The sequence below is a fragment of the Pelodiscus sinensis genome, chromosome 1 (genome assembly GCF_052426305.1).
Source record: "Pelodiscus sinensis isolate ZL-2025 chromosome 1, ASM5242630v1, whole genome shotgun sequence".
Classification (NCBI taxonomy): domain Eukaryota; kingdom Metazoa; phylum Chordata; order Testudines; family Trionychidae; genus Pelodiscus; species Pelodiscus sinensis.
Genome location: NC_143052.1, coordinates 245,410,323 through 245,482,411, shown reverse-complemented (window position 1 = coordinate 245,482,411; position 72,089 = coordinate 245,410,323). Strand labels below are relative to the sequence as shown.

Genomic DNA, 72,089 nt, shown 5'->3' with positions numbered 1-72,089 from the left:
ATTCGTGTATCTGGCACTGTCAAGATCTGGATTATAATGGTTAACCTCATCGCTGTGGTGATCTACTTTATCACATCATCTAATGATAGTTAAGAGAGACAAGGTCTATTTTAGGTGTTTCTGATTTTTGAGTCTTCACCCTGAACAAATCAGGAATGGTTCCCAGACAGAACAAACATGCAGAATCTTGTAAAGAACTTAAATGTAAACCGAGTGTAAGACCTATTATTATCCTATTTAAGTTATGTCCATTCAGTTGACAACTCTCTTTTTAGTGCAAGTACAACGAATGTCTCAAGTTCTCCAAGGGTGTGTCTAGACTACCTAGTTTTGTCGACAAAAGTGGACTTTTGTCGACAAAACTATACCAGCGTCTACACTACCGCTGAGTTCTGTCGATAACTTCGACAGAACTCAGCAGTTTTGTCGACACTGGTATACCTCATTTTACGAGGCATAACACCTTCTGTCGACAGAACTCTGCGACCAGACTACGGAGTTCTGTCGACAACGCAGCTTTCTTTGTCGACAGAACTCAATGTGTCTGGACGCCCTTTGTCGACGGAAGTTTTGTCGACAGTATCTGTCGACAAAACTTCCGTCGACAAAACACGGTAGTCTAGACGTACCCCAAGAGTCATCCTGGTGCTTATGCTATAGGCCTTTCTTCATACAGAGTAGCCTTTTAGAATATGCAGATGGAATGGATTTATCAAGCTGAACACCCACAGATGTCCAGCTTGTTATAAATGTTACATGTGTTATCATGGCTTCCTTTCTTCTACTTATCATAGTTTTTTCTTGGTATACAAGTTTTAAAGCAGTTGCAATCCACTCTAAAGAGGCATCTGGGATTCTTGCTGAAGAAATTCTGCAAGTAGAGTTATGCTTCCCTTCTAAATTCACATTCCCTTGATTCTTATGCCCTAATCTGACTGACTCATACATGAGCACAGAATCAACCCAACAGACTAGCATGATGGTAGACAAGCAAGACATGATGAATGTTCATTGTCTAAACCTAAAGTGAAGAGCTGCCAATAGGACTATCCACATGGCTGCCCTTCATACATTTCTGTGACTACAGTACAATGTTGTCAAGAAAGTGCAGAAGGAGGGTGCCCACAAGAGACTTTAAAATACCCTACCCCTAAAGGCTTCTGCTTATAAACTTCCCAAAGTCACAGATTCACTGACCTTCCATGGTACACTGCCACATCCCAAATGCAAAACCCCCTTTGAGAACTCAGGAAAATTTACAGTAAACTTCCGATAAACCGGCACCTTTAGGACCCAGGGGGTGCCGGATTATCAAATATGCCGGACTATCAGAAGGGGGGACTATGAGGGGTCTGGAGTGGGGTGGGAGGGGATGCCACCCCAGACCCCTCATAGCTCCCCCTTACGATAGTCCGGCTCTGCCCCAGGCATCCCTGATTCAGCTGCTGCTGGTGAGTTTCAGCAGCAGCTGAATCGGGGATGCCTGCAATAGAGCAGCTGGGGTGCTGCCGGGTTGGTCCCGCAGCGCCGAGGGGCAGCTCTGCCCCGGGCTTCCTGGAATCAGCTGCTGATCTGTTTCAGCAGTGGCTGAATCGGGGACCCCTGGGACAGAGCAGCTGGGGTCCTGCCGGGTTGGTCCCGCAGCGCTGTCCTTTGGCGCTGCTGAACCAACCCGGCAGCACTCCAGCTGCTCTGCCCCAGGCGTCCCCAAGAGAAGCTGGGGTGCTGCCGGGTTGGTCCCACAGCCCCGAGGGGCAGCGCTACGAGACCAAACAGGCAGCACCCCAGCTGCTCTGCTTCCGGCTTCCCCAATTCAGCTGCTGGTCAGTTTCAGCAGCAGCTGAATGGGGGAAGCCTGTCCGGCTGCCCCAGCACTTTGGGGTTCCTGATGGTGCCGGACCATCAGGAGTCCCGGAGCATTGGATGCCGGACTAATGGAGTTTTACTGTACTTGGGAATTTCTTCCTGTGGGTTACCCTCAAGTTCTTTAGCCCTCTCCCTGGAGAGAGCTTGAAAACAAATTGTTATTTCTTAATACTGTACCTGATCTTTCAGTCTCAGACATGTGCACACAGAACCACCTGCATTCTGGGACATAGAAATCAGATCACAGTCTTAAAAAGGTGATTTTATTAACAAAACCAAGACAACATACTTGGTAAAGCATATTTGGTTGTTAGGTATTACAGAGCAACTGAAAAAGGCACATTGAAAACACAGAGGATTTCTTCCCTGGGATTCAATTTAAATGTGATCGGGCTCGTCTACACTGGCCCCTTTTCCGGAACGGGCATGTTAATTTCAACTATCGTAGTAGGGAAATCCGCGGGGGATTTAAATATCCCCCGCGGCATTTAAATAAAAATGTCCGCCGCTTTTTTCCGGCTTTTAGAAAAGCCGGAAAAGAGCGTCTACACTGGCCCCGATCCTCCGGAAAAAGCGCCCTTTTCCGGAGGCTCTTATTCCTACTTCAAAGGAATGGAATAAGAGCCTCCGGAAAAGGGCGCTTTTTCCGGAGGATCGGGGCCAGTGTAGACGCTCTTTTCCGGCTTTTCTAAAAGCCGGAAAAAAGCGGCGGACATTTTTATTTAAATGCCGCGGGGGATATTTAAATCCCCCGTGGATTTCCCTACTACGATAGTTGAAATTAACATGCCCGTTCCGGAAAAGGGGCCAGTGTAGACGTAGCCATAGTGTATGGGGGAGGGAGCTATTTGGGATAAGCACAGAGGAGTCCAACAAACCCGAAAATAACCTGATTGTGTCTGACTAAACATTCCCTGTTCCATTTACATATCTGTTGTTCCAAGATTTAGTCCTTCCGTAGGCATGGATATCACTGGAAATTCCATGCCTTGTTCCTGGCTCAACCCATCTCTCCCAGCTCTCCTCTGCTTACACAAAGACTCTGTCTGTACTGCACTCTTCTTCTGCAAATGAAGTGCAGATTAGCATATTGCCATGCTTCATTTGCATAATTAATTAGGGGCTGTTTTTGTGCAAGAGGCTTTTGCACGAAAAGGAGCTGTGTAGACCTACAGCTCCTTTCTGCGCAAAATCCCCCTCTTGCGCAAGAGCTGTTCTTCCTGAAAAAACTGCTCCTTTTTGTGCAAAAGCCTCTCGCGTAAAAATGGCCCTAATTAATTATGAAAATGAAGTGTGGCAAATTATGCAAATGAAGCTGTGACGGCGCGTTGGGGGTTCCCCGTCTCCTGCACCCCGAAATGGCACAAACAGACTGCACCAGCCAGTGGAATTGAGGGTGGTTTATTGCTCCTCCAGCACAGCGCAGCACAGATGTAATCTGGTTACAGGAACTGGGGCTAAGAGGCCTCAGTGCCCCCCCTTTTAGATAGGGGAGTCCCAGCCCCCTCCCCAGCTCCTTATACCCTGCCTTCCAGCGAGGAACTAACCCAGCCTCCTCCAGCCCTGCCCCCCAAGCCAGGGCAGCATTCCACCTTCCTTTGTTCCTCTCCATGGGGGGTGTCTGGCCACTGGTTCAACCAGTTTGGCCTTACCTCTGCCTAGTGAGGCTTTCCCTGCTGGGTCTTGCTCCAGACAGCAGGGGTCACCACATCCCAGCAAGTACCCCCACTACGTCACAGAAGCTTTTGAGGAAGAAGAATGCAGTATAGACGTAGCCAAAGAGGGTCTTACTTCAATTAAAACACTCACCCTCTGTTTTCATTAGTTCTCCTGGCTCCCTCCCAACACTTCCTGGAGAATCTCAAGGACCCACTTTTTCTGGGTTTAACTCTTACAGGCAATTTAGTTAACTGAATGTCTGGGTAGTACCCCTCCCATTTGTCATATATGCCATTAATAATCTGCTTTCATATGAGATTAAATGTGCATAGAAAAACTACATTGAGATACTGTTAAAAATGACAACACACATCAATAATTAAGGATAAAAAACATGACAAGTGAAGGAGAATAAAGACTAAAATGAAGATTAAGAATAAAAATAGATGAAAGGATACCATCTATAACTACGGAGCTATCATTGGGTTCTCCATAATGCATTCTATAATCTTACACAGTTTTTGTTCTTGTTGAATTAGTTATAATGGGAGAAACGGACGCGCAGGTGAAGCCTGTCTTCTGTTTCTCAGAAGGCCTTCACAACATGGACCAATACAAAACAGCACTGTAGCCTGTGGATCATATTCAGAGGACTCTGAGTGTTAGGGACTCACACTTCTAATTACCTAAGGAGGCAGCTTTTAAAAAGTTAACCATAGGTGACCAGGTAGACATCTCTATTTTATGTACTTTTGTAACTTTTAAATTTTATTTGTCAAAATATTCTAGATCAGGGTTTCTCAACTTTGGAAGCCCCGGGGGCCACAATGATGCTCACAACACAAGCTGAGGGCTGCAACTCAAGTGTGGTTGCACATACATGCAAATATATATGCAAATATTTACAAATAGCTTCTTTTACACAGTGCCTTAACACTCCCAGCACCTTCTCCCTGGGGGCTAGAAATGTTGACACCCTGTACCCGTCTGTTCCAGCCAACCCGTCCGCTTGCGTCTTTCAATGCCCACCTCGCCTAGGAGAGACCCGCCGTTGTGGAGTGTGTTCCCAGTGCAGCCATTTTCAAAGGATCCCACCCATGGGACATATGTTGAGCCCAGCATAAACCCCAAACCACTCTGCAGGCCACAAACAAATGAGCCGCATGCGTCCCGTGGGCTGCGTGTTGAATAGCCCTGTTCTAGATTGTCTTGCTAAATGAAAATAAATATGCCAATCATCTTGGATGTGGAACAGATTGCAAAATACAAAATCTTTATCATTCTTATATTTTATTCATAAAATCTGTTTTAGACAAATTAATTTATGAAAGACCACAATGTGTCACCACATAATGGTTTGCCACCTTGAAAATAAAGCAAATCGACATGATAATTAGACAAGCATTTCTTCTTGTCAAGGGAGCCATTCAGTTAAGATATTTCTGTCCCACGTGAAGAGACATTGTTGATAAAAATATTAGAAGACAGAGTATTGTAGCTGTATAGTAGAAGAAGCTCTCTCATAGAGCCTTTTATTGATAGTGTGCTGCACTTTTAAATATAATTCTGTCTTAATTTATTCATTAGCCCTCTCTCAAAATCTGGTGCTGAATGTATGAAAATAATTAAAACAACTTCTTCCCAAGATGACAGCATTTTGTAAGACAATTTAATTGAGCACTAAAATTTAGAAATGGAATACATGTCTTATACTCCTTCCTGCATGTGAACCTATTCGTTTTAAACAATCAAATGAAAGCCACTGTAAATCTCTGCAATATGCTGACCATCTGGCCTCACGGATCTCTACCAACCTGATTGACTCACCAAACACAGGGAGCCGCAGGTGATTTTTAATATGTTGCATATTGCACAAGCCATTGCTCCTTATTTTAAAACAGACCCATAATCCCAAGGTGGTGCACAAATGCAGTCCTTTTGATATTTGCATTTTAAACCACATCTGGAAGTCTATAGACAAAATCATGGAGAAATTTTTTTTCCAGAAAAAACACTAAACAGAGAGAGAGAGATCCACTATTTTTATTTCCAAAATATCAACACACAATTGTTTTGTGCCCTCTGGGGAAAATGATAGTATAGGTAAAGGTTTTACAAACTATTGGAATCTGATAGTAGCTTATTCCTGTATTTGATTAGCCTTTAAAGCCTTATCTACACAAGCAAAAATCAGACCAGCAATTCTCCACCAAAGCAACTCTACTGTATAATCAAGGGCTTAGTGTTCTACAACTATGTTGGTCTAAACCTGACCAGGTTATCATGTTTTAATGACCTACCATGTAAATGCCTTGGCCCAGTCTACAACATTAGTGCTTACACTGCTGCTAGTCCCACTGCAGTATCACCATGACTGGCAGTTACTGAAATAACAGTGTAATTTTGCCAAAGTAAACGTGGCTATAGAGAAAGCTGAAGGGTAGAATCAATGATAGTGTGTTTACTTCTGTTACTGGTCACAACCATGTAATGTCATTGACTTCAACAACTGTAAGCAAAACTTGGCACAGTGTTTTAAAAATAAAAATCCTTCAGCTATAGAATTTATACTTTAGACTTTATAGGAGCACAGCTGTACTGATGCAGCTGTTTCACTGTAATATCTCTCGTGTAGCTGCTCTATGCCAAAGGAGAGTTCTCCTGTTGACATAATTAAGCTACCTACAGTGAGTGGGGATAGCTATGTCAGTGGGAGCAGCTCTCCCTCCAACATAGTGCTGTCTACACAGATGCTTATGACAGCTAAACTTACATCATTCTCAGGGCAGGGGTTGTTTTTTTCACACCTGAGTGACATTAGTTTGCCAACAGAAGGGATAGCATAGAGATGGCATCAGAGAAAAAGCTATAAGTTAGAGAGACAAGGGGTACGTCTAGGCTACAGGCTTTTGTTGACAGAGGCTTTGTCGACAGATAATATAAGTAGTTCACCAAGGTAAAACCAAGGTAAAACTTTATTTGCCTGAATGCCTGCAGGTACAGCCTCTCACAGCTCCTGTTGGCTGCAGATCACTGTTCCCTGATGATGAGACCTACAAGAAGAAGTGGTGTCCTGGTCCATAACACTTCCTGCAGCTCCCACTGGCCAGGAATGGCGAACCTCAGCCAACAGGAGCTGCAAATGGCCATTCCTGTGGAAACATAGGTAATTAAAGCATCTAGAAGCCTGCCATGGGCTAACCCTGATGATTGCCTCTGGCCTGTGGGCTGCTAAATACCCACCTCTGTAATAAGCCATAAAACCAGGGTGGACTGATACGTCAAATACAGGGTGATTATTTTTTGAACAACGTTCACCCATAACCGACAGGAAAATAAGACCAAAACGTATGTAACTTCATTTGAGATGCACAGTGATTGTTTGGTTTCACCCACACAATTGTTATTGGGGCATTTAGTGACCATAGGTTGTGATAGGCATGTGTAGGATGTAGAAAGGTGTGTTGATCATTGCAGGAGAGGATATATGTCTGCAAGGGTGTTAACAGGCCACTTTACTTTGAAAGGTATCTGAGCAAGTTTCTCAGACCTGAAGAAAAGCTTTCAAGTTACACAGGGATAATCTCTCTCACTAACAAAAGTTAAAGCAAAATGCAGGACAATGTAGCACTTTAAAGACTAACAAGATGGTTTATTAGATGATGAGCTTTCGTGGGCCAGACACACTTCCTCAGATCAAATAGTGGAAGAAAGTAGTCACAACCATATATACCAAAGGATACAATTAAAAAAATGAACAAATATGAAAAGGACAAATCACATTGCAGAACAGAAGCGGGATGCGGGGGGGTGGGAAGGGGGAGGAAGGAAGGTAAGTGTCTGTGAATTGCTGATATTAAAGGTAGGGAGAGTGGGATGTTTGTGAGTTAATGGTATTACAGGTGATAATTGGGGAAACTGTCTTGGTAATGGGTGAGATAGCTCAAATCAAACAAAAGTTAGTGCAGTAAAAGATATAATCTCACCCACCCTCTCTCTCTAATATCCTGGGATGAACATGGCTAAAACAATACTGCATACCATCAATACATTATTTATTTTGAAAATAATAAAAAAGTCACCAATAGTGATAAAACCAATACATCACCTACCCCACCTCCCCCCAGCCCATGTACTACAGGTTGGACCTCCCTCAGCCAGCACCCTCAGGACCTGACCGGTCCCAAACAAGGGGATTTATCGGAACAGAGGAGGTCCCTCCCAAATCGTCCCATGCTGAACTGCTGCCCTTTGTTAGGGCTCCAGCTTGGCACCACTGCTGCCTGCCTGGCCTTTGTTCCCCAGAGCTCCCTAGCTGTAGTGGGGGCCAGAGCTCTGCCACTTCAGCCAGGGCTTGAGCTCTGCAGCCACTGCGGGACCCCGAGCTCCGTGGCCAGGGAGGGAGCTTCCAGGCTCAGGCAGAAGCTTCGCAGCTGTTGCCAGACCCCGAGCTCTATGACTGCCACCAACACCTGCTACCTCCCAGCTGCAGGGGGCAGAACTCTCCACTGTGCTGCCTGTGCCCTTCCAGCGGCTTCCAGCTGAGTTGCCAGCCCCCTCCTTCCCGGGCCGAACTTCTGCCCCACAGCCTGATCTCCCTGTACTTTCTCCCTGTGGTCCTGGAACACACCTGGTTCCGCCAGACCAGCGATATTGCTGGACCACAGAGTCCCAGTTAAAGGAGGTACAACCTGTAGTAAACCAAATTGCTTACACAGTATAAATGACACAGAAGTAAACTTAAAAAAAAACACATTTTCTTTTAAGGTATAAACAAACTTTTGGTTTCTTGCTAAGGAGGGATGCATTGAAATTAAGCAAGGGATCCTAGAAAGCACAGCAAACCAACTGATAAAGCAGCTTTAGTGCTGTAAATGAGGCAGATACAATCAAATGATTCCTGTGTGACACACATTAGCAGCAAATGACCTGCCTTGCAGCTACACACAGCAGGAGACCCTATATTTGCAGCCTTGTCTTTTCTCTCAGCTAGACTAGAACTGTAAGTGGCTGGTTTACTTTCCTTTGAGGAATGCGCTAAAATACCTCAAAGATTCTTTTCTTGTCTTTTCAATGGGTAGAGCACAATAGCAGAAAGAATCAGCGGAGGTGGAATTTGATGTTTTGTGACAAACCCTACTAATACAGCTCATTTAAAAGCAAGCATCTTGAGGTGAAACAAACAGATAATGCATGCCATTATCTCTTGAAGCAAAATGCAGGACAATGTAGCACTTTAAAGACTAACAAGATGGTTTATTAGATGATGAGCTTTCGTGGGCCAGACCCACTTCCTCAGATCAAATAGTGGAAGAAAGTAGTCACAACCATATATACCAAAGGATACAATTTAAAAAAATGAACAAATATGAAAAGCCCATTACCAAGACAGTTTCCCCAATTATCACCTGTAATACCATTAACTCACAAACATCCCACTCTCCCTACCTTTAATATCAGCAATTCACAGACACTTACCTTCCTTCCTCCCCCTTCCCACCCCCCCGCATCCCCCTTCTGTTCTGCAATGTGATTTGTCCTTTTCATATTTGTTCATTTTTTTAAATTGTATCCTTTGGTATATATGGTTGTGACTACTTTCTTCCACTATTTGATCTGAGGAAGTGGGTCTGGCCCACGAAAGCTCATCATCTAATAAACCATCTTGTTAGTCTTTAAAGTGCTACATTGTCCTGCATTTTGCTTCAACTACCCCAGACTAACACGGCTACATTTCTATCATTATCTCTTGAGCTTTCTGTATGATCAAAGTAAAGGTTAAAGGGGGTTCTTTAGCTGGACATTTTATTTTTTCTATGGAAAGATTTATGAAAAATGTAAATAAAATAGGGGATATTTTAAAAAACCCACACATACACACTTTCTTTACTCGAATTATTGACACTATAGAACTACCTTGCCAATTAATGCTATAAATAGCAATTCAAAACACCTTATGGAATATTCTCACTCATGTACATATACAAATCTGACTCCAATGGACTAATATCATGCACTAAATTTAGACCCGATGATGGGGGTGGGGAGAGACAAAGAAGGAAAGTGCCTTTGGGGCCTGGAAATTCAAAAGGGCTCAGGACGCTCCAAGCACTGAAGGGAGTTAATGCAATCAGAGATAAAAAGAGATTATGCCGCCTTTGAAGGGTTAATCCTAAACTTCAAAGGCCATGCCTAAACTGCAAGATTAGATCAAATTTAAAGTCGATTTTTTAGCTCTTGATTTTGTAAAGTCGAAGGTGCAGGTCTCTATTGAGCCCAAGAGTTTGACATAGTGCATCCTCAGTAGGGTGGCTACCATCAATTCTGACAGCAATGCACTGTAGGTAGGGATTTCACATTTCCTGCCACCCCTTTGCATTCTGGGTTAGGCTCCCAATGCCTGGGCAGCGGGAGGTTCTGGGTATATGTCATCAGCCTCCCATGGTGCACTTATCTCCTCCATCTCCTCCCTCTTCCCTCACTTGAAAGCAATGGCAAACAGTCTGTGTGTCCTTTTTTCCCTGGTTATCCTTGCAGATGCCATAACAGGGTAAGCATGGACCCCGTCAGCTGCAAAGTTCTGTGGCAAGAATTGCAAACTCCTCGCGCACCCCTTGAGTTGAGTAATTGGCAGATGCTGGTGGCAGTTGATTCTGTTGACACAGTGAAACACTGGCTCTGGTGACATGAGTCAAGCACAGACTGATGGGACTGCATAGTTATACAGCTATGGGATGATTAGCAGTGGCTGCAAAAATCTGACGGTTGAGAAGCAAGTAGCAATAGCCCTGCGGAAGCTTGCAACCCTGACAGCTACCAGTCATTTGGGAATCAATTCAAAGTGAGTAAATCTACTATGGTGGCTGCTGTGATCCAAGTAGCCAGGGCCATCAATACCCCTCTGCGATGAAATGCAGTGACTCTAGGAAACATACAGGATATAGTGGAGGGTTTTGCCATGAGGGAGTTTCCCTAACTGCGCTGGCGGAACACACATCCCTATCTTGGCACCTGACCACCTTGCCAAAGAGCACACAAACTCCATGGTGCTGCAGGGCCTGTTGGATCAGAAGGGCCCTTTCACCAACATCAACATGGGATGATCAGAAAAAGTGCATGAGGGAGTCCATCTTTAGGAACTCCTGCCTCTTTGGCAAGCTGCAACTTTTCCCCCAGACCGGAAACTTACAATCAGAGATGCTGAAATGCCCATAGTGATCCGTGGCAACCCAGCCTACCCCTTGCTCCTGTGGCTCACAAAGCTGACAAAGGGAAAGATTTTGCAGTTTTTGACTAAGTTAGACCTCAGAGACAGTAACATTTCCAGTGTTGTGGCAGCCTGCTGTGTGCTCCATAATATCTGTGACAGTAAGAGGGAAAATTGTATGGTGGCATGAGGGTCAAAGCAGATCACCTGGCCACCGATCAATTAATTAATTATTATTACCAAGACTAGTCCAGCATCTGCATTTGTAAAGGGGGCGGTGGCGTGGTTCGCAGGGGCTGTGCCAGGGAGGGGCCAGGTGTGGCAGCAGGGCAGGGCAGGATCACCCAGTCAGCAACCCATGCTCTGATGGGGATGAGCAAATGGAGCTGAACTGCCATGGTATCACTTACTGGCTTCATCCAGGTTGCCATGAACGTTATCAGTCTTCTCTGAATCACATGGGATGGTAGGAAGTGGATGCTGTCTGAATATTGCCAGAAACTTGGGCCTTATGCTGCAATGCTTTGTGCTGCAGTGATGCCGGGCCTTTTATTGCTGAATTGGTGTGGAAAGGTGTCCTACTGTGGAGGATAGAATAAGACAGTCCCGCCTCCCCCCTCAGAAATCTTGTGAGAAGGATAAAAGTATACCTCCATGAGAGCTTTTCAGAGATGTCCAGGGAGGATTCCCGCTGTCTCCAGACACTTTAACAAACTGTTCTGGGGAGCCCCCGGCTGAGTAGACAAAGCAGTTGCCACTGATCACACCCAGTTACCTTGACCCATTTGTAGCATAGATTAAAAATGGGAACTCACCAGAAGTGCCCTCCCTGCAATCAGGGCAGATCCTGGGAGGAGAGGATTGTCACCAAAGTTATAAAAAAAGTCCCGGCTGTTGGTGAGATTGGATGCTCTGCTTGCCTACTGACCATTCTCCTCTTCCTCATTAACAATGTACTCCCCACTTTTACCCAAGGCTGCCTGGAGAGTCTCTTGGGAGGTATCCACGGACTCCTGTGGGACACTCATAGAAGTGGCACGTTTGCAGCACTGACCCAGAGCATCCATTTACCTCCTTTGTCTTCTGGTACATCTGCCTGAGCTCCTTCATTTTCATGCAGAACTGCTGGGTTTCCTTAGTGTATCTTTTTTCCACCATGATCTGTGTGATTTTGCCATAGATATAAGGGTTTCTTTTGCTGCTTTGTAGTTCTGTCTGCACAGGAATCAGTTCCAGGATTTCCTCCATGCTGGAGCTCATTTGTGACCCTGGGCAGTCACGGTCAGGTATGTTGCTGAGGTGTACTGCCTTTCCTGCTCACCACTCGGCCCACCCAGGGTTCAAATTTCCGTGGGCTTTTCCTGTACACTTGGGCTATGTCTACACTCGCGGCTTCTTGCGTGAGTAATATGCAAATGAGGCTAAGCGTGGAATATCCCCACGCCTCATTTGCATACCTAATGAGCCACCATTTTTTTCAGAAGAGGCTCTTGCCTCTTTTCAGGAAGAACGGCATTGCCAAGAGGGTTTTTCTAGCGCAAGAAGGGGCAGTGTAGACGCTCCTTCTTGCGCAAGAGCTTCCTCTGAAAAAAATGGTGGCTCATTAGGTATGCAAATGAGGCTCAGCGATATTCCATGCTTAGCATCATTTGCATATTACTCATGCAAGAAGCCGCGAGTGTAGACATAGCCCTAGAGAAGAGCAGAGTTGAAAGTGCTAGCCAGAGAGCTGAAAAAACAACAAATAGTCTGGTAGCACTTTATAGACTAACAAAACATGTAGATGTTAGTCTATAAAAGTGCTACCAGACTATTTGTTGTTTTTTCAGTTTACCTGTGCAGACTAACTCAGCTACCCCCTGAAGCTTCTAGCCAGAGAGGTCATATTGGGGCACCGCGGGACACCTTCTGGAATCCAAGAACATTTGCTTTCCCAGTGCTGTGTCTGCACTACCCTAAAGTTGTCCATGAAAGGTCAAATTTACTGTTACTTCTCTCAACAGGCAGGAGTGCCAAAATCAACTTTAACAGCCTTTAAAAAAATCAGGAGAATGGACTCGGAGGTGTGGTCTCATTGTTTAGCAAATCAGCCTAGTGCAACTACGTTCAGATTAAATTAGTAGTGTAAACCAGGCCAAGGAAAGTAGACTACCTTCAAGAGTCTCACTTTAGAAAATTCAGGTGAAATTTGAACTCCCATTAATCTAAAATCTTTAGGTACCCCATACAATGGAAGTTAATATTGGATTGCTTTACCAATTCATTAGCTGAAGGCATTGTTGTAAATTTGGCCAAGTTTATAAGCAATTCCTTGATTGCTGAACTGAAATATTGAACAGAACTGCCAATTTCACACAGGTACACCAGGGAATCATATCATAACAGTGCAGCTTTGGGGGCAATGGACAGCCATGTCAGGTTTTGCATCTTAACATAAAAGATTCTGAGTATATCCAATTTAAGAATAAGGATATTTGGATACTTTTGAGGTGCAATAAAATAGTTTGACAGAGGAAATAAATCATTAAAAGAAGTTAATTTTTTCCATGTACAGGCAGTCCCCGGGTTACATGGATCCGACGTACATCAGATCCCTACTTACAAACGGGGTGAGGCAACCCCGCACTAGCTGCTTCCCCCCAGCAGACCAAGGAGACGCGAAGCTAGCGCCCCCCCCCCCAGCAGACCAGGGAGATGAGGAGCGGCTTTTCTCAGCAGACACCTCAGCTTGAGAATAAAGGACTGAGGGAAGTGAGGTGTGGGAGAATAAAACTGAGCTCTGGAGAAATGTTTGGCTAGAGTTTCCCCTACAATATATACCAGTTCCGACTTACATACAAATTCAACTTAAGAACAAACCTACAGTCCCTATCTTGTACGTAACCCGGGGACTGCCTGTATTGCAAAAAGGTCATCCTGGAGCTCACCCCAAAAAGCTTTTTCTTCATCGGTGGATAAAAAAAAAAAATTATTCTAGGTCAGCTCATCAGTTGGAGTAAATCAGCAGACCTTAGGGATGTCAACATGTAGTTGACTACACGATTAACTGATAAGTTTAGGTTTATCGGTTAATCTTGTCAACTACACTCATTCCTCCCCACTTGCTTCATCTATATCATGCAGTAAGTGGGTGTGGGTGTGGATGGGGGGGAGCTGGTGCTAGTGAGGAGCTGGCTTTAAGCTAGCTCCCCACAAGCTCCCGATCTGCTTGCCCCCTCTCCCATGCGCTGCTGCCTCTGATAGAGAGGTGAGGGGGTAGGCTGGAGATAATATGTGCAGGGAGATGGCTTTCAAGCAGGCTCCCTACGCGTGCCAGCTCCATGGACCCACCTCCCCACCTTTGCTGCATCCTACAGAGGCAGCAAGGGAGGTCAGGGAGAAGCCAATGCTGGGGGGTGCCGGCTTTTAACTGGCTCTCCTGCCAGGTTGGCTCCCTCCTACAGAGGCAGCAGTGCAGTGTGGCAGGGGACTACCCAGGAGTGGAGCTGGGAGCGCACTGGCTGCCAGCCCTGCTCCGGGGGGGGGGGAGAGGGGCTATCGAATAGCCATGTAGACGCTACGATTTCATGCAGTTACACAGCTATTCAATTATATAATATCTAACATCCCCAGCAGAACTCCAGGGGCCTTTTACTGATTTACCCTAGCTGAGGATCTGGCCCTTAAAGTTTACTCTTTTGCAGCAGTGCACAATATTTAGAGTTGGCCTGACTTGTGCTTTCTTGATCTTTCACATACAAAGATGAATACGAATGAATGATGGCAAAAATCAATGGTGTTTGGCAAGAATCTTCACAAGTATATTGTGGTATAGGTTAATTTGCAAAATTGCTTTACTATCCTCTATTACTTGTCCTTTTTCAGTATGTGCCTCTTGACATGCATTTGGAAGTTTGCCTTGTTCTGGAAAATGCTGAAACACCTGGAGAAAGGACCTCCCTGAAGGTTTTATAAGATTTCACCATTACAACCAGTGCAAGGTAGGTAATCCTGCTATTAATTTTCATGTTATTTACTTACATTTCATCTTTGAACTGGAATTTATGTTGTTCTGTAATTTGTAAGTGTCAAGTATGGGTTCTCTTGGCCACGCCTCCAACGCATAGCCAAGATCTACCTCAGCAACCTCACCAGTCACATGGATAGCAACAAGGCTTATCTACCAATAAAATGGAGCTTGTCAGAGTCCAGCACTCAACACCATATATGGGCATCACACCGCACCCTGACCACACCCATGCCACTCCCAGAACACAAACAATACTAAATATGGTAATAGGCAATAACATAAAAACCCCTGAGCCCTAAGCCCGGGGAGGACTCCGGAATAGTGGAAGACAGAATCTGAGTCTGGCTTAGAACTGATCACCTAAAGGCCCCCTCCCACCGATCGATGACCGAATCTAATCTAAAAAAGGGTGTACAAAAGGGTGTACGAATCTCATCTAAAAAAGGGCGTACGAATCTCCAGCATGCTCCGATTCCTTGTATGTCTTTGTGCTGTTGTTGCTGAGTTTGTAAGTATTTCATTTACCCTCACTGTTGTTAAGTGGTTTAAAAGAGACAGGTTAGAAAATATATTGCTCAGTTGTAACTTTTACCTTTGCTATTGTCAGTGTTAAAGAAACAGTTTTGAAATGTGTATATATTTGACCTAGCTGTAACTTAGATAGAGTTTTAAAAATTGTTGTGGTTCAATTGTTTAGTGGCAAATATTGGGTAATTGCTCATTTTAAGTTGTTCAGTTTAATAAATCATTCTTTCTTTGTTAAAACTTGTTGTCTTGCCATCATTCGGTGTTTTCACTGGGTATTTGGCCTTAAGCCTCTGGGACTCTCGCCATTTTACCAAACCAAGAACCAACAGTAGGATGCCTAGTTTTCTTTTTTTTTTAAAGAAACAAAAACACTGCATTTGTGTTATATTGGATTTTCCTATTGAGGAACAACTTTCTTAAAAATCTAAGAGAAAACTGCCATACCCACCTACCCTTTGTTGTTATAATATATAATTGTTGGTGCTGAGCTAGGAGTATGGAACAGTCAGCTTTATCTGGCTATCAAGCGCTTATCTCTATTACCAAATTCAGAGTAAGGTGGTTGAACATAGGGGCTGAACTTTAGTTGATAATAAGCAAGCTAAATGAATTCAGGTCTCTTAAATATCTGCTTCCAAGTCAGGTTGTCAAAGACTGATGTTGTAGAGACTTTAATTTCTTTTCCAATAATAGCTGCTCTGTTAAAAAGGATTTTTTAAGATCCTGTAATGTATTTTATTACCATACCTTTAATGCATGCCTTTAAGGCATCCCAGAAAATGTCTAGGGAAGACTTTACCAATGTCTTTTAGTTCAAAACATTGTCCAGAAGCTAGAACAGCATTTTGGGAGAGAATATTATTTTTAAAAAGAATGAGGATTTGGACAAATTATAACTAATCTATTAATATTATACCAGACACTGTTAATAAAAATATTTTGGTTTTAGAGTGTATTAAATTTAATTTCATTGCATTTTTTAATTTTATATTTTATTGTAATTATACTTGCTTTATTAAAATATAGATAAGGTCATTAGATCTGAACCTGCACTTCTTATCCAGGCAAAACATCCAACCACAACTTTGCCAAAGTAAGAATTATAGGACTGGACATTCACTTCATCCCTGTGCTCACCTAGACTAACAAATGCTTAGGAAAGGAATAACTCAAGTGCTTTCACAGGTTATGTCTAGATGCAGGATGTTTATATAACATTAAGGGGTTTTATTTTTATATGAGATGGCATAAGAGGACATAGACCTAGGGGCAGAAGCCAAAGATACAGTTGTGTATAAAATCCTAGGGTGTGGTTTTAATTTCACCATCTGCAGCTCGTATTGGGTTCTACTTCTACTGGACACACAAATCATTTTACTTTAAAAAAAAAAATTTGTAATGGTAAATTATCTAGACTCGCTGATATTTGTATTTATGGCTCTCCAGGGTATGTGGCTACAATTCCTTTCTCTTCTTCTTTTTGAAATATATAAATGTAGCCTGATGTATAGTCCCTTTTTTCCCTGTCTTTGTAAGAAACAACATGTTTGGCTGACCCTTTGAGAGTCCATGTATTTTAGACATAACTCAGTTTAATATTTACTTCATTTTTATAATTACGTCTATTCCTTGCTCTGTATTCTTTAAACAATTTAAAAAATGTTTAATCACTATATATAAACAGATCATTAAAAATATAGACCAGGGCCCATATTTTCAAAAGTGGTTAGTGATTTTGGTTGGTTCCATTGATATGCCCAGGCCTGACACATCTTTGAAGGGGTCTGACTTTCAGAAATCAGATTCACTGTTCAATGTCTCAAGTTGTACACATACACACAAAATTAAGACACCCTAAAAATCAGTATTTTTTTTTTTTTTTTACCTTTAGGCCTGGGCTCTAAATAATGCATACATTGTGATTAACCTCCAGCCCACGCACATCCCTTTACTGACCATAAAAAGTCTGAAAGTAATTCTTGCAATATCATAAAACCTTTCTGGGAAGGAATAGTTCCCCATGACAGTTGACACACCTGGGAATGAGAAAACTGCCATCCAGGCTGTACCTAGGGGGTGAGGGTATTGGCACAACCCTTCTCCCTGCTCTGCTCTCAACCGCACCCTCCCCTTCAAGCCCCTTCCCCTGAGCGATGCTGGGAGCTGGTGGGACGGAGCATAGCAGGCTGGGTCACTCTGCTTCCAGATACCACCAGATGAGTGCACAGATAGGCTAATCCCCAGGTCACTTGGCTAATCCCCTGGGCCAACCTTGGCTCCATGTTTCTGCATTCACCTCAAGCATGTGTAAGGGGACTGTTAGCCCCTTACTAAACTCTGTGGGAGTTTTTGGTTCGCCAGCTCCCAGTATCAAAAGGGGAAGAGTCCATGAGAAATCAGGGCCCTGAGACTGACAGACCCCAGAGACAATGGAAAGCAGCCAACACTCCAGCTCAGCCTGACTGACAGGTTGGACAGGCCAGTGAGGAAAGCAAGAGGCCAGGCCCCGTCCTCCCTGTGAGCTGGGATTTTTCTGGTTCTCTCTGAGCAAGGAGAGCTGAGAGACAGCTAAGAGGAGCAAGCTGCGTGGAGAAGAAGTCCTGCAGCAACAGAGCCAGGCACAGACAGCCCAAGGAGCACAGACCCTGTGTTGAGCAGCAGACTGGCAGTGCTCAGAGAGCCAAAAGGAACAGAGAAGCAGCGCAAGGAGCTGGAGATTAGCAAAGCAGCACAGCCTGCAGCTGGGTTTGGTGAGCAGCTGGGACCAGCAAAGTGCGGGGAGAGGCTCTGGGCAGAGAGATACCACCAGTCAAGAGGCCCAGCAGGCCAGACTGGGAGAGGGGTCTGGCCACTTAGAGCCTGAGGCTGGGTGGTCACTGCCAGAGCAAGCGTGTCCAGCCTGCAGCACATCCAGGGCCTTTAAGGGGCCTCTAAGGAAGAGACTGTGAACTGTCCTTACACTCTGCAGGCTGCTGTGTTGATGTCCCTGTGCTACAGAGCAGGGCTGTGTATTCTCATTTAACCATTCTCATTGTTTCTTATTCTTTTCTCTTTAATCTGTTGATGTTTAATAAATTGTATTTGCTTAGAACCTTATGAAAAGATCGCTGGGCCAAGAAGGCCTGCAGTGTAAAGAGAGCACCTCGGAGTGGGGACACCCTAACTCCTGCCCCTACTGACTACAAGGTCGGGGATTAAGCCCCAGGAAACCTAGGCCCAGCCTTGTTGGGGTTTCAAGGACTCTGCTACTCAGGAGAGTGGAGGGGGGGCCCTCAGGATCAGGGAGGCCGTGGGGTAAAGGAAGTAGGAGCAGGGACTCCGATCCTTTCGCTGGTCCATTTCACCGGGGTAGTATAGAAGCCAGGAAAGTTCCCCACAATAGCGGGACCATTCCCCCGCTTACACATGGGGCCCCCAACCCAAGAGGAACTGGGGTGCCTTCCCCAAGCCATCCTATGGACAGATTCTCAGGTCTACTACACTCTCTTTATGCCCCTCAGGTAGCTCAAAAGTAGTAAAGACTGGCTGTAACTCCCCAGGTAGGGATGTAAGGCAGCCCAAAGTAGGTATAGAGCTAACGTAACTACAAGCCAGACACAGATTAAATGCTAAGGGTGACAAGAAGCAGAGATTCACAGCCACAATGCAATCCTCTTATTACAGCCACCTGGCAAGCAGTCCCTCAGGGACTGTTTTCATATAACATAATCTGGAGAAATCCCTAGGTAGCTCTGGCTGGATCAGAGAATCAGGGAGCTGTCATGGCTCACTAACAAATTCCCACTATTTGTGCTCAGCATAAACCAAGCACAGCAGAAAACTTGGCCCAGACTGATTGGCTACATCCTCACTGGTGCGTTCTCACACAAAAACTCTTTTGTGGAAGAGTTCTTCTGCAAAAGTTCTTCCAGATGAGAGTGTCTACACTGGCATGTGCTTTTGTGCAAAAGCATCCATGCCAGCGTAGACGCTCTCTTGCACAAGAAAACGCTGATGGCCATTTTAACCATAGGGCTTTCTTGTGCAAGAAATTCATGTTGCCTGTCTACACTGGCGTCTTCTGGAAGAGCTCTTGCGCAAGAGGGCTTATTATTCCTCAGCGGGCTTATTCCTGAGCGTCAGAGTTCTCGCACAAGAAGCTCTGATTTTACACATTAGAACGTCAGTTTACTTGCACAAGAACACGCGGCCAGTGTAGACAGGCAGCAAGTTTTTGCACAAGAGCGGCCACTTTTGTGCGAGATTGTGCCAGTGTAGACACAGTCCTCTTGTTTTCCCCAATAATATTTATCATGAGGTATTGTTGACTCACCCATAGTCCATAGAAGCGGAAGGGGCTTGTTTTCAACGACTCTGCTTCTGACTCTGCTTCTTTCTTGCATTCGCCGAGGCTGGAATAGTAGTTGTGTTCAAGGATGCTGCCATGGGGAAGTTTCACAGGCTCCAGTCTGGTCTCCCTTTGGTTTCATACGTATGGTATCAATGGGAAAGGTGAAATGGATAGGCTGTGCTGTTTGTTCTGATGCAATCCAGCTTTCTTGTCTCCCACCTGACCCTGAATACTTGGGCCAGCATTTGGGGGTAGGAAGCTGGGACATGGATCAGCACTAGCTGGCTCACCCTCAATCTGCACAAAGCTGAGATGATCTTCTAGATAAAAAGACATGATTGGAAATTATAGCTGGCTGTCTTTTGGGAAGCGTGCCCACTCTTGCCAGTTGGGGGTTGTATTGGACTCTCACTGCTTGATAGTAAACTCTGCAAGAAAAGAAATAACACCTGCCTCAGTCACCCCAAAAATGGATTGGAGAGGCTACACTTTCAGCCAGCTCAATAGTTAGGGTGACGGGTGGGCAATAATTTTTGCCTGGGAGCTACTGCAAAAATTTTTGAAGGAGCCCCGGGACAACCCAGAAGGGGCCGGGCCTAAATGGGAAGGGGTGGGGCTAGCCCACCCCCAGATTATGGTTGGCCTAGGAGTGGGGGAGCCCCTTTGTTTCCCCCCCTTTCCACTAGGCACCCGTGCCCTGGAAGAGGCTTGGCACACTCCCCCACCTCCAGGCCAATCAAGACCTGGGAACGGGAGTGCAGGAAGCCTCCTCCTGCCCTGCAAGGAGCATGTGGCACTTTTGAAGTGCTGCGGGATTCTCGCAGGGCAGGGGCAGGGCGAAGGAAGCTTCACACAGCTCCTCCACCCCCAGGCCCTGATTGGCCTGGGGGCGGGGGAACACACGAAGCCTCCTCCACTCTCTCTCCCACCCTGCGAGCAGTGCGCCATGCTTCAAAGTGCCACGTGCTCCTGGCAGGGCAGGAGGACGTTTCCCATACTCCCCCAGCCCAATTAAGGCCTGGGAGCAGGAGCAGCAGGGCGTCCGCTGTCCGGATCCACCCACTTGGTGGGCCAGATCCGGGCCACGGAGGCCCTTTTGCCCACCCCTGGTTAAGGTGGTAGAGACAGCAATGGCCTATTTCATAAGTAGTATCTCTTGCCAGAAGGACATGACCCCAGTGCTCAAGACTCTGTAGTGGGCTGTCTAGTGATTTCCAGATAAGCGTGATGTTTTACATTCACCGTACCCATGGGTAGACAACTACATGAGGAGTACGGCAGGGAGGAAATCAGCACATGTCTGCTTTTATGAGGAAACATATGGAGGGACTACCATATAGTGAACTATCTCGCTGTGTGCCTCATGCTCTTTAGTAGAAAGCTCAAGGGTTACCTGCAAAGTTAAAACATTCCATTCTTGAAAATTAGTATGTGTTCAGTTGCTTTGAAAATGTTTCAAAATGTAATCAGATTCTAACAGGAATTAAAAGCTAAGGGCCCTAACATATGTTTGCTGAGTGCAAAGTTGTTTTTTAAATAGATAAATGATTTTTTTTTCAAAATGTATAATTCTAAAACCAAAAAATTGCTAAAAGGAATTTACTAGTTTTCATTGTTATTTTGTCCTGTTACTATAAAGGCAGGTAAGCACCTATAGAACAGTAAGATTTATTCAAAGAAAGCCTGATAAAAGGAATAAAAATACGGGAATCTCATCCCAACAACCAACAAAAACCCTAAAGAAAGCAGGCCCTCAAAGACTTTACTCCTTTAATAAATAATGTATTTTATTGCATATGGCTATTAAGGAGAGCATCCATGATCAATACAGACTAAATACAATACACTACTCTAGTTCCATTTATTCTCGTCTCCAGCAGCATCACATTTATCCTTATATACAGCGTGTACATTGGAAGACACAGCAAGATAAGTTAAGTCTCTTGTCATATCACAATAGCAAGAAATATATTTAACATCTTGATATCCAGAAACAATACGTACCCAAAAAGAAAACACTGCTTAATAACTATAGAGGTTATATAGCAAAAAATATTTTAAATTTAAGGTAAGTCAGGCAAAATGTACAAAGACCCCATATACATTGTGAAGTTTTAGCAAACATAACATTTATACATTTTGGTTCCATTCTGTAAACTAAATCAAGAATGTAAATATTGCATATGCCTTTTGTGAAATATACAGGATAGAGGAGAACTGAGCACATCATCAATTTTTTTTCTCTAAGTTGATGTTAACCATTTGTTATAGTGGCATGATTTTACAATTGGCGCAGAGGGGTTCTTCAAAAGTAGAAGTTAAAACACCGCGTTCAGCAGGTACCGCATTCAGTGCTACTGTTGGGGTGAAGGTGGGGATTTCATATAGCATATGTCAACAATTGTATTTGTTTCAGTTCCAGAACTGAATAAGTACTAACTTAGAACATTTTAGAAATATTTAATGGGTTTTAAAAAACATTTCAATTGATCTTTAAAGACCAACATTGTACAGCCTATGCATTGCTGTGTTGCGAGACCCAAGAAAATTAGCCAAAAAAAAAAATTACACACTGTGTTGTGGGGTGGAAAAGGGATTAGTTTACATTCAACTTTGTCTTGTAATACAATCCTGTGTTTAAAAGTTCAGCATGTAAGCAGGAAGACTTTGCATTGCCATTATACTTGTAAGACATTGACTCCTGTCTTCCTCAAAAAAAAAAAAAAAATGCATTCTGTCTATAGTGATGTATAGGTTCTCCATTTATCACAGAGAATTTAAAAAAAATGCACACAACTCAAATGACTTCGCGTAATACTTACAGGTCTACCAGAGCAGGCACTGGGGAGGTACCCTTAAAAACAATTTTATATGAACTGTTCATTAAATATCTCAAAGGAGCAACAAGGTGATATAACATTCTGCTAGTCTGGTGAAACTGCTATAAGTGACATTTGAGATAATAGCCACCACACATCACTATTATTTTCAGAATACTGAAAATGTTTTTAAAAGGGAATTCTTGTAAAGAACTCTGGCTAAGTGACTGCAACTTTTATTTTTCCTTTTAATTATGCCTTTAGCTGCAATGCTACTCTTCTGGTAAGAGGCAAATATAGGATTTTCTGTATGGCATAGTAATATATTAGAATTAACATTTCAATCTGCCCAATACTTATTATCATCATCCTTGCATTCCTAGCATGCCTGTCTGGATTCTTGGTTATGAGAAATGCATCTAAAAAAAAATCAGGGTTAAATGACAAATATGAGCTTGTAAATAGCAGAAAATGCTTTTGCAATCTGAAGTACCTACATAAACACCTACTTTGAGAGGATTAAACAATTATGTCAAAAGGTAAAAAGAGGAAACCCCCAATGCAATTTGATTATTTTAACTTATGTTGCTTCAGTTATACATTTTATAACTATTCGGAATCTTTCATCTAAGTTCAGTCCACAAAGTTTCATTTCATTTTAGACTTTTCAGTGCCCAGATTGGGCTTTGTCTGATAAGTAAACATTGCAGCTAGTGATTTAGAACCAACCAGCAGCTGTATACTTCAAAAAGTTAAGTAAGGCCGAAGACTGTTCTTGAGAGATACTCAGCATAGAGATAAAGGAGGTCCTGTTACACACCAACAATACAAATCCGGCTTTACTTTCAACTGAGGTAGTACTGTGGTAGGCTTGAATTTATGCCAGTAAATACCAGATTTTACTGCTTTTGCAGGTGTTTACAGAATCCCCTAACATGCTGAAGAATAAATACAGTGCGTCTTTGCAGGAAAAGAAAATGAAGGCATTGGCCACAAGTTAAAGAGGCCGGTTGAAAAGTTCCAAATTTCTAAAGAATATCTTGAATAAAATCCATCAAAACAGCAGCACAATGATACTGTAGATGTCAAGGATAGGAAATGAGTGAGGCAGGTTGCTCGCCCTTCCTTGCCGATTTGTTGTCCAGTATAGTCCATAACTGTTTTCAAAATTAAGTAGCCGTTCAGACCACCAACAAAAATAAAGTAAATCTTAAGCAGCTTCAGATTAAAAAAAAACAACCATAAGCCAAGCAGCTTTTTTCAATATTGTATTCTGTTGTTTGAGGTCATGATGATAAAACTAACTCCTTCACTCTGCAGGGAGAAAACAAAATGAAACAGAATCAATAAATACTGTTAAACAAATCAGCTGATTTAAAAATCATAAAGATCTATTTCACCTTTTTGTCAGATTTTAATACAACAAAATATTATCTAAATGAGATGGCATTATACAGAGGGGGAGAAAGAGCATTTTTAAAACCTAGCACTATTTTATTTTCATGACTAACAATGATAAATGTTCAAACCATCAAAAATGTTTTCTGGAAGGAAAGTAGAAAAGGAAATACCAAAATCCTCCCCAGTTCTACCCACCCCACACACTCTCCTTCTGAAGAGCACTGGTTGGTTTTACTAGAAAGGTGCAAGTTCTATAAAATGTATAGAAACAACAGTTCTCTATCTAATTGGAAGCTAATTAGCGGAGTCTACTTCCCGACATTGAAAAACAAGATTATTCTGACACTATTTTTACAAAGGGCATATCTTCTCAAAAGATGAGTGAGTATATTATAATGGATATAACCATCTTTCAGTTTCTAAGAAATCTACTTGTGCCTGATGAAGATCTAAAAGCCCTGTAGCTGGAAAGTAATAATGGCCAACCGGCTCACCCTTCAACCAAAGGGGGGGAAATTCTCTCCTTTATCGTTCATGGAATGAATTGCTGTTACCTAAATATCTGCTTCAAAGAACTAAGCAAAATTACATGGTATATTGTTTTTAAAATCCCATTTCATTTTATGCTGTTTTAAAGAACCCAGGTTATTTTACTATAAAAAATACATCCTTTTCGTGTCACTTTTTTAAAATATAAGTTGTTCTTAGCTTGTTAGTTAGAATCAATTTATAATAGGCAAGCATACATAATTTGCAGATATCTGAGCCCTTGTAAATTCTACATCCAAAGAAAATAATATATGCACAATACAATATCAGATAATATGACTGCAAAATTGTGTTCAGGTTAGGTGCCTAGGTTTATTTAATTTATCTTTGCAGCAACACTTAGTTTCAAAAGCTCAGAGGAATCTGTAGTTTAAAGGTGAACTGCAAAATTTTTGCCAAAAATTGAGGGTGCTTGTACAATGCCAGAAACAAACTATTATACAGCTGTTCAGAAAATCAGGCAAAGATCCAGCAATCCTCAAGGCAAAAAATCCATGTTAACTTTCCTGAGTATGAACATAATAAGATCAAGGGTGTAGTTGTCAATGTACTTTGTCATTTATTTATTAATTTTGGTATATAGCATGAATGTAAAACTACATACAAAGCCAATACATAGCAAATTATACATAAAACTGGATACTATATTTAACAAAAAGGTATTAATGGAATTGATTTTCTCTGTATGGATTCCTTACTAATCAAATACCACACTTTGTTACAACTACAACCACCAATTTTATACAAGAAAAGGGGCCTCTTGAAATCAATGGGAGCTACTAAGTGCTCAGCACTTTTGAAAGCCAGACTTTGTATCTAGGTGCTAAATATGGACTTATTTATACACCTGTATTTAAAAATTTTAACCTTTGCTTCTAACTTAAAAAAAACAAAACTAGTACAGTCTAGTTCTAGTCACAGACGAAAAAAGCACCTTATACACATTTTTATATGGAGGAAGGCAATCTATCAATCTGCATGGGGATTAAAAATTTTTAGAAGGGTCATGTAACTTAGTGATTGGTACATACGTTGGCGTTAGCACTCTTATTTACACTCTCATTATACAAGGAGAAGGAAACTTAAATTGAAAGAAAATATTTTCAATATAATGTATAATTAACCTGTGGAACCCATAGCCACAAGAAACTGTTATGATCAAAGTGAAATAGACTCTGAAGGTGAGCTTTCTGGTAAACAAAGATGTTCATGGTTACGCGTGCACTGGCTCCTGGGGAGCCCTGCCCCTCTCCCCCACGCTGCTGCCTCTGTCCCTCCCCCCCAACTGCCGCCTGCATGTAACCGCTGAAATTGTCATTGGTTACATGTTTATTTAAACTGAGTTTAACATCCCTCCTACTCATAGGGACAACAATATAACTAAGGCCAACAGCTTAATGGGATTAAACAGGGGACAAAATATCTATATGAATAAAAAGAATATACCTGGTGACAGTAGTTAGGATTTCTGTACATTACAGAGCATAAAGCAGTCATACTTCAGGACATATATATACACACCAAAAATGAAGAAACTTCTGCTTTGGACAGATTATTCCAAAACAGTCCATGAGCTTTCTGGAAGCTTCCTATGAAACATCCAGAACTAGTTGCTTCCAGACACAAAGATACTGATATAGGTGGTCTGATATAATACAGCAACTGCTCTTATCTAGATTTTGTACTCTTTAGGAAAATATTGCTTTTAAATTATTTTGAATACAATAACCTTTGTAAACTACAATTTTGTTCACATGTATTAAGGAATATCATAATACAAAAGATAAGTAAGCAGTACATCTTATTGCCCTGTTGTGGACACCTATAAAGCAGCATATATAGAAATCTGGCCTATAAGAAACTGTATTTGTACAATGCTCTGAAACGCTTTTAGACTCTGATTCAACAGGGTACATAAGTATGTGACAAATGATTCAACTCACATCCTTAAAGTTGGGCGTGTGCTTAATAACTACGTTTAAAGCCCTACCGAATTCATGGCCATGAAAAATGCATCACAGACCATGGTATCTGGTCTTCTGCTGTAAAATCTGGTCTTTTATGTGCTTTTTTTTACCTTAGATTATATAGGATTTCACAGGGATCCAGCACTTCTCAAACTGGGGGTCATGGTCCAAAGGGAGTTGCAAGGGATGGGGGGGGGGGCGATGTTTATTCCAGAGGGGGTCATGGCATCGTCACCCTTACTTCTGTGCTGCATTCAGAGCTGGGTGGCCAGAGAGAGTGGCAGCTGTGGACCAGGCATCCAGCTCTGCAAGCAGCAGTGGCACAGAAGTAAGAGTGCCAATTCTATATCTTTCAGATGCCTTCAGAGCTGGGTGACTGAAGAGCCATAGCTGCTGCAGACTGAGGGCCCATCCATGCCACTCTTACTTCTGACATGCTGGCAGTGGCAGCTCTCATAGAATCACAGAGCTGGAAGAGATCTCAGGAGGTGATAAAGTCCAGCCCCCTGCCCAAGGCAGGACCAATCCCAACTAAACTCCCTTCAGAGCTGGACTCCTGGCCAGCAGACACTGTTCTCTAGTCACTCAATTCTGAAGACAAATAGTGTCACCAACAGTAGCACAGAAATAAAGATACTGCAACCATCCCTAGAAAAATCTTGTGACACCTTCCACAACTCCTTTTTGGGTCAGGATCCCTATGATTACAATACTGCAACTTCACATTTAAATAGCTGAAATCATGAAATTTTTAATTTTTAAAATCCTATGACCATGAATTTGACCAAAATGGACTGTAAATTTGGTAGGGCCTTAACATATGTTGTTCACCAGAAGTCTTAAGACCTGATTCAGAGCTAAATGGTTTCCATTAGTATGAACAGGCTTTCAAACATGCTTTTAATGAAGGAAAAATAATCACTGCTACAGGTGATGCCATGTGAGCCACATGCTTCTTGTTGCAGATTCAGAAGAAGCCATTTACCTGCTTGCCTAAAATAAAGATGACAGTTCCTGCCAAGTACTATCTGTTACATTTCACTTTGGCCATTAATATGCTGTGTGTAATTTCAGGCTCCAAATTCAGCAGTACTTCACTATGTGCTTAATTTCAGCATTTATGGAAATCCATAGCTTGCAATAAGACTACAATAGGTGCTTAACTTTAAGTGCATATTCAAGTGCTCTGCTTACTTCAGGTAAAAATATGCAAGATACAGGACAGGTTCCTGGCTGTTTCCAGAAAGAGAAATGTTCAACACCTTAATTAAAGAATCACAGATATTGTTCAGCAGGAGGAGATGCATGCTTTCCAGTGGGGGTGGAGGAACCAAATAAAAATCATAATCAGTGACAGTAAAAAAATCAAATCTGTTAAACATGCATATCTGTGTGTCATGCATGGATTAAACAAATAAAATATCTGGGAGAATTATGCATCCAATAAACCCTATATCCAAGGCCATGCAAAAATCTTTCAAAATATAAAATCTGATACAATTTCTACTGTCTTTTTCTAAATTGTTTATTCCACATTAAAAATAGATCCACAATTACAAGATCACAATTTCCAAAACTACCAAAGTAAAACTCATTCACATTGTATTAATGTTTCTCTTGAATGCACAAAGCAATAAATACTTAAACAAAATTAGCCAGAGAACAATTCAGTATTGTGACTAATCAAACACCATGTGTACCGAAATATAGTGGTTTGCCAATTAAAACAAATTAAATCTGTTTATTAATTTGCAGTCAGTAAGCAGTGAATAAGAGTTTACTGGGGTCTTAATTCCTAAAAATGAATAGAATTCTCATATACTAATATGCATATGTATCAGGGTTACTGATGTGGCTCAATACGGAAACACATCAATGGTCATTTACAACATAAAAATTTACTCAAAAGACAATATGATCTAGTGAACTGGACTGTGGATTGGGACTAAAACACCTGGGCTCTGTTCTCAACTCTGCCACTGCCTTCCTGTCTGACCTTTAGTATGTCACTTCACCTCCCCCCTCCCTTTTAATTCTCCTCCTATGCTTCAGCTGTCTTGTAAACTATGCTGTAAACACACTAACTTTTCTATCACAAGTAGTCCCATTGAAATTCAAATTCCTCATGGCAGTAAAGATAAGCATGTGTTTGTAGGATCCAAGTCACAGATTGTAAACTCTCTAGGGCAGTGATTCCCAAATTTTTCGGCATCATGCCCCCTTTTTGATTTTTGAGAAACCCTCATGCCCCCCTCCCAAAAATACAGCAGCAAAACTTGGGGTGGGATTGACGGGGGAGGGGTGGAGGGCTGAGTTGCCTTGCCGAATTTCTTCAGGCTCCCCCAGTTTGGGAACCCATGCTCTAGAGCAGAATCTGTCTCTTATTCTGTGGCTGTATGGTGCCTAACACAAAGGGAGCCCTGTAGGCATACAACAATATAAAATACAAAAAGTAAAATTAACACTGTACATTATTTCAAAGGAAGGGAAGCATCAGAATGAAAACAAATGTCTAAACTCTCTCTGATCAGTATTTGTCACCCCTTCCCCTCATGATATTAATTCACAGATATATAGATCAGGGGCAAATCATGACCTTACTCCTGCCCTTCTTCAGCAAGTTACTTAGGAACATGTTTAGTTTCACGTGAGTAGTCAATTCAACAAAAATAGTCATGTGCATCTAGACATACTTAAAAAGAGGGTCTTTGCAAGATGAATTTAATGAGTCTACACATGTAAGAAAAGCAAAATTTGTTCCTGATCAAAGGAAAAGGTTTCAGACTAGAGCTTAACTATTTGCTAAACAATATATATATCCCCTAGCATCACATATTGAAAGTATCCACAAATACCATCAATCTGATGTGACTAACACACATGTTTCAAAGGAAAAACAATTTATCTATGAAAGAGGTAACATGGTTTTTATTCAGGCAAGTTATGTTTGGATACAATTGAGGCAGGCTGCTCAATGAATACTCTTTTGGGTTTGTTGTTCTAACAAGAAAACATTAAAATGCCATTTAAACTTTGATTTGTTTTAATTTAGAAGAAATGGGGACTGGGTGAACATAGGCTATGACCCACGATAGCACTCAAAATATACAACTGGCATATGTAACAATATACCAGTTAGGCTTTTTAAATAAGTGTAACAAGGTCAGTAAGAAGTTGTATACCATTACTTGAGGATGGATTTTGCATCTTAGTTTAATTTTTTTAAATTTTCAATTATGGATGTAACTTTCATATTTGTGTAAATGTGTAGCTGGATTTTTTAGCAGTTGCATGATTACACGCGGGGGGGGGGCAGGTGAACACAGGAAATCAGCTGTCTCAGCTCCTCCCCCGTTGCGCTTGTGCTTTTCTAATGTAGTCGCCAGGAGGGTGGCTGAAGTGCAGTGGGGGGGAGGGAAGGGGAGAGCACGGAGGGAACAGGTATGAGCCAGGGCAGCTGATTCCCAACTCACACTCAGTCCCCGGCTACGCCTCTGCCTCCCCTTCCCCACCTCCCACCCCCCGCGGAGACAGTGCTGCAGGGAATTGGCTTTTAAGCTGGCTTACCCCTCCCTAGCACTGGCTCCTGCTCCCCCCCTTGTTGCCTCTAATAGAGGCAGCAATGGGGGAGAGGGGTAAGTCAATACTTGAGTCAATACTCGACTATCCGATAAGCTTAGTCAACTAGTCACTTACATCCCTAGCAAGGAACCAACTTGAATGCCGCTTCCCATGTGTACTGGCTCCCACCTGCCCCCCTCACCTCTTGTACTGCTGCCTCTGTGGGCAGGCAGCTCAGTGAGAGACCTGCTCCCACCTCCACCCTCTTTGCTGCCTCTGATACAGAGGCAGCAAGGGCGGGGGCTGTGTGTAGTTGTAAGGACTAACTGATAAGCCTAGGCTTATCAATTAATCGTGTAACCAACTACATGCGAACATCAATACAAACTGGACATTTTAAACAATTTCTTGAACTAGATAGCACTTTCTCTGCTTAAGGAATTACACACCTCACTTTTTTAACACTGAGTTATTATAGTCACTTCCATTTTCTAGTGGAGTGTAATGGGTCAATCCTTCAATGGACTGCAAGAGCTATGCTTCAGTTCTTGCAGAATCTGGTTCTAAGTTTGGAATAAACTGTATTTCAGTGCCAACTAGTCAACAAGTTCAGACTTCCATGTATGAGCACCTACATATTAAAATACAATATCTAAATTAGAGACTTATTTTTAAAATATTATAATGAATTTATAGTTATCATGCTGGGCCTTAATATATACTTCTCATATCCATTTAAATACAGCTGTAGGTTTACAATAAATAACACACACAAAATTACATTTGTACTTCCCAGATTAAAAAGTTGTCTTACTATATTTCTCAAATTAAGAGCTCCCCACAAGCATTGGTTCCTGCCTGCCTTCCTCCTTCCCTCTCCCCATCACAGCTACCTGATACAGAAGCAGCAGCACAGGAGGAGGGGGATGAGAGGCAGCTCCTTGTGTGCCAACAAGTACAGGGGGCTGGCTTGAAAACCAGCTTCCCGCAAGAACCAGCTCCCACCTGCTCCGCCACCCCCGTGCTGCTGCCTCTCTATCAGAGGCAACAGCGCAGGAGGGGAGGGAACGTGGCTCTACGGGAGCCGTTAAAAGCCGGCTCCCCATGAGCACCAGCTCCTGCCTGATATAGAAGCAGCAAGGAGGTGATGGTGCGTGTAATCATTAGGATTAACCAATGAGCCCAGGCTTATCAGTTAATTGTGTGAACGAGTACACACTAACATCCCTACTGTAGACCACACCTTAGAGGGTTTACCTAGATAATCAAACCAATTTACCTTACAAATGATTAATCTAGCCCCCATCACTTAAAAAAAATCAAAATTTAATTAGTTCTACTATTATTAAATCACTGGGGACAGACACTAGTCATACTTTAAAGCACAAGTTTTCATAAAAGGGGATCTGAGCCAGATTTTACCCTCAGAAACGAGGCATCTTACTTGACCACTACAGTGCTCTCTGTTTGAATTCACCATTGAGTTTCTTTCCTGCCATCAGATTCACCACAGGACTCACGGAGTCCTCTATGTTTATATTTATAAAAAGCATTACTGAACCAAACGACTGAAGAGAAACCAGACAAACTGGATTCTCATGCATAGGTTTGCAATATAATTTCTACTTCAATAAGGTTGCACACCAATAACTGAAAGCAGACTTTGGCTCAGTGGTTACTGGCTACTTTTCAGCAGTGCTTTATGTGTCCATGAAAATATTGGAAAACAGTTTGCCCACCTGCATTCCAACCTAACTCCCACAGTTTCTTTCTGTGAGTAGGTAAATAAAACCTATTGCAGAATATCAACATTTAAGATTAATAATAAAATCAACTGTGTATCTGATTAAAATATTTTTTCTGGTTTACAATACAGATCCCACTGTTCCCTACCCGCACCTTGACTACAATACAACTCTATTGTTTCAAAAATAATGCTATAAAGTATCCTGGAAGGGAGGGGGGGGGGAGGTAACAGCCAGTATTTAAATCTTATATTTGAAGCAGTATTTTCTTAAAGGAACATCAGTAATTTCCTTATTGATATAATTCATGATTCTCCAAGATAAATCCACAACAGATGTGAATCTCCTCTGAAATTTACATACAGTACTATTGCACACCACAACTATTATGTTAAAAGTTGAAAAGTTGTCATTAACACCCTGAACATCCCATGACATGTCACACTTGAAGACAAACGGCTATACCTTCTAAAAGCAGAGGCAACAAACTTGATAAATACAGTAAAACTCCATTAGTCCGGCATCCAATGCTCTGGGACTCCTGATGGTCCGGCACCATCAGGAACCCGGAAGTGCTGGGGCAGCCGGACAGGCTTCCCCCATTCAGCTGCTGCTGAAACTGACCAGCAGCTGAATCGGGGAAGCCGGGAGCAGAGCAGCTGGGGTGCTGCCGGGATGGTCTGGTAGCACTGCCCCTCGGGGCTGCGGGACCAACCCGGCAACACCCCAGCTGCTCTTGGGGACGCCTGGGGCAGAGCAGCTGGAGTGCTGCCTGGTTGGTCCCGCAGCGCCAAAGGACAGCGATGCGGGACCAACCCGGCAGGACCCCAGCTGCTCTGCCCCAGGGGTCCCCAATTCAGCCGCTGCTGAAACAGATCAGCAGCTGATTCCAGGAAGCCCGGATCTTTTTCAGCAGCGGCTGAATTGGGAACCCCTGGGGGAGAGCAGCAGGGGTGCTGCCGGGTTGGTCCCGTAGCGCCGCAGCACCCCAGCTGCTTTGCCCCAGGCGTTGGGATTCAGCCGCTGCTGAAACTGACCAGCAGCGTCAGTTTCACCAGCAGGCTGAATCCGGACGCCTGGGGCAGATCAGCTGGGGTGCTGCCGGGTTGGTCTTGTAGCGCCGCCCCTCGGTGCTGCGGGACCAACCCAGCAGCACTCCAGCTGCTCTGCCCCAGGCGTCCCCAAGAGCAGCTGGGGTGCTGCCGGGTCGGTCCCGCAGCCCCGAGGGGCAGCGCTACGGGACCAACCGGGCAGTACCCCAGCTGCTCTGTCCCAGGCGTCCCCAAGAGCAGCTGTAGTGCTGCTGGGTTGGTGCCGTAGCGCCGCCCCTCGGTACTGCGGGACCAACCCGGCAGCACCCCAGCTGCTCTATTGCAGGCATCCCCGATTCAGCTGCTGCTGAAACTGACCAGCAGCGGCTGAATCAGGGACTCCTGGGGCAGAGCCAGACTATCGTAAGGGGGAGCTATGAGGGGTCTGGGGTGGCATCCCCTCCCACCCCACTCCAGACCCCTCATAGCCCCTCCTTTCTGATAGTCCGGCATATCTGATAATCCGGCACCTCCTGGGTCCTAAAGGTGCCGGATTATTGGAAGTTTACTGTAAATAGAAATGCCATACCACCTTTAAAATCTTAAAAGAGATTTCTTATTTACACTCCACTATCAAGCAAAAGGACAGAGGCAGTATTGAAGGAATAAAGGTTACTCCTAGTTGTACTGCATGTATTTCGATTGCTCTTACCTAATTGTCTCTCTGGGAAACAATTGAAATTTCACTTTCACAAAGAGGCAGCAGCAGGGGGATGGGAGGGGACAGGTGAATCTGGTGGTCATGGTGAAAATGGTGGTCATGGGGAGCTGGGTTCTTTTGAACTTTTTATTTGAATGGCAGAATGAGAGCCATAAAAACAAATAAAAATAGGATCTTAGCTAGCTAGAAAGTTCAAATCCAATTCCACAACCACTTAGCACACAGAACTTTCCTCAGAACTTCAGCGGGTGTTCCCACTACACAGCTCTTGAACGAATGTATCCATATGCAGACATCCTACTCGATCACAGCAGTTTGAGGCACCACAACTGGTTGCCCTTAAAGTTACTGGGATGTCACATCAAGGGACTATAACGTCATGCTGGGAAACAAACAGTAGATGAAGTCCCACAAAAGCAAGGAGTCTGCTCACAGAAACAAGAAAATACAAAAAAAGAGGAATAAACCAGTGAAAATATACAGAATTCTTCCAGGTGTCAGAGGAACTTTACAGCAAATGTCTCAGAGCAGGACACCCTAGCAAAATATGTATTATACTGACCAGAAAATATAATCAAAATAAAAAAGAATACACTTGGCAGCAGAGGCAGTGGAACACTAAAGAATACACAAAAACCCTTTAATTTCACATTTACCAAACAAATACAATACAGCATGTATACTAGACACAGTACAGTCCAGGTCAAGCAGTTGTACTTAAACTATCTCCAGCTGATGCAAATATACAACATGTATCATACCAAATTTAAGTCTGTTAGTCAAAGAGACATTTTCATTTAAACTGGCCTATCTTATCACTGGTGAAAGTGAGCAAAATTAAGGCCATTGAACATTTACATTTACTCAAAATCCATTCCTGACACAATAGCAGTATATTCCTCAGAATAATGTTCATGCTAATAAAACAGGGGAGTGTGGTGGTGGTGTGTAAGAGTACATTGGGCAAAGCAATTTAATGAATATTACACCTTTTCTCTCTGGATTCACAATTTCAGACTTAACTAAAATGGAAGGAATTAAGTGAAGCCATTTAGTTCTGCATTAAAGTCAGAAAGAAAGCACATGTAGAAAGCCAATATTAGGATCCCCTAAGGATTTTAAGGTCACTTGGTCATTCTGAAAGTTGGCTCAGAAGAGGAAATTTCCAGCCATGAATTGTGTTTCAAGTTCATGAGCCCCAAAATACAGGCCCATGAATTTTCTGCCATCGGGTATCCCAAATATGATTTGTCTTCCAGAAGAAGACCTGTTAAGAAAAATGTGAATAATTATTACTCTTGTAATGTCCCATCTTATGTACACAAATCCCATCCTGTCTTTTGTGGCTTTCCCCCATATAAGAATGTGTCAGCAGCTATCTCAGGATTACAGTTCAAAAGCACAGGAGTAAGCTAGAGCATCGAGAGGCAGCTCAATTCTCTTTATACAGAGGACATAGCAATCCTGAGCACAGCTACTGGATGCCTCTGACTGGCAGGTCATCCAAAACCACCAAGAAATCAATTTGTGTTTCTGGCAAAAGATCACAGAAATACCTTCCTGCTTTCCTTACGTTTTGCAAATACAACTGATAGCTTTCATCCAAGATTCCTATCTAGTAGGAAAACATTTCTCAAAATCATACATAATAAGGTATGAATAAGCTTCACATACATTAGTTCCCATAGCTCACAATTTTCCACATTTTAGACTTACAGCTCTCTGTATGCCATGAGAGCTGACTGGCTACATGAATATTTATGAATAGTTCTATTTCTAGTTGCTAAATATCACTAAAACATAGGGACGGACAGACATACAAGTTGGATGATATATCTGCTGTTGGACCAATTTCTGCTGGTGAAAGAGACAAGTTTTCAACTCCACAGAGATTAAGGCCTGGAAAAGATCTCTGTGCAAACTTGAAAGCCTGTCTCTTTCTCCAATAGAAGTTGTTCAAATAAAAGATATACCTCACCGGGTTGCCTCTCTCATATCCTAGGGCCAACATGGCTACAGTAACACTGCAAATGGAAAAGTAATGTCGGGAAAGTGAGTCATTACAATAGCTCCACTGGGATGTTATATGACCACAAGTGGTATGAAAAATTGCCTGATCAATCATAAATAAGAAGGAAAAAGGCCCGCATTCTTTAACATACAGCCCATGCTATGAAAAAGTACAGAAAATCCTGCTTTAGATGGATTAAGAATACTGTGCAAAAGTATTTAAATTAGAGTATAAGAGAGGTCCCACAATCCACAAGTAATTCACTTATTCATGATGAAAAGTTCTAGAGGCAGGTATCTACACAGCATCTGACCCAAGTGGGTAACATAACTCTCGGCTTAAAATGAGAAGACATGTTGGTATGTAGCCAATCCTGATACTTACATCTCATTATACTACATTCTACACTGCTTTACATACCACATATTTTCATTGACTTCCATCGAGTAATAAAGGTAGAATATGGCCCAGTATCTCCTGTTAGCTGACGATTACTTAATATAATTTCATCTGATCATTGTTACACTGTATTCATCTCTCTTAGTATTGGAATGCTTTTTATGTACTGACAATATTTCATTTCTTGTTCATGGATAAGAATTTGCTTTGTTTGTATAGATTGTGAATGATAATTTTTCTGAATATCACAATAACCCTTTTTCAAATCTGCCACATCTGGAATATATGTTTTTTAATAAAAGGGCAAAAACAATTTAAATAGTTACTTTACTGTTTCAGTTTCTAGATTTGTATTACTAACACAGATCAAATAAAATAATTATTTTACTAACAGCTCTTCAAATCATTAAGTTATTTAGCCTTTTTAACGTAAGTTTGTTACATACCAAAAGAAATCTAAAAACTCTTGTTAGTTGTGCCTAAAGGCATGATTGCCAATACTGTCATTTTCACAGAACCCTACTGTTCACATTACTAACAATGTAAAAACAGCTGTTTTCTCATTTAGGCCTTGCTCTTGTCACACTTTTTTTTAAGATGGCATCAAGCCTCTTCTCCATCATTTATGTGATGAGCAACCAATAGCTGTCAAAGATGCTTAGAAGTACTCTGTCTTTTAAAGTTAATTTTACAATAAGAATTAGAATACATTATATCCGAGTAAGATACAGCTATTCTTTTACTGAAGAAAAAGCAATTATTCATGTTCTGGAAAAAAGAGGATGCAAAGAAGAGATTAAGGCTTCTACTTATTCTATGTCTAATTAAGGAGACAGACAGTACAGATTTATATGAATTTAGTAAGTAGTACTGAAGACTTATCCTTTTACTGAAGGACACTAAGTGGAATTCAAGTTCAAGTCTTGAAAAATGCAAGACAAATGCAGATAATTCACAAGATTTTAAAAAATACTATGGTTCAAAACTGCATCACAGTACTTAGCCAGAGCAGTGATAGAAATGTAGCCGTGTTAGTCTGGGGTAGCTGAAGCAAAATGCACAGCCAGAGCAGACTGTGAATAGGAACTGTAATTAAGGGAGGGGGAGGGAGGGAGAGAAGGGAGAGGAGAGAAACAGAATCCACTTTCTCAACCTGGGGACAGAGCACTGATGAAGCCTCTAATGCAGCCTAAAAGCTGCAACAACATTTTTAATGCAGTATGCAAGCCCTTGCTCTTAGGAGCTTTGCAGATTCATAGGATGCTGTCTTGTTGAGCATTTGTTTATTCTTCTCCTCCCCATGAGTGTTGTTTAGGCATCCATAGAACAGCACAGGGTACAGAAACTCCTTAGGTAGCCTTGCCACAACATGCCCCTCCCTAAATACAAAAGCTGTGTCAGTTTTGCTGCATTGAGGCCACTTCACCATTCCTTCCTGAGCTGCAGGATTTTATTATTGTTTTTCCCAGAGACACCAAGTTAGGTATAAAACTATTTAAATGTTGTATTTTGTCAACTTATTTAGGAGCACATTCTGGTTATAGTGAAGGCAACGGCATAACTTCTGTTGACTTCGTTTCAACCAGTTCTGACCCTCTTATAAAGAGTATGGTCAATATTTTTACAGGGGATATATAACATACTGTTGTCATATATTAAGTATCTTTCATTTATTGTCACTACAATGTTCATACTAATGTACAACCACTAATGGTTAAAATGGGATTTGTTCCTTAAATGACCTGCAATTCTGAATTAAATTGTAAGTGATGCGTGCAACTGGAAAACATTCTAGTGGACAACATTCAACTACTGATTACTAGCAATTTTATTTAATTTAAAATTTTCATTGGAGCCCACAACTTCGCCTCTCTTGTCAAGTCTTTTATTTGGAAGGCATTATAGTGGCTCTGTTAAAATACTTTGGCAGGCATTTAATTTGATATTAATGATTCAAAACTGTAATTACAAATTTGCTTTTATAAGGAAACAAAATACCATCCTACAGTTCATTTCTGCATGCTTGAAAAAAGTTTGCAATGCTGTTTGAGTGCAGCTACTATGATAGCAACACTATACTTTTATAAATGATTGCGCAAAGATAATTGTAGAGACAGCATTTGCTTCATTGCAGCATATTTATGTCTGTCCATGTACAAACTTTACCCTGCATTTTCCTATGGAATAGGGTAGCACTGATATTAAGACTATAATAGACTGATTTTCAGTTTAAGAGGAATTCCCCATTGATTTCAATAGGAAGAAACATTTTTAAGGGGAAGGGAGGAGGGGAGCGGAAGAAGAATAAAATGCACCCAACACCTAAAAGTTTTTTTCATTAAAAAGAAATCATAGCTTATGTAACAAATCCAGGTAGTTCATGAAAAAGTCTGACTCAGCAGAGAAATGTTACAAATTTTGATTCTGTAAGGCCACATATAGGCTTAAAATGTTTCAAAACTATGAGTTAAATATTAACTACTTAAAAAAAAATCCATGAACAATTTCATTTTTCATTTCATACACAAATTAATTTTAATCAACCAGAGCACTATGGCTTTTTTGTAAAATGAATTTGTCAAGAGACCATAATCATTAGAATTAATATTTAATCAATATATCTATTATATACTCTGCATTTTAGAAGATTAAAAATTTAGTCAGAAGACTAAAACTTGGCATGCATGGTGTAGGTCTATGTCCCCAATGAAGCAATTTTGTCATTTTAAAATCTGTTATGTTGTTAAAAGAATTAAAATGGTGCTGTACTGCAACTGAATAACTGCCTTTCAAAAGGATTACTACAGATCTGTGGCTCAAATCCCATCATACTTCTCATGCAGGAAAACCTTCTTTGACCAGAAGTGGTAAAAAGTAGCTTCTGTAAGGAGTTTTGAGGATATAGCCTAAAGTGTAAACAAGAACTCAGAAAAACAATAAAAGATAAATATCCTGCTACACAGAGGCAAACATGCTTCACAAAAATGATCACTCCATATCTGACCTCTTAGTCCTAGTTCTCAAAAGAAACCTGCCAAGCGCCTTCAAAAGATGAACCTGGATCTTAATCCCTTAAACCACATCTACACTAGGCAATTACAGGCAGTCCCCGGGTTACGTACAAGATAGGGACTGTAGGTTTGTTCTTAAGTTGAATCTGTATGTAAGTCGGAACTGGCGTCCAGATTCAGCCGCTGCTGAAACTGATCAGCGGCTGATTCCAGGAAGCCCGGGGCAGAGCAACTCTGCCTCAGGCTTCCTGTAGTCAGCGCTGGTCAGTTTCAGCAGCGGCTGACTTGGGGACACCTGGGGCAGAGCAGTTGGGGTGCTGCTGGGTTGCTCCAGTAGCGCCGCTCCTCGGCGCTACTGGACCAACCCAGCAGCACCCCAGCTGCTCTCCCCCAGGCGTCCTGATTCAGCCGCTGCTGAAACTGACCAGCAGCGGCTGAATCAAGACGCCTGGGGCAGAGCAGCTGGGGTGCTGCCGGGTTGGTCCAGTAGTGCCCAGAGCGACGCTGCGGGACCAACCGGCAGCGCCCCAGCTGCTCTGCCCCAGGGTCCACAACAAAAGCCTGCTCTGCTGGGGGGGGGGGGCACACTAGCTGCGCCCCCCCCCCCCCAGCAGACCAGGGACACGGGGAGCAAAGCCGCAGCGGCAGCGGGGTGCCAGAGCAAAGCCTCAGAAGCGCGGGAACCTGCCGCTGCTGCGGCTTTGCTCCCGGTGCCCCTGGTCTGCTGGAGATGGTCCCCAACAGACATGGGGCACCGGGAGCAGCTTTTCTCGCCCCAGAGGTCGAGGTGGCGGGACCGCCCCGTTCGTAAGTGTGGATCCGACGTAAGTCAGATCCGCGTAAGTCGGGGACTGCCTGTATTTCAAATTTACTAATTTTAAGAATTCGAAGTTCTCTGTCCTCACTACAGGGAAAAAAAATTGAATGTAGTCCGAGGTAGCGCATCCACATTAATGGAGCCTGCCTCCAACTCAAAGCCCCAGGAAACACTCTGGGGAGCTGCAGGAGGCCTCCCAGAGGCCAATTAGTTCGATTTAGTAGCACTGGTGCATCTACACTAACGTTATTTTGGATTTACAAGTTCAGGAATATCATTATGCCTCATGAAAAGCAGGACTACAGAGGTTGAATTTCACAGCTCTTTATTCCAGAACAACAGGCTTGGTAGTGTGGATGCAACACTTAGAGAAAAAAAATCAACTTTGGGAGGTTAATTTCACACTAAGGTCGTGGGCTACATCTAAACTGCATTTCTCTCTCAAAGAGGAATACAAATGAATGACATTGAAAATGCAAATGAAGCGCAGCTTTATGAATCTCGTGATTCATTTGCATAATCGTGTCCGAGCGCTTTTTTTTTTTTTTTTTTTTAAATGCCGTCTAGACAGAGTTCTTTCGAAAAAAAAATCTTTAAGCCTCATTTTTTCAGGAGTAAGGGTTCTTTCAAAAAGGTTTCCCTCCCCCCGAAAGAACCCCATCTAGCCCCCTTTTTTTCCAAAAAACTCCCCAAAATGAGTTGACATGATTATGCAAATGAAGTGCAAGATTTGTAAATTGGCACTTCATTTGCATTTTCAGTGTCCTTCATTTGCATTCCTCTTTTGAGAGAGGAATGCAGTCTACACGTAGTCCTAGTGTAGACCAGGCCTCAGAAACTAAAAATCAAGGACTCAAAAAAATGGTTATGCTCTTTACACTGCAACAACTGGTAACCCACCAACACTATTTTTGTCTGAGATTGCAGAGGTGTTAACTGTCCACTTCACCTTAAATGGTCTCTCACAACAGGTGAGAATTCATTATGCTAAGCAATCTGTTTCACTTTTTATTTAGTTGAGACATTTTTAGGTACCTTTTCCAGATTTGAAGACCAGTTCTATATAAAACTCAAAAGCTTTTCTCTTTCATCAACAGAAGCTCGTCCAATAAAAAAATATCTCCTCACCCACCTTGTCTAATATCCTAAGACCAACTCAAATACAACCCTGCCAAGCAACATAAAGTGTTAGTCATTTTAAACAGTCTACCCTGAAATATGGGTCAACAAAGCATCTACAGGAAGGACTGTTTACATGGATATTTACTAGTACTATTACCTTTCATAAAGGGCTCATCTAGACTACACTAGAGTGTCGAAGGAGGATATGCAAATTTTGAAAGTGAAAGTAATTTAGACGCGGCTTTTTCGGCGAAGACCCCCCCCCCCCCCCCGGTAGAAAAGCTGCTCTTCCTCAAAAAATTAGGTTTATGCGACTTTTCAACCAAGGGGACGGGGTTGCTGAAAAAGCCACATTTAAACTACTTTCACTTTTGAAAGCTCTTCTCTGCTTTCAAAAGTGAGATTAGAAGCATATCTTCTTTGCATATCCTCTTTCAAAAGTGAGATTGGAAGCATTTCCGTGGGAATTTGCATATCCTCTTTCGACACTTGTGTAGTCAAGATGAGCCCAAAGAGAAATAAACAAAGTTTTCTCCACAGACTTTTTGTAAAACTTCCAAATCTTGAAAAAAAAAAAAAAAGAAGAGATTGCATCGAGGGGAAAAAAAAAAAAAAAAAAACAACATTACTTCCCCTCCTCCACAATTACTTGTATATATCACTCAAGCACTGTAGAAAAAAAATAACTTTGAATAAATCCAATACTGTTGTGAAAGTATTACACAATACTCTGTTAACCACACAAATCATATCAAGTATCATATACTTTAATCAGACTATTTTGGTTTTATTCTTGCTGTTTAAACCACATTCAGGTGTCATGTTGTAAGTTATTATGCTTGCTTACTTTTCACTTTTTCAGTTGTCTTGACCTATGAAAGTCACTTTTTCTGGCGCTCAAGAAATAGCACAAAACTAGTTTGTGTCTTCTCCATTAGACAATTAAAGTTAACAGCCTCCCAAAAGTATTTCATTGGATTTTTTAAATCTATTCCTATCTAGTTGCATACAACCCTTTGTCAAAAAGGCCTCTAAATTCTCCCCTTAAATAGTCTGACAATATCCTTTAAGAAACAATTTTAAGGGGTGTTAAACTCCACAGAATGACTACATTAGCTATTATTTTTAAATAATACACTCCCTGGAGAACTGAGTCAGAGAAGAAAACCTAAGGTTAATTAGATTTCATTCTATCCAATTTAACAGTTTTCACTGACATGATTTTACAACTGTTATTGGAAAGACTTACTGATGTGTTTGCATCTTAAGTCATCCCTACAGTATTACTGCAGGCCAACTTTACCTATTTAGAAATGAGTACCAAGTGAAAGCAGAACATTGCATATTCTATATATTCATCACCATATCATTTAATCACATAAATATTGTTAAAGCACCATTTGAAGAAGCTGTACAAAATGGAAAACAATCCCATTATGTTCTACTGTTTCTAAGAAATTTCTGCTGTTTCTGGTATCAGCAAGTTTGCTACTTTGATATTACACTGTAGGGGTCAGAAATGGAGCCTTTAAACAAAAATAAACTGCTCAATAATGTCCAATCTGTGTGTCATGTAATCCTGCTTAATACTAGGATATAAAAAAAAAATAATGTAAAAATTTAACTGTGCAACTGTTAAAAATCCTAGCAGTTACACATGCTGTGGACTCTACTGTATAACATTTAAACGCAGCACCAGGATGACAACTTGATCCCTGTTGGGGGTCGCAGGAGGGGGCGCACAGCTGGTGTGTAACCATTTATGCTTATCTGTTAACCGTTAAATGGTTACACTTTTACGATCCCACTTAATACTCTCTAAATTCAGGGTAATATTTGGATGGTTTTTAAATGTAGCAAGACTATGCTGCGCTATTTAAAGGACACACTCTCCTTTGCGAAGCTTTCCACTCAAAATTAAAAATATCTTCCATCTTCAAAATCAGAACACACATAAAACTTTAATGCATAGAAGAAGTAAATAAAGGTCTAATTAACAGAAGATGACCCCAATGACATTGGTTGTAACAGATGGTGTTGCAACTCAAAAGACCCCAAGATTCTGCTATATTCTGCGGCCACAATGCAGCACTCTTGTAATGAAATAGACATTCTTACTTTTTCATAGACTTTTTTTGTGGATCTGCTTAACAGTCTCAGAGTGGACTGTGCATAACAATTTCAGCCTCCTCACAGCCACAGTTGAGAATCCCACATGGAAAACCCACTTGTCTTGAAAAGAATTCCACTACAGGTTACTAGAGACAAGGTGGGTGAGGTAATACAGGTTACTGACAGATAACTTAACTAAATATGCTTTAGTAATGTATAAGTGTTCTTACTGCCTAGACAGAACTATTAAATCCATGGGCTATCACTCTGTTGGATAAAAGAACAGAAAATCTTCTCCCTGATGACACAATCATAATTTGTCTTAAAGTGGCTCACTACACACTTCTAAAATAATATTTCAGACTGTATACAATTGTTTACTGTACAGCCTCTACTGTCATTTCTAAGATCTTTCAGTACCTCGATGAAGGACAAATGTGTTTCCTATTCTATTTAGGCTGCAAGCCCAACAATGGGGTGACAACCCATTGTCAACAGCGAAGCTGAGGTAGGTTACTACAGCTTACTGCTTGTAATAGCAGGTGCATGGCCCTGGGGCTGCCATCTGCCAGGAAGGAAATATTCTTTTCTAGGATACTGAAGAGACTGACAAATAATGTAAACAAAACACTGACTCACTACTAATCTGTGGAATCAAGCTATTACCTTACCAGGCATTTTGCAGTGTGGATGCTAATTGGGTTTTTCTTCATCAGTTTAATTATTATTAATATAGTATTCATTAGAATAAGATACACTCTGGGGTTACTTATATAGGACAGCTATTCTGTGTTTATTGTATAAACACACATGCACAGGCAACATCTTAAAAAACTGTAGAGCTTGTTAAATTATGAACTCCCATAAAGATAGCATAGTGTCATATGACAACTATTTAATTTTCTATGCACAGGCAAATCTAAGCATTAACTATTTAATGAGTTTATGGTTTATTTCTTAGGAATGTTATTGGAATTAGCTAATAACTAATGTGGGAAGAATACTAATAATCCACCAAAATCTTTCCCCCATATTTCTTTGTCTAGTTCAAGGGTTGGCAAATTGTTGTCAATCGTCAACTGTCAGGGAAAACCTCTTGCAGGCCATGAGAGATTTTGCAGTTCCCCCCGCTCTCAGAGGCCATAGTTTGCCATTCCTACTCAGCGGGGCTGCAATAAGTGACTTTGGGCTTCATGGCCCGCCAGTGGATTACCTGAAGGGGCCAAGAGCTATAGGTTGCCATTCTGGTCTACAGGTTGAAGCAGGGCCGGCCCGAGCCATTTTGGCCTCCCAGGCCAGGCGTGTGGCGCCACCCCCAAACGCATGGTGTATGCACGGGCCTGCCGCCCCCCCAGGGAGCACAGGCCCATGGCACCCAGTGCGCACGCGCTACCCAGCTTGGCTGCAGGCACGCAGCCCGGGTCTGCCACCGGGGTGCACGGCACATGCACTGCCCAGCCCGGCCCAGCCACTGCTGCTGGCACACAGCACCTGGCCATGCAGGGTCCCGCAGCTTTGGTGGGAAGGGCACTTCTGGCTGGCGCCGCGGGGATGGGGGAGGGGCGGGGGGCGGCACTGCGGGAGCCGGGTGCATGGCACCTGATGGCGCCCTGGGCAGCTGCCTGGCTCACCCACCCCTTAGTCCAGCCCTGGGTTGAACCTCTCTATTCTGGCACTCTCTGGTACTGCATGATTTTATTAGACCGGTGTCCATTTATTGTGGGTGTCGCCAAATTATCCACGGTCCCATAAAGCTTGTTTATAGCAATCAGTCCTGGCTCTCAGTGCTTGGTGCTGTTATTTAGCTCTCATTGACCCTAAATGTCTTCTAAGAGCCCAGTAAGCAGTGGAAGTGTTGGTCATGCTGCAAGACAACATTGACCTTCTGTGGTTCAGCAAATTCTTTAGTCTGGCACAACTCAGGTCCCAAGGGTGCCAGACTAGTGAGGTTCAACCTGTAGTTGGTTTGACTGCTCATTGGGATAAAAAGTCTTTGAATACATATGTACAGCACCTGATCTCAGCTGGAGTCTCTAGGCACTACTGTAATACAAATAATAAATAATTTAACACAGAAAATAAATCTTAAAGGACAGTGAAAGTTCCCTCTGAATTTCAAGCAGAACATACTACTGACAAATTATCTTCTTTTTCAGTTATGGATCTTGTCAGCTGAAAAAAAAATCGGAGGTATTTATATTCATTTGGAAAGTATTTTCCTTTTCAGATGTTTGAAAATGAAATTGAAACTGCTTCCTTAACAGAAATACAAGGTAGGTGAGGCAGCTATTTATTAGACCAATCTCTGCTGATGACACAGACAAGCTCTTCTCAAAGGTTTGTCTCTCTCACAAACAAAAGTTGATCCAATAAAAGATTTTACCTTGCCCACCTGGTATCTGTAAAATCCTAAAACCAACACAGTTGCAACAATACTCTACAGAATAATGGAAGTTATCCACCCTTAAAAGAACACATGTACCCAACATTGCATTCAAACATTGGCATGTTTTGTACATTTCCACACTGAGCAGGATGGCTGCCTTTTTGCTAAAAAAATTTAAACATTAGTTTTGAAAGAGTGTTATATGAATCTTACAATCTGATTCAAAGGGGAAAAAACTGCATAAACTTTTGACCTTTTATCCTTGATTGTGTTCCTTTAAATGTGTTTGCAACCAAATTTTAGTCCATTAGATTGAAATATGAAGTAAATGTCTCCACTTTTAACTCAATCCAGCTACTTTTAGCAGTAGGTTTTCATCTACAGGCAGTCCCCGACTTACGCGGATCCAACTTATGTCGGATCCGCAGTTACGAACGGGGCTTTTCTCGCCCCGGAGGACACAGACTGCGGGACCTCGTGGTCCCGCCGCCCGTGTACTCCAGGGCGAGAAAAGCTGCTCCGCGTCTCCCTGGTCTGCACACCAGGAAGACACGGAGCAAAGCCGCGGAGGGGCTCGGGCAGCGGAGCAGCCCAGGCGTGCCTGGGCTGCCCCACTGCCAGCTTCCTCTGAGGCTTTGCAAAGCCCGGAGGGGCTAGCGCAGCGGAGCAGCCCAGGTGCGCCTGGGCTGCCCCCCTGCCGGCTTCCCCCGAGGCTTTGCAAAGCCTCGGGGGAAGCCGACAGCGGGGCAGCCCAGGCGCGCCACGGCTGTCCCTCTGCCAGCGACCTCAGAGGCTTTGCTCCCAGTCTCCCTGGTCTGCTGGTCTCCAGCAGACCAGGGAGACTGGGAGCAAAGCCGCGGAGGACCCAGGCGGCGGTACCGCAGTGCGTCTCGGTCCACCACCCGCGTCTTCCTGGTCTGCTGGGGGGGGAGCGCAGCTAGTACGCGCCCCCCCCCCCCCCCCAGCAGATTAGGCTTTTCTCCGGATGCCTGTGGCAGAGCAGCTGGGGTGCTGCCGGTTGGTCCCGCAGCGCCGCTCTGGGAGCTATTGGACCAACCCGGCAGCACCCCAGCTGCTCTGCCCCAGGCGTCTTGATTCAGCCGCTGCTGGTCAGTTTCAGCAGCGGCTGCATCAGGACGCCTGGGGCAGAGCAGCTGGGGTTCTGCTGGGTTGGTCCAGTAGCACCGAGGAGCGGCGCTACTGGAGCAACCCAGCAGCACCCCAGCTGCTCTGCCCCAGGTGTCCCCAAGTCAGCTGCTGCTGAAACTGACCAGCACTGACTACAGGAAGCCTGAGGCAGAGTTGCTCTGCCCCGGGCTTCCTGGAATCAGCCGCTGATCAGTTTCAGCAGCAGCTGACTTGGGGACGCTTGGGGTTCTTAAGTTGATTCTGTATGTAAGTCGGAACTGGCGGTCAGTTTCAGCAGCGGCTGAATCTGGACGCCAGTTCCGACTTACATACAGATTCAACTTAAGAACAAACCTACAGTCCCTATCTTGTACGTAACCCGAGGACTGCCTGTACAATACCAACAGAAATACATTTGCATGTACATGAATAAATATGTAACAGACTACTCTCCACATAATCATGCATATTGATTAGACACTATCCACCAGCATGCTTAGCACCAGTGTCTAGCTGTTCACACGAGGGCCAGATGCAATTCTACCTTTCCAGGCCTGTACGCAGGAGGGGTGTGAAGGGTGCAAAAGCACCCCCCCATGATCCTCCAAGTAAACATGCTCCGGCCAGCATGGGGAAGGCAGGAGCAGCGTGCTGCCCGAACCTCCCTCCCCTGCTCTCTGGCCAGTCGGGGGAAGGCTGTGCTTACTTCCCCATTTACCTGGGGGACCATAAGGGGTGCATTCACACCCTCGCGGTCCATATTTACTAAAAAGCACCCTCTCTCACAGAAATTCCTCAGTACAGGCCTGCTGTCAGTAAAACTAAAAAGTGGTTGTTTTTAGGGATATTAATCAACTAGTCGATGGATTTTCCATCAACTAGTCAACAAGTGGGGAGCTGCAGCGGGGTTATCTCCTGGCCTGTAAGCTAACCCAGCTACGGCTCTGTCTTTTAAATGTATTAAGAGCCTACTGGCGCTTATAAACTTAAAAGGCTAAAGTGCAGGAGGGGGGACCCAGCCTCAGTCGGGACAGCTGATTCCCAGCTCGCACAAGGTCTCCGCACTGTGAAACAGCTTTTAAAATATATTTAAAAGGCTTGTGCGCAGCAGGGAGGAAAGGAGAGACCATGCGCAAGCCCGGGAATCAGCTGTCCCGGCTCACGCTGGGTCCCCCCTGCTATGCTTTAGCCTTTTAAATGTATTAAGACTGACAGGCTCTTGTTGCATTTAAAAAGTAAAGGTATGTCTGGGACTAGGTGTGAGCCAGGAATCAGCTGACTCCTGGCTCATGCCGAGTCGAGTCCCTGCTAGCACCCTACCTCTCCTGCCCTCTACAGAGACTGTGCTGGGGGGAAGAGGGAACTGGTTTTTAAACTGGCTCCGCCCAGCACCAGCTCCAGCTCCAGCTCCCCCCATTGCTGCCTGGGGGTGGGGAAGTGACTAGTCAAGGGACTAGTCGACTACCCAATAAGCTTTTGCTTATCTTATAGTTGAATAGTCGCTTATATCCCTAGTTGTGGTACATTCTTATCAGTTTACCAATCAATTATTTTATCCTTATGCAGATCAATAAAGAAGTGAGGGGAAAGGGAGAATTTCAATGAGCTTTAGATCAGGTCGTTAGAGCCTAATCCTGCAAATCTTGTTGACATACACAAACAATACTACGTTCATTAAGAATTTTGCTTTAGTGATGGCTGCATTGTCAGGACCAATCTTTGTAATATGTAGTGCAAGTCTGCCCCTGGTGACCTCCTTACTAACATATACAGAGAAGCAGCTATGCAAAATAAATAACTTTTTTTTAAAAGCTAAGAGAGAGGCAATATGAAACTCAGAAAAATAAGCAGCCAAATACCAGGCTTGTGGATACCAAAATGAGAAATTAGATCTTAATACTGCAGCCAATGAAATCAGTGAATGCTACTGGCTTCAATGAGCAGGGCTCAACAAATGAGGCAATCTACTTGCCTTGGCAAGTATATTTTAGCCCGGTGGAGCTGCGCAGCACGGTCAGCGCATGTGCAGCACGGTCTGTGCATGCTCGGTGTGCGCTTCCATGCAGCTGGCGAACGGGGCTCGCCGCCGCTGGGCGAGCCCTGTCATTGAGCATAGAATCAGACCCACAGAAATCAACAGTTTGTTTTCAAGCAAATACTATGAGAATTAAATAATTAAAACTAAATATTAAATGAGCATACATATAAAAGTCTATATGATTGATAAGTTCTTTCTATATTTGTTTTAGATTTTTTTCAATATATTAGCAAAGTGAATGAAATAAACTAACAACTCTTAGCAAAAGGCTGTCTTCAAAATTTCAGAACACAAGATAGATGCACTCATTGGCATAAATTCAGCCCAGAACTGGGCATATGCACAAACATACTGCACCACATGATGGTCTTTAAAAAAAGTTAAACCTATTAAGCATTTATTTTTGTTTACTAGATCCAAGACAGACATATTGTTAAGTGCTTTTGACGAGATCTGTTTAAACGGAAACTAAAATTCCTGGATTATATATACACAATACACTAACTTCCTAATGGGGGAAGAGATCCATTAGTTAAACTGACTATGGTGTACACATGCCATGTTTTAACCTTTAACCAACTTCAGTATTTCAATATAAGGGTATTTTTTAAGATAGTAAAACCAGCACAAAGAAGTTAACATTATTTCCTCCTTGTATACAAAGTATGTTCTAATGCTCTTTCTGTTCGTACCTTCCTTTCCATATTTTACTTGTAGCACAAATTAATGTTAGTCTCTGCAGCTATCTTGAAAGAAATCAAATTATCAGAAAATCAACCTAAGCATTTCCTCTGCCCTGAGCAACTACACTACACTAGTTCACTTTAGAACAAACCCACCATTCAACTTAGGCTATATCTTTTTATCTTAAATGATTCAAAGTAACCATGACAATCTTCAAATGTTTAGTGCAACTACATTTAATTTGAATAACACAATAAAATCCAAAATACATTTATGGATTTTGGTGTTTTACCTCAGTTTTTTAAATCAGACATCCATAAATGAAAACAATTGAAAATTTTATAAAATGTACAGTTTTCAGTATGTATTTTATAGGTTATGTTACCAAATTTGATACCCAATTATTGCACTCAACTAGAAGTAAAATGAAATCTGAAAAAGCAAAAGAACATTTCCCAACAATTATCTAAGGTGAAATTGGAATTCTTGTTAACTGCGAGGGGATTTATAATCACAGCTATATCAGACACGAGACAAGCCATTCTTGAATCCGTAAGTTCTAAGGTATATAGCCTACTTCATGACACTAGTTCAGTAAGAGAAATTACATTTAGTATTAATGTACTCTAAGGAAAATTAAGCTTTTTAAAAAGATTAACAAATTTGTACTTGAATGTTTTCATAAAATTAACCAAGACTTTTTGAAGAAAGGATTTTTAAAAAAATACAGGCAATTAAACAATTCCATGCAGTTTCTAAACCAAAACATTGTGGCAATCAGTACCTAAAAAACAAAAAGTGAAACCGACTTCTTTAGTTTTATTGCTCAAACTGAGCACAAAGGAAAAAGTAAATCAAAGTTTCTGGTTCGACAATTTGAGAATTTTTCTTAGATATTATTTTCATACTATTTAAGTATATTCCTGTAAGGATTTTATGAATAATGATCTAATCAGACAGGTTCTTACCTATTTTCAGAGACCTTACTTTAGGATAATTCAAAACTAATGCATTCTAGATTATAATAAGACCTTTTTAAATAAAGAGAAAGTAAAATGAAGGAGAAAATAGCTAACAGACCTCAGTATTTGCTATCACACTTTGGAAAACTAAGTTTTTCCACTAGCGCTGTTTAACATGTTTCAGACAAAATGTTGCTTTGGGAAACCACTCCTCCTCCCCCGCCCCCAAAGATAATGCCCCCAATTCTAATATCCTTAACCAAGAAAAAAAATACTTATGCAGGTTGGGAGGGAATGGACTAGATGGCCTATGGAGGTTCCTTCCAATCCTATAATTCTATAATAAGAAACTTCCAAGTAAGTCAAAACTTATGCATAACTACTACTAACTTATTGGGAATTCTGATTAAGGCTTTCCGGATAAAATATATATAGAAATCCTGACCTTATTAAAGCCAAAATTACTAGTGAATTCAATGGAGGTAGGATTTCGCCCAACAGTCAGATCCTCAGTTGTTGGACATGACAGCTCCAAAGCAATGAACAACCTACACTAAAGGAGGAACTGGGTAAAAATGTTTCCATAAGGAAAGAAACATGTACACTAATTCATAACAAATTTATTTTACAAAGGGGTTATTTCACACTTGTAAAACTGAATGGTAACTGACAGTCATCTTATAACAAGAGTTTCAAGATGTCTAATAAAAGCACAATTTAATTTATATTTCAGAAGGTAAGTGTACTTGTTAAGCTTTCAGAGGCCTGCACATTTTCAGAGTGAAGCAGAACTAAATTAAACTGATCAATTCTGAATGGTTGTTTTATTTTTCTGTTTTCAGCTATTTTGGTTTTGTTAGCTTGCTCTCAACAGGATACAGGTTTGAAATTACAAAAGCATACTATTCTTTAAAACAGACAGGTAAGTGACTGATGAAAACCAATGCATCTTTATTTCTAAAAGTCATTGATTATTTTTCATTAGAAGGATAAAAACCTCAAACAATTACATACAATATATCTTTATCTATAAATGTGGGGAAGTATTTGAACTTTGATTTATATAGTTTACATTGAAGTGTCTTCTGATAAAGCAAACAGTTAACTGGGCTTTTTTTTAACAATATATGTGTTAAAGAGCTCTTCATGTTACTTCTTTTTAAAGAACACATTTCAGTTTATTGCTCTGAATAAAAATGTTAACTTCTCCTTAACTTTGAAAGGATAACACTGGTTCACTCAATTCAATGGCTTTAATGATTCAGTTAAAAAAAAACACAGAAAAGTAAACAATACTAATCACATTTGATATAGGTTACCTCCATGGTAAACTGTACATAGTAAAAATCATCAATAAACACTAGCTAAATCATTCTGAACTGCTGTCTTAAAATAAGACATGAGTCATACCTGCCCCTAGTTTAATATATACATTTCTGTAATTATGTATGTGTATTTCATCATAAAATATGAAAATCCTGTTTACCTTACAAATTAAAGTTCGTTTAGAACCCTGAATGTCACTGTGAACTGTACTGGTAATCTTTAAGAAGTAGCAATAGTAACATGGTAGTAGTACTGTAAACAAACGTCAATGTGGTTATGTAAACAAAACTAAATGAGCTCAGGAGTTGTAAATGTTAATGGCTCCACTCAGTAGTCCACTACTGTACTTATACATTCCCTTACTAAGGTCATATACTTGCACTTTTCTAATCAAACTGTTCTGTTTCAAATTAGTTCACTACAAATACCTTTACTATAAAATATGGCCTTGGACACCAATTAACAGTTATGCAAAGTGTTCCCTGCCAGTTTGTCCTGAAATTGGCTACAATTCTCCTGAAGAGTAAGTGTAATATGCAACAGGGACACAGGTTTTCTTCTTCAGGGAAACAGAATGGCAGAAAGAGTCATTGGTTGTGCCTCCTCCATTCAGCTCAACGCCCAATTCTGATCTTCACTGCATGATTACATTATATCTGAATAAGATGGCATATGAACTACTATAATTAAACTGTTCACACTAGCGTCTAAATTCATGTTGCTACATTAATACTGTCTTTTTGTTAACTTTATCAGAAAGATGTAGTGCCAGTTTCCCCTTGTTAGTTTAATGAATGCAATTTCCACAGTTTAATCCAAATCTGGATGGTAGGAGCACTTTAATCCAGCCCAGGTTTTCCTCCTAGGCAGAGCCCTCACTCTTTCTCTTAGGGTCAGCAGTTTGGCTGTTACTGTGCAAGTGGTGCTTCCCCAACATGATTTGCTATGCAGTTGGGGGGCTGTAGGTGGGCCAAGCAAAACTCAAATCTTGCTAACCTCAATTTACAACTATATATAAAAGAGAACTCATGATTTTACTGGAAGGTAAACCAATCCAGGGGGCACAGCCAAACATTTTTTACATAAGGCAATTGAAGTATTCACACGGATTTATTGCCAAACCATGTAAATCCTGAAGCCAGTTCAAGCAAAACAACAGACAACTGAAAAGTCTGTCTCTGTCCTTAACTCTCCCATTTAGTGTTGTCTTGAAAAATTCTGACATTTCAGTCCACCAACCCTCTCAATTAACTTCAAAACTCTACAGATGGTGAATTTGTCTATTTTCATCTCTTCCATCCTTCAGCACTTCCTATCAAAAAAGAACATTTTCTTCTTCAAAAAATCAAGAAGCCAATAAAAAAGTAACAAAAACCTCTATGAATCGTTATCAGAAATCACCACTTCTTTTACTTAAAACGGATTATCTGTATCAAAATTATAAACACATGGAAATAAAATCTAGTGGGGTTAAGTCACCTTTTATAGGTTCAGATCCCTGAATCTATAAAACACGTAACAGTTACAGGTACACAGTCTCACACACGTTAGAAATGCCCCGGTGCAATAGCAAAGAGGATCCCTGCAGTGCCTGAATCATTAACTTTTAATCCTTGACATATTGTCTCTTCCTGGCTCACCAACTGTAGACTTTCCCTCCTGCTATGAAGAAGTCTTTAGAGCACAACTAGCACCTCTCAAAAGGAACAGCTACATGATTAAAACAAACTCTCTCTCCAATTAAGGTTTAGCTTATTTAGGATTGTTTTAGTCTTTGAGCACCCTGCATTTGCAATTCATTGAAAAAACAAACCAACCAACTGGCATTGATACTGATTCAATTGGCAGCTGCAGAAAGTTACACCTCTCTCTTGGGTAGGCTCTTAAACAAAATTTGCAAAACAATATGTAACCCTCTCACACTGGTGACTCCTGAAAAGAAAGATGTTTTCACATGCTCACTGCAGATTTATGGCAAAACGTTAGCAGGTCAAAGTAATTCAGAAGTAATATATTAATCCTTCCCAGGTTATTCTCTTTTGACTTTCAGATAGATTACCAACAGATCTTTGGCCAACTGATGTGTTCCCTCCCTTTTAGCTCAAATTTTATAACCTCTTAGGAGAACACTTCGAGAATTCCAACTGCAATTCTGCAACTATATCCAAGATATAGAACTGAGTTCACTTGTTAGGGTTCTGGGGAAGAGGAAACACTTGGACATCTAAGTGTTTCCTTGTATGTAGATAGTGTGAGGCCACTCAAGTATGATTTACTACTGGATGTTTTATTTGCAAAGCTTACAAGAACTGAAAGAGAGGGTGAGAGAGAGCGAAACCGTGCTCTACAGGGCAACAGTCCCTAGAAATACTAACAGCAGCACATTGGGACAGTGACCTACTACTCACCTTTCACAGCAGTTGCTTCTTTCAGGTTGTGGGACAGGAAGTCTATGCTGGCATAGGCGCTGGTCTCCACTCCATTGATGTCCCCATTCAGGGCATGTCTGCCTTTGGGTCGGACTCTGTCACAGTTTGACAGGCTCCCATCCACCACGTCTATGGCGATGTAGTTGAGGCCATTCTGGAAGCCAGCAGAGGTCTCCCGGCACATGGGGCTGCTGCCCTGCTCCTCCTCCAGGCCTTCGCTTTTCCTGAGGGACACGTTCTCCACCGAGGCCGAGTTGTGCCGTTTGGGGTTATGTGCAAAGGAAGGGGACACGGGGGTCACAGTGGTGGTGGAGGAGAAAGTCTCCGAGCTGTGCCGCCGGCGTCCCTGGGGATCCGCCCGGATGACCTTAGCCCCACGGTTGGGATCCGGGGGCGGGCTGGAGAGGATGAAAGCCTCCACCCCGGCCAGGGTGAGTCTCTTCACCCCGGCTGTGGGGCTGGTGACCCGGGCACTTTCTGGCTTCTGGGCGATGGGCTGGGGCGGGGTGGTGGCCATGCCGAAGGTCATCTCGGTGTAATCCCCCCCGTCGGGCGGGCTGGACAGGCAGGCCACCCCCACCACCGCCTGCAGGTAGCGCCCGTCCGGCCGGCCGCTGCTGGAGCAGGACTCCGGTGAGAGCGTCTCCAGGGAGCCCACCGAGGCCGGGCCCGCCCGCGGGCCGAAGTCGATGTTCATGTAGTCGGAGAGGGGGGAGCGCCTGCGCCCGGCGCCCGAGCCCAGCGAGGAGGCCGGGCTGTCGGCCGGCAGGGAGGGCGGCGAGTCAGCGGCTGCCGCCTCCCCGAAGTCGATGTTGATGTACTCGCCGGGGCTGTGGGGCTCGGGCGGCAGGGGGTGCTCGTGCATGCTGGGCAGCAGCGTCCGCAGGGTGTCCAGCGAGAGGCGGCTTGGCCGGACCGCCCGCGGGCCCCGCTGGCTCAGGAAGCTCTCGGTCCGGCTGGGCCGCAGCGGGGAAGGCACCGTGTGGCTGGAGGGGGCGACGGAGCGCGGCTCCTCCGGGGGCAGCCTGCCCGGGGAGCTCATGAACACGTACTGGTCGCTGTCCTTGGCCGGCTCCTGGCCGGGGCAGGAGCGGGGCAGGGAGCTGCAGGCGTAGGCGGCTCTCGGGGGGTCGCCGGCGCCCGGAGCGGAGGCGAAGAAGAAGTCAGGCGGGGTGAGCGAGGCGGCGGGCGGCCCGTGCGGGGGGTCCCGGGGGGACATGTTGATGTAGTCCCCGGCGCTCAGCCTGCCGTCCGAGCTTTCCACCGACAGCCGGGAGCCGCCCCACATCCGCATGTAGCCGCTGTCGTCCGGGGAGCTCTCCCCCGGGGAGCTGGTCTTGTAGCCGCTGCCGTTCCCCGGGGAGGAGCTGCCGCCGCCGCCGCCGCCCGCCCCAGTGCGGGGCTGCAGGATCTGCTTGGGGGCGGACACGCTGGTGGGGCTCATGGGCATGTAGTCATGGCCGCCCCGGCCCATCGCCGCGGCCACCCCGGGAGTCATGGGCATGTAGCCGTCGTCCCCGCCGCCGCCGCCGCCCCCTGCCGGCGGCCCCAGGTTGGTGCTGCTGCTGCCGGAGCTGCGGTGGGAGCCAATCTCGATGTCGCCGTAGTCCTCTGGGTAGGGTGTGTAGGTCATTTTGGGGGAGGCGGCGGGGAAGAGGCGGCCGGAGCTGCCGGCGAAGGTGGCCCGCATCAGGGTGTATTCGTCCAGGGAGGCGGAGGAGAGCTGCGGAGGGGCGGCCCGCTGGCGGCTCGGCGTGGTCAGCGAGTAAGTCCGCTTCCTGGGGCCCTTGTCCCCCGCCGAGTCCGGGCAGGGCCGGTAGCAGAGCCGGCCGCTCTGGGGCCTCTCCATGGCCATGTAGCCGTACAGGTCCGCGCCGCCCCCGGGGTCCCGCACCGGCGGGGTCTCGGCGATGGACTCGGGGGTGTTGCTGCGGTTGCTGGCGGTGGAGGAGAAGGGCCGCAGGTCGCCGCCGGGGCTCGAGCCGTATTCGTCGAAGGACATGAAGCCCGGGTCGCTGGGGGAGCCCGAGACAGAGGCGCTGCCGCTGGAGGGGCGCTGCGGCTGGTGCGGGTGGGGGGGCTCGGAGCCCAGCCCGCTGCTGGAGGAGAGGCTGATGGGGCTGGTGGCGGAGGGGGGCGAGTGGGACACGGGCATGGACATGGAGCGACTGTTCTGCAGGCCGCCCGCGGGGGGCAGCGGCCCCAGTTTCCCCCCCGACCTGCCGCCGCTGCTGAGCGTGTGCGAGCGGCTCAAGGGAGTCCGCACCGGGCCCGGGCTCATGGGGCTGCCGGCGACCGAGCCCGCTCTGCACCCATCCCCTTCGCTGGCCGTCCGCACCCGGCCCGGGGCGCCCTTGGGGCCGGCGGCGTTGGCCCCGGCCGCCAGGCTGTCCGTACGGGAGCGGCGCAGCAGGCCGGTCTGGCTGGGCGGCAGGTTGACCAGGTGGTGGTGCCGGCGGCCGGGCACGGTGATGGGGTGGGTGGAGGAGGCGCCGGGTCCAGCGGCGCCCCCGGAGGAGGAGGACGAGGAGGACTGGCTCTTGCTGCGGGGCCGGAACTCGGACAGCTCCTTCAGCGCCTTCATGGCCTCCAGGATGGTCTCGTGGATGTTTTGTGCCACCACCGAGTCGTCCGCCTGCATCCACAGCTCGCCGGGCCCGGTGGCCGCCGACCGCCCCACCTCCATGAAGAAGAAGCTGTCGGAGTGGCCGCAGCGCCGGATGTTCATCAGCTGCAGCGTGACCGAGGGCAGCTCGCAGTTGAGGCGCACGAAGCCGATGGTGCGAGCCGAGAGGCAGAGCCGGTGTACCCCGGTCAGGTTCTTACTCTGCCCCAACCCTTTGGGCTTCAGCGTCACCTGCCAGACCTCCCGGTAAGCAGCGCTGGCCGGGGCTAGCAGCCCGTAGTTGAGGTCCTCGCAGGCGCCGGCCAGGGAGGAGGCGGCGGCGCTGCAGGAGGAGAAGGGCGAGGAGAGGTGGCGGAGCGGGGAGCCTTGGCAGGCGGCTTTGCTCTCGTTGAGCAGGTCGGTGAGGGCCCGGTACCAGCCCTCCTGCTCCTGCTCGTTCTCGGCCGCCACGGCGAAGTACTCGTCCTTGGTGTAGAGGGCGATCAGGTATTTGTGCTTGGCGTCCGCCCGCTTGTTGATGTTGAGGCAGGAATCCAGCGCGATCACCCGCTTGGGAGCCCCCGACTTGTTCTTCCATTTCTTCTCGTTCTCGTAGTACTCCAGCCGGGCGCCCCCCGCCCCTGGCTGCTCCTCCCCGCTGCCGCCCGGTCCCCTGAGCACGAAGAAGCGCTTGTGCCCGTGCTTCTGCTTGCGCAGGTAGCCGCATTTCCTCACGCTCTGGTTGTTGTTGTTGTTGTTCAGGTTGGGACCAGGAGGGGAATGCAGGGGGGGCAGCAGCCCCAGCAGAGTGGGGCTCGCCATCCCCAGCCCAGAGCGTGGGGCAGAGGGGGAGCTGAGCTCTTAGCGCCCTGGGATGGAGGGCGGGGAGTTATTCCCTTGGTCCCCGGAGCTGCTGTGACCCGGGCTCCTCTCTAAAGCTCGGTGGCGATGGTGCCGTTGCCCCTTCAGTGCAGTAAGGAGCTTGCTGCTGCTGCTGCTGCTGCCGCCGCTGCTCGAGGTCCTGCTAGATCCTGGGCGCTGCTGCTCCTCTCTGGATCCTCGGAGCTGGTGGCTGCCGCCTGTCTTGGTAGCAGTTGAGCAGTAAGTAACACATTGCGCACCCAGGGCTGAACTAAAGAGCAAAACAACACGTGACCTGCTGAGTTACCGAGACGCTCACACACCGAGACCAGGGAGGGGCGGGAGAGGCCGGAGCAAAGGGGGGCGAGGCCATCAATCCACCGCCTGCTTCCTACGGCATTGGGTGTCGCGCCGGGGAAAGGATGGCGCCGCGCACCAATGGGAATGAAGGGAGGGCGCCAGGCCAAGGGAGGCGGGTTGTTATTGGGTTGTTGGCGGCTCCCACCCTCTTCTCTCCCGGGCTCCCCCTCTGTGTCTTTTCCCGCCCACGCCCTCCCTTCTACGCACGTTAGCTCCCGCCTGCCCCTTTGCCCAGACCCCCACCCCGCGGAGATACACACGGGAGCTTGCCTACAACGCCAGTCTACCGTGAAGCCCACGTAGAAACGCGAGTGGCGGAGGGGCTGCGGAGTGATCGCAGGCGCGGGACAGCCCCCTTGCCGGGAGGCAGGTGGGGGGGGGAGGTACAGTAGATTCTCGCTCAAGGCCAATTCAGTGAAGACAGATTTACATTCGAGGTGAAAAGGGAGAGGGGGATCTAGGGGCCTGAGTGCGTGACACCGCACACTGAGCCGGGCTGGTGTGTACTCCCCCGGTTCCGACAGATGTGGGGAAGCCGATCGCCAGCGGTCAAGAAAGAGGTGCAATTTTCCTCCAAAGCTAGAAGCAGCAGGATGGGCCAAAAGTGGAGAGGAGGCGGTCAGAGATAGCCATCTAGCCATATAACCAGTCATCTCCTTGCATGCCTCCCCAACTCTATCAGACCGACTGACCCACCGCCCATCAAGCCCGAACGTGGCTGATGATTATGGGCATGGGGTCACAGCCCAGAACAGTATGAAGTCCTGCCCTGGACAGACTGACCGATGCCAGGGGAATCTAGATCTTTCATGCTTTGGTAACATTTGTGTAGTTTGTCATGGCAATAAAGCTCTGTTGCCTCCTGCGTGGTTCTCCTCTGTATCCCCCAGACGACAGAAGAGTCTCCCCTCCCTCCCACTCCACACACTGAAGTTTGACGTCCTACTATGCTTCTCCAGCTCCACGCACCCTGCAAGCGTGCTTGGTCCCTCTTGTCCACAGCCTGGCACCTCCCTCTCTCCTCCGCCCTAATCCCTTCCCCGCCTTCTGGGCTTGCACGGACACACCTCTGTGCGGCTCTGCCTGCTTTCCCCGATCCCTTCTTGCGTCAACACTAGTGTGCCTGGTCCCCTCGGGGTGCCCCCTATTTACTTTCCCCTCATTCACATGACACTGGTTGTATCTCCACCCTCGCTTTCTCCCCTCAGAGAATTCAGAGCCTTCTTCGCCACCTCCCCTAGACATTCCCAATCCTTCACCTAGGTCTCTAGCCCCCTCTCCCCAATCCACACAACAGCGCCCAGATGTCCTAGGCCCCCTCCCCTTTCGTCCATTAGCTCTTGGCTCGCCCCCGTAGATCCCTACAAAAAGTAACGGAGAATCGAGGGGGGTAGCTTCTGCTAGTTTGTCATTACTCAGGGGCTTGTTTGCCTTCTCCCCACAGTTGCAGTGAAGGAAATGCCACCTGGAGAGTGAAGAACGTGGGGGGAGGGGGGAAGGCTGGTCATTTCTTAATTCAATTAATTAATTGATCGCAGCGTGTTTTGCGTGGCTGCGAATAAGGGCAACGTTCGTGTTTCCTTGCGAAACAAAGCCAGCCGCACCGAGGGATTAGCGCCCATCGAGGCAATTAAGTAATGAGTTGTGAAAGGGGAGTGGAGCAGCCTCACCCCCGCCCCTGCCCGCCGTGTTTACACTCTGGAAATGTGCCGCGGCTGGAGTGTGTGTTTGCTTTGCAGGCTGCTTGCCGTGGGGAGAAGGTGCGCGCACGAGCCGGTTTAGCCGACCCTGGCAAAGCCCCGTATCTATGGTGCGCGACTCTGGTTTCAACTCCGGCTCCGTGTTACGGGTGATGGGTTTGCGGGGGGATTCCGGCCCTAGTCGCCCCTCTTCGTGCGCAGCCCCGGCCGCTGAACGGCTTTCAATGAGAGAAGGTCCCTGCTTGTTTACGAGATTCAGAATTAGTCATCTCTGGACTTACACACGCAGCTACCAGCCACCGCCGGGAGCAATATGCCCCTGGCTTGTACGTACGGCAGGGGATGCAGGGGCGGACTTATACATCGGGGGGGGGGGGGCGGAAGGAGGTGGATTTACCATCCCCATCGCACCCCTTTTGTGGAAGGGAGTGGGAGGCGGCACAGGGAAGCTCTTGTTCTCTGGGTAGGGAACAGAAGGGGGATCAGACAAGCTCTATGATGCGGCTGTGTAGGGAGGGAGGGAGGGAGGGGGCGGGCGGGCTCGCTATACAGGGAATAGGGGGTGGAGAAAGAGTGGGAACCAGAAACCATCTGTAACGTGTGTACAGGGAGGGGGCGGCCGTGTGGGGAACAGAGTGGGAAGCAGAGACGATCTGTGATGTGCGTGTGTGGGGAGGGACCAGTGGGTGTGTAAGTGTAGTCCCCCCGCGATAGAGGAAAACAAAATCATAGCTCGTCCTGTTCGCCAACATAGAAGACATTGGGTTTGAAAAAAGGGGAAAGTTATAATAGTCTTGGGATAAAGGGAAAAGTACGTATTGAAAATCTGGGCTGTTTTTAATCACAGCTACATCTCTTTCCTTAGATCCACCCGCAAAAAATTATTTCACTTTTCTATATGCTTGGGGGGAGGCGGAGGTTTGGGGGCCAGACAAACATTCTTGGTTTGAATTTTCTGTTCTGAATGCCATCGGGACATTACTGTGTCTGTATATTATGCAGCTGAAGTCATCTGTTTTGAATGTAAAGTTGAAAAAATATAGTTTCCATAGCGCAGGGTAGAGGGCGGGCGCAAACCACGAAAACAATCCAGTGTTCCCCTCGCAGCTTGTAATCCCCTCCACCAGTCCAGACCCCTACACGTACACACACCAGAGTAAATACAGCGCAGCGTATAGTCACTGACTCCATACTCACGCCGTGCAAGAGAAAGTTAAGGCTGAGTCTCGGTCCTTTACATTCTCCTTGGTTTCGGTCATAATAACCCATTTAGAAATCAACAGCTGTACCTGGAAAGGGGGAGACCCAGCTATAAATATCAGCAGGTTCAGGTTGCAGCGGAGCTTTTTTTTTTTTTTTTTTTTTTAAGAACCCCTTCTAATCACGGAGACTGGGTATTTACATTTTAAGTATTAGCACTAAGCTACTTACCTGATTGTTTGTTTTTCACTTATATTAATACATGTTTAAACAGAAAAAGGAAGGCAACTGCTGGAGACCCGAGGAATTAACCTTCCAGGGGAGAAAGAGAGGACCTCTGAACTCTCTGCTACTGACTCACCAAATAACCATTGGCAAGAACCAATAACTTCTGTGTTTCAGCTACCTTGTTTGTAAAACGGAGATAACAATACTTACTTACTCTTACAAAATAATTTGAGAATTGGGGTTAAAAATGCTGTAGAAATGCAAGGTATTTTTAAAACTTATTTTATTGTCTATGAATTGCAGTCCTTAAGGAGGAAAGTGTCATGCAAAATCAGGAATGGTTGGTTTTCTAATCTTAATCATTATGAACCAGATTATGAAACCTTTATTCAAATTGGTACTTGTCTGAGTAACTCTTTACCAAAAAGAGGTTCACAATTTACAGCAATAAAAATTCAGAAGACTTTCTCTGAAACCTTACAGACTTTTTTCAGAAAGTTATGAAATACTAATTATTTGTAGCGTATCAATCAAATCTTTATAATTTACATTTGTAAAAGTTAATTATGAAAATACTTTTATAATGAAAATTTTATAATTAGCAACAGAGTCAATGTTTAATAAACAATTTATGTGCAACAAAAATAATAAGGAAATGTCCTTTTAGCTCATACTTCTGCATAATAAATGGCTACTTTTTATAATGTTTTATAATTCAGTTTTAGATTTCAGTAATAACTTTAATTTCTTGGTGCTGGTTGATTTGTGACACACGGAACAAATATTGGTCTTTTTCTATTTAATTATTTTTGCTTTGTGGTTTTTAACTTAGTAGGTTACCAAAAATTACCAGCAATATGTGTCTTTGACGCAAGGTATGGGAAGCATTGGTTCTAGAGTTCATGAGCTTTCAGGGAAAAATATGATCTAATTGGTACTAGCTTCAAGGAACAAGCTCTAGCAACACGCATTTCTGTTTTAAAATTACATGGATGGTCTTCACCCTTCATCTCCTTCTCTGAAAGATTCTGAGCCTTTTCTTCATGCCATACTTTACCTTTTTAGGAACACAGGAATAGCTATACTTGATCAGGCCAATGATCCATCTAGTCCAGTATCTTGTCTTTCTGACAATGGTCTGTGCCACACGCATCAAAGGGAATGAAAAAAACAGAGTAATTTCAGGAGCAACTGAAAAAAGAAAGACTAAAACACAGAGAATTGCTTCCCTGAGATTCAGTTTGGAGAATACCATGTAAGGGAGGTAGTTACATGTGCTCAGCACACAGAAGTCCAACAAACCTGAAAATAAACTGGTTGCATCTGACTAAACAGTCCCTGTCCTACTTCTTTCTGTTTCAAGATTTAGAGTGTCTCTAGACTACAGAGTTTTGTCGACAAAAGTGGACTTTTGTCAACAAAACTATACCTGCGTCTACACTACCGCTGACTTCTGTCGACATAATGTCGACAGAACTCAGCAGTTTTGTTGACGCTGGTAAACCTCATTTTACGAGGCATAACAACTTTTGTCGACAGAGTTCCGGGTTGTGTCTAGACTACAGGGTTTTGTCGACAAAGCAGCTTGCTTTGTCGACAACGGAATGTAGTCTAGACACTCTTTGTCGACAGAAGCTTTGTCGACAGTATCTGTCGACAAAAATTCTGTTGACAAAAGCCTGTAGTCTAGACATACCCTTAGTCTTTCCAAGGGACAGATGTTACTGGATATTCCATACCAGTGGTCTCCAAACGCTTTAACCACAAGATCACTTTTTCAATTTAAGTGCAATGTAACATCTACCTCAAACCCAAATATCTTGGCACCACATCCTTCCTGCCCCTTCTCTGAGGCCCTGCCCCTGCCCTACCCCTTCTCTGAGGCTTCATCCTGCTCACTCCATCCCCTTTCCTTCCCCCATCCTCACTCACTTGCACCAGGCTGGGTTAGGAGGTTGAAGTGCAGGCTCTGGTCTTGGGCCAAGGGGTTTGTAGTGTGGGGGGGCTCAGGGCTTAGCCCAGGGTGTGGATTGGAGTCCAGCACGGGTTTCAGGGTGCAAGCTCTGGGTAGGCATTTGGGTGTAGGGGGATTCACATCTGGGGCAGGAGGTTAGGTGTAGGAGAGGGGTTCAGGACTGGGAGAGAGGTTGAGGAAGCAGGCTCTGGTTGGGCATCATTTAACTGAGTCAGCTTCCAGGTGGTGGAGCAGTGGGGTTAAGGCAGGCTTACTCCTGTCCAGGCCCTGCACCACTCCTGAAAGCAACTGACACATTCAGTAATGGCTCCATGGTGCCATGTGCTGCCCCTCATCTACAGGTACTGAGCCCACAGCTTCTACTGGCCACAGTTCCCCATTACTGGTCAATGGAGGCTGCAGGAGTGAGTTCTGCAGGCAAGGACAGCATGTGAAGACCCCCTCCTCTGCCTTTCTCAGGGTCTGCAGGAACATGCCAGCCACTTCCAGCAGCCGCAGTTACAACAGGGATAATTACTCCACTCATGACAGGATAGGCATTTTAGAACTCACTACTCAAAGAATTAAATGTAAGTGTAAGAGCAAAGTGAAAATTATGAAATGCACAGACTAGTCAAAAGCCGTTCTTGTTTGGAAAACCATGGGGGAGGGGTTCTCACCCCTCACACACGGTGGGTGTGTCTAGACTGGCAAGTTTTTCCTCAAAATCGTCTGCTTTTGCGGAAAAACTTGCCAGCTGTCTACACTGGCCTCTTGAATTTCCGCAAGAACACTGACGATCTCATGTAAGATCGTCAGTGTTCTTGCGGAAATACTGTGCTGCTTCCGTTCGGGCAAAAGCCCTCTTGCACAAATCATTTGCTGTTTTGCGCAAAAAAGCCCTGATGGCTAAAATGGCGATCGGGGCTTTTTTGCGCAAAACCGCGTCTAGATTGGCACGGACGCTTTTCCGCAAAAAATGCTTTTGCAGAAAAGCGTCCATGCCAATCTAGATGCTCTTTTCCGAAAATGCTTTTAACAGAAAACTTTTCCATTAAAAGCATTTCCGGAAAATCATGCCAGTGTAGACGTAGCCACACTGTGTATGGGCCTGTATCCCTTTCCTAAGGGTTTGCTAATGTTCTGGTAGCTTTTTTTTTTTTTTTTTTTTTTTTTTTACTGCTACTGCACATTGAACAGATGTTTTCAAAGAACTATCCACAATGACTCCTTTGAAGTAGGAATAAGAGATCCTCCGGAATAGGGCTGTATTCCTGAGGATCGGGCCAGTCTAGACGCTTTTTTCCGGCTTTTCCCCAAGCTGGAAAAAAGCGGCGGACATCTTTATTTAAATCCCTCGGGGGATATTTAAATCCCCCTCGGATTTCCCTGTTCTGAAGTTGAAAATTAGCATGCCCCTTTCGGAAAAGGGGCCAGTGTAGACGTAGCCACTGAGTTACCGAGATGCTCACTAGCATTAGCAGGACCAACGGTAGGGCAGGAGTCCTAAGGAGAAGGGCCTGGGAGCTGGGCATCCGGCAGGGAATCACTAACCTCCCCAATCCAGCAAACTCCCTGGTCCAGAACAGCTCAGGTCCCGAGGGTACCAGACCAGGGAAGTCCAAACTGTAACAGTATAATTATACAGTAGTTAAAATACTAAAGCATATGTAATCCACAAATGTAGTGGGTGTGGTGTACCTGTAAAAAGCCAATTGTCTTTTAGCTCATGGCTTTAGCCCCTAAGGTCACAGATGTCCTCCAACCTGCCCACACCTGCAGATGACAATATGAAGACATGTGTACACTACAGATCTTTGGCTGGTGTTGCTGTGCTGCCAGGATCACTTGGTGGAAAGGCAGTATAAGGCAGAAGGAAGAGCTCTGCTGGCGTAGTTACCTGACCTCTGATCTACAGTAGAACTCTGCCTTGATTAGTGTTTCACCAGAATGTGGCTTGTAGGTTTTCAGGCCCTAAGTAAATGTGACTATTTAAATATTACCCAAGAGTCACAGCTAGGTTATTGCAAACACTTTCTGAACATTGGATGCACGTACACATCAAATTTGAATCCCACTAGGTCTTATTTTAAAATCCCCATGTATTTAAAGATAAAGACTAATGTTTGCAAGGCATGTTGGCTTGGCTGTGGCCCTCACACTGTTGCCAGTATTGTAAAGTTGATGACAGCTAAGCAAGGAAAAAAAGGCAGCAAATTATTATGTGCATCAGTGATATTCACCCATATTATCAAAATGTCTACACTGCACAGTTTTTCTGGAAAATGGTTGTTTTGCTGGAATAACTACACTTATGTTCACACTGCTATTGCGTTCTTTCGACAGAACGAGGGTTTTTTTGACACCGGTAAACTGCTTTCTATGAGGAAGAAGCCCTTTTCCAAAAAAGCTTTTTTGGAAAAAGGTGTATGTAGATGTGGAAGAGAGCAGTTTTTTTGAAAGAAGAGGCCTCCAGTAAAAAGCACAGGTGCCCTGGTGGCCACTCCTTTCACAGTAACCACAGCTGAAATGTGAGATAGCGTCCAATAAATGTGGACACTGTCTTTCAAAAAAGCAGATCGCTTTTTGTTGTGCTTTTGCTGTGTTGATGCTCTTTCCAAAAAAGTTTTTTCTGGAAGATCTCTTCCGGAAAAGCTTCTTCCAAAAGAAGCCTGCAGTCTAGATGTAGCTCAAGACCACAGTTATCTGTTCCAACAAAAGAACAAATTGATTTCTATTTTGATGTCCTTGAATTTTTATATAAATGTACTAGAAGAGTTGCCTGTCATTGTTTGGGTCCTTCCCGGCAAGGGGCTGAGACTGTGGGGATGCAGGAGTCAGGGTTGGAAGGAGGGGTTCAGGGCAGATTGTGGGGAGTGCAGGAGGCAAGGTTGAGGGTGGAAGGGACTCAGGGCAGAAATAAGAGAGGTGCAGAGATCAGGGCAGTGGTTTGGGAGGCTAAGGGCAGGGTGTGCAGGAGCCAGGGCAGGATGTGGCGGGTGCAGGAGACAGGTTAGGGTGTGAGCATGGAGAAGCTCAGGTCAGGAGGTGAAGTGAGCATGGAGAAGCTCAGGTCAGGAGGTGAAGTGATCTTGGAGAAGCTCAGGTCAGGAGGTGAAGAATGTAGAGATCAGGGCAGGAGGCTCAGTGCAGGGGGGGACAACCAGTGGCTGGCTGCTTCCCAGGGTGACTAGAGGTGTGCTGCCCGCCAGAAGCTGCTCACCTGGGCAGGTGGGGGAGGGGAGAGCTATGCTGCTGGGCCAGCTGCAGCTGCCCAGAGCTAGTCCAGGGCAGCGTGGACCATGCTTCTTGGCTGACTGTGGGCTATCCAGGACACAGGCACTTGCTGTCTCCCTGTAGTCTTCTGGAATACAACTGTCCCTGCAGTCAGAGCCCTCCCTTTCCATTCGAAGAGAAACAATTGGACTCCAGGCACATCCCCTTGTCCTGGAACAACCAAACCCTGATCTTGCTCAGGTGATTATATTTACAGTACCTTTGTACATTAAGAGTCCCGTTACACATTTTAATTATTTTAAAAATTATAAAAATAATCAACGCACTAGGTAAAAATACATTTATCTGATATTCTCATACAGAAAATCCATATTGGGAAAAGGGAAACATAATTGAGAAAATCATGATTGTGAATTTTTTCTTGCTATTATTTTTTTTAGAAGGAATTTTGATGCTCTTATTATTTGCATATTTTCAATAATAGTTTTATTTTTAAATAGTTCATAACTTAGTAATTCATGCATGGATGCATTTGACTATCCAGAAGAAAAGAAAGGGAGAAAATAGTTCCATGATTACAGCAATACAATTTGGCGCAACAGACTGTGAATTTGGAAAGAAAGAAGATGAATGTTTTGAGAATATATATTTTAGCAACAGAAGACCATTCCCAAAATTAGTACACTTACATAAATACATATTCACACAGCTGTTGATCCAAAATCCATTAAGTCAATGGCAAGACCCTTATTTTTAATAGAATTTGGATTAGGCCCGTAGTGCAAGAAACTGTTGCTTTGGGGGCATCATTTGCTACCGAGGGCAGTTGTTCCTGCCATATTGCTTTGCCTTCCTCTCCCTATATTTTTCATAGGTCTATATGCTGCATTATGTCTTCCACTTTTTGCCCCTTCGATGGTCTAGTATGTGCTCATACAACTTTTCCCCTTCTCAGAATTCGTCTGGAAATAATACCCGTGTTTGTATTCCAGCAGATTAATGAATGGGCGTTACTACATACATTGGGAAGGATAAATAGTATAATCTAAAAATATACTTTTTTTTCCAGTTTCTGGCATAAATTATTCATTTCAGAATCGTCTAGGGAGGGTTTCTGTTTGTTTTCAAAAAATAAAATGTCATTGACCTGAGGACATGTTCATAGACTGCAGGATTACGTGTGTGGGTAAACCTTAACAAAGCTGTTTGTAGGCTGTGCGAGAAAGGACTTGTTCCACCCCAGATCCTCCAGGGGCTGATGTGAAAACGACACACTTGAGGCAGATCTACGTCAGTGGCTCGCAACACCAGGATTTTCTTCCTGGAACATCTTTTCTTTTCTTTGTGCACACACGCGTTCTCTTGACATGCAATAGGCTCCCGGCTGGCATGACCGCATTGATGCCGTGCGCGCTGCAGCCGCTGAGTTTGAAACTGGGTCTGTTGTGTGCCCGCTCCGCCCAAAATAGCATTCGCCTGGCTGGGTTGCCAGCAGCGCGAAACTGAATCCTCCTCCGACGTAACGTGCCGCTCGATCTGCCAGCGGCTAAGGGGGCGTAATGGAGGCAGCCACGATGCTTAGTGGAAGGTGGGAACCGGAGAGCTGCTTTTGGCGCACCGCCTCCTCTTTTGTGTCTCATCACGATCGTCCCTTCCCTCCGCCCCCTTTCCGCCCTCCCCCGGCCTGCCCACACGCAGCGTGGAGGAGGCAAAGAGCAGGACATGCGTCCTCTTGGCTCTCGACAGATGCCTCGCCGCTGCGTGTCATTGAACCGGGCTGTAGGGAGCAGGAAATCTTTCGCTGCCCAGTAGGTGTTCACGTGGCGCTCCCTGGCAGGTTTGTAGCGGTGCGCCAGCCTTGTTTCGCTGATCTGACCTACAGAGAGGAAATGTGAACCACTCTTGGAAATGCTGCCACCAGCTGGCAGCGAGTCTCCCAAAAGCCCAGCTTCTGCGCTGTTTACAGGACTGATTTGGTGTAATAATGTATATTTCTCACTATACATTTTTGTAAACTAGACATGAACATATAGGGAGAGGCGGGGGGCAGGGGAAAAATTAGCCTCTGCTTCTCCCTTGTGTTCACCGACCTTCGAAGTTAATATTGTTATCTCTTTGGATCTGAGTAGTTGTGCAGTATTTGAGGTCTTGAGAGTTGTTTGGATGAGGAGAGAAATGGATGACGGAGTCAGGCATCTCTTTGATGCAATCCTGTTTAGGTACAAAGAAGATGCAAATTCCTGTTTCTGTGAAGGCAGTCGGAAGCAAATAGGAGGAAGTTTCTTTCTGCACAGTTCCAAGTTTCTTCCCAGCTAGCACTCTGCCCCCAAAGCTCCCTCTCTTCTTTTTCTGTCAGGGCATGACTGTCATGTGCTTCCCTCTATTGGCCAAGCATTGCACTGCTGGCACTACCTGCCTTCATTTCCTTCCCCAAGGCACATCTCTTCAGCTCCACACTCTGCTACATCTAGGGCTATGTCTAGACTGCAAGCCTCTTTCGAAAGAGAGCATCTAGACTGCACGCGGAACTTTCGAAAGAGCAAGCCGCTTTTTCGAAAGAAAGCACCCAGTGAGTCTGAATGCTCTCTTTCGAAGAAGCCCTATTTACATTCAAGAACGCCTTCTTTCGAAAGAAGCACTTTCGAAAGAAGGCGTTCTTCCTCGTGAAATGAGGTTTACTGCCATCAAAAGAAAAGCCGCGTTCTTTCGATTTAATTTCGAAAGAACGCGGCTGCAGTCTAGACGCAGGTGAAGTTTTTTCGGAAAAAGGCTACTTTTCCCGAAAAAACCCTTGAGTCTGGACACAGCCTCGATTACAAGCCGCTTTTTCGAAAGAGATTGCCCAGGCAGTCTGGATGCTCTCTTTCAAAAAAGCACAGTTTGCATTACATAGTGCCTTTTTTAGAAAGAGCACTTTTGAAAAAAGGCGTTCTTCCTCATAAAACGAGGTTTTCCGCAGTCGAAAAAACTGCTGCATTCTTTTGATTTACTTTTGAAAGAATGCAGCAGCAGTCTAGATGCAAGGAAAGTTTTTTCACAAAAAGGCCACTTTTTTCAAAAAAAACCCCCTGAAGTCTAGACACACCCGGGTATGTCGACAGAGAAATGTAGAATAGGCACTCGAAATTGCTAATGAAACCGGAATTTAAATATCCCATGCTTCATTAGCATAAACATGGCCACCGCTTTTTTCAAAACAGAGCTTTTTAAAAAAAACCTGCAGTCTAGACGCGGCTCTGTTGAAAATAGAGCCTTTTTCAACAGATCCTGTAAACCTCATTTTTGAGGAATACAGGATCTATTGAAAAAAGCTTTATTTTCGACAGCTCTGCATCTAGACTGCCTTTTTTTTTTCGAAAAAGCTCCGTTTCGAAAAAAAGTGGCGGCTATGTTTGTGCTAATGAAGCCTGGGATATTTAAATCCCGGCTTCATTAGCAATTTCCACGTGCCTAATCTACATCTCTCTGTCAACAGAGAGGTGTACTCTAGACGTAGCCTCTGGTCTGTACTGAAGGTGTAGCGTAGCCCCCTGGGTAAGTCATGAAGAAACCTAATCCTTGCAAAGGTAGGAAATGACAAACCTAAAAAGTCCCAAAAAACAAAAAGCTCTTCTGTTCTTTGGGAGCTTGTCCTCAGCCTGTTTCTAGATCCTTTCTGGGGTTCCTGTGTGGGTCTCTCTGACTCCACTATAGAGGAATGGACCCCTAATCTGATGATGTTGGAGTACCATTCTCAGTCCCTACTAGACTCTTCCTTGTGTCCTTTCTTGCTCTGGTGTAGAACACTGAGACCTCCCCCACATACACACAAGTTCTCCTAGAGTACCCAGCCTCCTGCTGACAGTCTTCCCTGTGATACCACTTACAGATTGCTCTCTCTCTCAGCCCTTTTAAAAATGCCCTGATGTCCATTAAACTATTACCTGATTCTTTACCCCCACCCCTTCAGGCTGAGAAGCAGCTTATTAATTATGATACAGCTATAACTGTGCCGTTCTCCCCTTAAAGGGTCCAGCCACCTGGTGACAGCTGCTAGTACTCCTCTTGCTGTCTTCTCTGGTTGCTGCCCACAGACACACACACAATACCCAGCCCTCTGCATTTACATTCAGATCCCAATGACCTCCCTCTTCCACATAGCTCTACTTCTGACCAGCCTTGCATATGGCCTGTGTATTGGGTGGTAGCTCTTACTGTTTTAGCTATCTTATGTTCCAAGGGAGCTTAACTGCTTCATTTGTCCTGAATGAAAGGTGACTGTCATGCCCATCTGCTTCAGTGTTTCACCCAACCTCCATCAATACAAGAGCAAGTTTTACACATTTTTTATCTTAGCAGTTTTAATGTAAATGCGGTGTTTTGATATTTAAATAATTCTTTAATTGCATCTAAAACCTGAAATGTTCCATCTAAAATTTGACTCAAGAACGCCTGTTCCAAAAACCCATTTAAAAGTTATTCCATTTCTTCCCTCAATTTCTATGCAATATTTCTCATGCTGTCCCTTATGCATGGGAAAAATTCCTTGGCAAAATTTGTAAGGTGGCCACCTTCTTTTTAAGTTTCTTACTAAAGCTTCACACTGCCAAGATGCCTACAGATTGATGTCTCTGGCATTTGTTAAGGAAGTGGTGAGCTGCAACACTGGCTTTTCTGCTACACACTAATTGTTTTACTGTGTAACCTCATTTTCCCACCACGCCTCCACCCATTTGTCAGCTTTGTCAACCTCTTGTATTCTGTTCAACATGCAGATATAAATTATTGGAGCACAGGCTGGCCCTTTGTTACTTGTCAGTACAGTGTCTAGCACAATGGGATCCTAATGTCTGATCGGGGTTCCTAAACACTACATAGCAAATAATATAATATTGGAATCTGTTGGCCCAATCCTGAGCCAAACTTTGCTCATCTTGTCTACACTTAATTTCCATGGAGAATTTTTCTTTGAATAAGGCAAAGAGGATATGGCCCCTATTCTTTATACACCCATAACATCCATTTATCTCACTAGAAATTGTGGGTATACAAGGAATACTAGATTTGACCAATGAGAATTTTCCATGAATATGGAATGCACAATAGAACTCAAAGCCTTGATACTACAGCTAGTGAAGGACAGCAAACAAAGAAATAAATACTTATGGGCAGGCCCTATTGGGGGGGGGGGGGGCGAGAGGAGGAAGGGGCAGCAGGACCATTTGGCCCAGGCGTCAGGAGACAAAGGAGCCTCCAATTTTGACATTTTTCTATTAAGTCATTTCCATTTATTATATACCTTGCAGTTATAACAGAGACAACAAAAGAACCTCTACCTGCAAAAATTGATTTAAATCACTGTGGGATCTTGGGCCTTCCCCAATTTTTCGGTCATATCCGAGTTTTCATCTGCATGACTAGAGTCGCTGCTGTGATTAGTGGTACTACATTATGAAACGCTCTTTACAATCTTTGCATAGTTCACAGGTTTTGAAAGTCGTAATTAATTCTGTTACTGTAAAGTGACTTTGCTTGGTCTGAGTGTGAATTTAACCTTCAAATTAGATGTTTATCTCTGTATAGGAGATTTTTGTATTCATGTTTTTTCTTATGTGTCTTTGTATACAATAACTATAGCACCTCAGCTGTCAGCTACCTCTTCGTCCAGTTTTAGATTCACCTTTAAAGGCTTTTTTTGTGATAATAAACTTTTAGTTCTAGTTGTTTAATAAACTTTATATCTAATCTGGCAATCACCCCATGTTTATATTCACAATAACGCACCAGTTATTAGAGGAATTTAATAACGGGAACATGTTAGCAGACAAAATTTCAAGACTTTGAAATAAGGCTAAAAGGGTCATAGTAAATAACACCCCCAAACTGTTATTATATAATATTCATTGCGAAGTATATACAATTAACATTGTGTATAAGCAATAGCCATTAGCAAATTAACTTACTGTGTGTTAGTGTGTGTTAAAAGACCCCCTTTATAAAAATGAATTGAAGATTTGAAAGTGGTAAGAGACAATGAAACCAACAGATTTAAGCATCAGTTAAGAGTTTAAAGCCAATAACATCATTTATCATAGAAAAGATGCATCAGCCATTAGCCAATGAGTTGTCCATACTGACAGCGACACT

At 44.2% G+C, this 72,089-nt stretch overlaps 1 protein-coding gene and 1 long non-coding RNA gene across 3 annotated transcripts; one reads left to right on the top strand and one right to left on the bottom strand.

The window, feature by feature from the left end:
* Positions 1 to 21,446: 21,446 nt before the first annotated feature.
* On the bottom strand, positions 21,447 to 57,245 carry IRS2 (insulin receptor substrate 2). 2 transcript variants are annotated; one of them, XM_075918593.2, is made up of 2 exons: positions 53,798 to 57,245; positions 21,447 to 23,732 (listed from the first exon to the last, which is right to left on the bottom strand). In XM_075918593.2, exons 1-2 carry the CDS (start codon positions 57,243 to 57,245, stop codon positions 23,728 to 23,730), a joined length of 3,453 nt encoding a protein of 1,150 aa, XP_075774708.1. In that variant the 3' UTR covers positions 21,447 to 23,727. The 2 variants fall into 2 exon arrangements, with proteins under 2 accessions (XP_075774708.1, XP_006121905.2); XM_006121843.5 differs by lacking the exon at positions 21,447 to 23,732 and adding an exon at positions 32,970 to 34,660.
* Positions 55,447 to 63,479, top strand: LOC149525730 (uncharacterized). The gene is made up of 3 exons (XR_016348428.1): positions 55,447 to 55,583; positions 56,466 to 59,454; positions 60,819 to 63,479. It is a non-coding gene; the product is annotated as an uncharacterized LOC149525730 (long non-coding RNA).
* Positions 63,480 to 72,089: the final 8,610 nt, after the last annotated feature.

Excerpts from the sequence above, each read along its gene's own strand:
- IRS2 (XM_006121843.5), bottom strand. The coding sequence starts at position 57,245 with ATGGCGAGCCCCACTCTGCTGGGGCTGCTGCCCCCCCTGCATTCCCCT. Across the intron at positions 34,661-53,797 it reads AGAAGCAACTGCTGTGAAAG|GTCTTCTTCTGGAAGACAAA; the intron begins GTGAGTAGTAGG and ends TTTTCTTAACAG.